This window comes from Palaemon carinicauda, chromosome 4 (assembly GCF_036898095.1).
Source record: "Palaemon carinicauda isolate YSFRI2023 chromosome 4, ASM3689809v2, whole genome shotgun sequence".
NCBI classification, from domain to species: Eukaryota; Metazoa; Arthropoda; class Malacostraca; order Decapoda; family Palaemonidae; genus Palaemon; species Palaemon carinicauda.
The window spans coordinates 84,211,939-84,284,027 of record NC_090728.1 but is presented as its reverse complement, the minus strand read 5'-3'; the positions used below and the strand labels follow the sequence as shown (position 1 = coordinate 84,284,027).

The 72,089-nt window shown below is 43.0% G+C and overlaps 1 protein-coding gene across 1 annotated transcript; it reads left to right on the top strand.

The window, feature by feature from the left end:
- Nucleotides 1-35,543: 35,543 nt before the first annotated feature.
- Nucleotides 35,544-39,924, top strand: LOC137639549 (uncharacterized). The gene is made up of 5 exons (XM_068371816.1): nucleotides 35,544-36,252; nucleotides 36,784-37,018; nucleotides 37,391-37,679; nucleotides 38,719-38,918; nucleotides 39,858-39,924. The coding sequence occupies exons 1-5, from the start codon at nucleotides 35,544-35,546 to the stop codon at nucleotides 39,922-39,924; spliced, it is 1,500 nt and encodes a 499-aa protein (XP_068227917.1).
- The last annotated feature ends 32,165 nt before the right edge of the window (nucleotides 39,925-72,089 follow it).

The window sequence follows — 72,089 nt, the reverse complement described above, 5'->3', positions numbered from 1 at the left end:
ATTATTGTCTATAGACTTTAGCTAAACTTTATTATCTATTATATGCTAGCAGCAAATGGTTCATTAGCTAGCTGTGTATACTGTGAATTTACTAACTGACCCATATATGCTATTAGGTGTCAGTGTAATTTCATATTGAATTTATTTTGACTGCCGATGCAAATGCCATTTTATTTCTCATCATGCTATCTTTCATTGCAGATATTATCATTGTCATGTGATGCCTTCCAAGCGATAATAAACATTTCATGAACAAAAAGTGAATCTTATTTATGATAATATCAGTGATCTTGCTACATTACAATGCCTGCTGTACAATGCCCCATCGACAATTGCAATTATGTGACCCCCGACCTGTCTGACGCCATTGTTGCTGCCCTACTGACCGCCCATTGCATAAACCACACAGCTGCTGCTCGACCAGGTGCTGCAGCGCAACATGCACAAGTGGAAAAGGTTAAGAGGCCTACCATCACTGCCGCAGGAACCACTGAAGAATGGTCATATTTTTTAATAAGGTGGGATGAATATGTAAATGCCACAGCCATTAACGGGCAAGAAGCTGTTGTTCAGCTGCTAGAGTGTTGTGAAGATCAATTACGTAAAGATGTGACTAGAGCTGCTGGAGGCAGCCTCCTCGCAAAACCTATTGCCGAAGTCATTGCTGCCATTCGAGCCCTAGCCGTACGTGAAGAAAATGTAATGGTGGCACGGGTCACACTCCATAATATGAGGCAAGACAGAGACGAACCTATCCGAGCATTTGGAGCCAGATTAAGGGGGCAAGCTGGTATATGTAAATTCCTCCTAGATTGCCCTTCCTGCGATAGTGAAGTGAATTATACCGAGCCAATTATTCAGGATATCCTTATCAGAGGCATTGAAGACCAGGAGATACAACTTGACCTGTTGGGTAACACAAATCAAAACATGACACTAGAAGAAGTTTTTAGATTTGTAGAAAGAAAAGAAGCCGGTAAACGCTCAGCGTCTTTATTCACGGAATCCCCAAGCACCGATGCCTCAAGTTCGTACAAAAAGTTTAACCGAACCAGGATTGTGAAACATGACTTAAATAAACCTGCTTCTGATGTGAGTTGCTCTTATTGTGGTAAAACAGGGCATGGCAGAAAGGCCCCTGCAAGTCTCAGAAAATCAGAATGCCCTGCATTTGATAAAACATGCCTTTCTTGCAATAAATTACACCATTTTGCTTCAGTTTGCAGGAAGAAATCACCTCAGGCAAGTGGAATACAATCACATGCTGCAATCCAACCTGAAGATAATGCTGTGTTTAATGAACTTTGTTCTGTCACCACATATCATAACAACTCATCCATTACACTTGATCACCATCAGTATGACGCTATGTCAAAATCATGGATTAAAAGGCCCTCTGGGCCCCAACCATTCATTAACCTCAAAATATCCACTTCCTCAGAAGACTATTCCCACTTCGGCTTCAAACTTCACGCCCCACCGAAAGCAGCAGTGGCTCGAGTAATGGCAGACACAGGCTGTCAGAGTTGTCTGGCAGGTATCCATGCTCTGAATAAACTTCACATCAAGCATTCTGATCTGATTCCAGTTAATATCTCCATGAAAGCTGCCAACAGTAAAGGCATAAATATTCTAGGAGCCGTTATTCTTCGCTTTACAGGTACCAACAACAGGGGTAAATTGGTTGAAACCAGACAAATCACCTATGTCACCGACAACTCTGACAAGATTTACTTGAGCAAAGAGGGCTGCATCGCCTTAGGTATAATCTCTTCCACCTTCCCCTGCATTGGCGAAGCGACACAGGAAACATCATCGACTAATATTCAGACAGAGGAATGCTCGTGCCCCCAGAGACAACTCCCCCCACCACCACCCCAAAAGTTACCATTCGCTGCAACGGAGGCTAATAGAGAGAAGTTGCAGAAGTTCCTCCTAGAGCACTACGCATCCAGCACTTTTAATACATGTGAACACCAAAAGCTACCCATGATGTCAGGACCCCCGTTAAAATTAATGATTGATCCACATGCTGAACCAGTAGCGGTACATACCCCTATACCCGTTCCCCTTCACTGGCAGGATGAGGTAAAACAAGGACTGGACCAGGATGTGAACCTAGGAGTCCTCGAACAGGTGCCCATAGGCGAGCCTGTCACATGGATGAGCCGTATGGTAGTTTGCGCCAAGAAGAATGGTAAACCACGTCGCACAGTAGATCTGCAAGCCCTCAACCTCCATGCCACTCGCGAAACACACCACACACCATCCCCTTTCCATCAAGCTCGTGCAGTGCCAGCAGGTAAACGTAAAACCGTCTTAGATGCCTGGAATGGATACCACAGCGTACCGCTACGGCCCGAAGACCGTCACCTAACATTATTCATCACACCATGGGGCCGCTACAGGTATTGCACGGCCCCACAAGGATACATAGCTTCTGGTGACGGCTATTCCAGACGATACGACGAACTGGTCGGTCATATCCCGAACAAAACCAAGTGCATCGATGACACGTTGCTCTGGGCAGACAACATAGAGGAGAGTTTCTTCCAGACAGTACAATGGTTAGATATTTGTGGTCATAATGGTATCATTTTAAATCCTGACAAGTTTGTTTTTTCAGCTAACACTGTCCAGTTTGCGGGGTTTGAAATCACACCAGATTGCGTCCGGCCATGTGAGAAATATTTGTCTGCCATACGCGATTTCCCCACACCAAAAAACATAACCGACGTGCGCTCCTGGTTTGGCCTCATCAATCAAGTCTCTTATGCCTTCTCTATGACCAAACGCATGACCCCGTTTCGTAACTTTTTGCGCCCTGGCAACCCTTTCTGTTGGGACAGACACATGGACACCCTTTTTGAGGAATCTAAAGATCACATAATCGACGAAATCAAGAGGGGCGTTCAGATCTACGATAAAGAAAAACCAACATGCCTTGCTACCGACTGGTCCAAATCAGGCATTGGGTTCTGGCTCACCCAAAAACACTGCCTGTGCACACCAACCCGGCCATTTTGCTGCAAATCGGGCTGGAAAACCACCTTAATTGGGAGTAGATTCACACACCCAGCAGAGTCTCGTTATGCACCCATTGAAGGAGAGGCCTTGGCTGTAGTGGAAGCCCTTAACAAAACCAGATTCTTCGTCCTTGGATGCCCTAGCTTGTTCATCGCAGTGGACCACAAGCCCCTACTTAAAATCTTTGGTGATCGATCTTTTGAAGACATCTCCAACGCTCGCCTTCGAAACTTAAAAGAAAAGACACTACGATACCGCTTCGAAATGGTCCATGTTCCTGGCACAAAACACAAAGCAGCCGACACGCTCTCACGACATCCCACAGGCAATGGTCCTCCAATGAAACTACGTTTGCAGGACGACATCGCATCCATGCACTCCTGTAGTGATGAAATAAAGGATGATATCGACTCTGCCCTGCAGTGTGCACACGTTACATCCCTGCAAACCCTCGGCTCAGTGACGTGGGACAAAGTTCAAACTGCAACTAACAGCTGCCCGGACTTTCAACATCTGATCTCACTGATTGAAAATGGCATCCCCGAGGCTAAGAATGATGTACCACCGCATCTCCACGAATACCATAAGTTCCGCCACGAATTGTATACTGTAGACGGTGTAGTCATCTACAAAGACAGAATTGTGATCCCCCCCACCCTTCGTAAACAAGTACTCCAAGCCCTTCATGCGGCTCACCAGGGAATCACCTCGATGACAGCACGAGCAGATTCGTCTGTATTTTGGCCCGGCATCTCTAAAGATCTCCAAGACACACGTATGAACTGTTATCACTGTAACCGCATTGCACCTTCCCAACCCGCCCTTCCCCCACATCCACAAAACCCTCCTGCCTATCCATTTCAGCATATTTGTGCCGATTTTTTCCACTACAAAGGACAACAGTACCTCGTTGTAGTGGACAGGTATTCAAATTGGCCTGTCATCGAACGCGCAGCAGATGGTGCCACTGGGCTTATCAACAGTCTACGGAGGATATTCACAACATATGGAATCGCTGATGAGCTTTCTTCTGATGGTGGCCCAGAGTTCTCTGCAAAAATCACTCAAGATTTCCTTCAGGCTTGGGGGGTCGACCATCGTCTTTCCTCAACCTATTTTCCCCATTCTAATTGTAGGGCAGAGGTTGGCGTTAAAATAGCGAAAAGACTCCTCACCGACAACACTGGGCCCACAGGAGACCTGAACATCGACGCCTTTCAGCGCGCCGTCCTTCAATACCGGAATACCCCTGACAAAGAAACCAAAGTTTCTCCAGCTATGTGTATCTTCGGAAGGCCCATTAAGGATTTTATCCCCATCTTGCCAGGAAAATACAACCCCCATCCCACTTGGAGAAGCACCCTCGCACAACGCGAGGAAGCACTCCGGAATCGCCATATGAGAATGGCCGAGTACTGGACCGAGCACACTAAGCGGCCCCCGCCATTGAGAGTTGGCGACAACGTCCGCATCCAAAACCAGACAGGTCCGAACCCATTAAAATGGGACAAAACAGGCGTTGTGTCCGAAGTGCGTCAATTCGATCAGTACATTGTCAGGGTCGATGGCTCTGGAAGGGCTACTCTTCGCAACAGACAATTTCTGAGGAAATACATCCCTGCTATTCCAAGACGACCACGATTAACCATTGGATACCCAATTCCCCAGCACGAGAAATCACGTCAACGCCCATCATCGCCACCAGAACCTGATACAGAACCGCACTCTACTGATCGACTGGAAGTGCCATACCCTGCGCCTACATCTCCCACAGATGCCACACCACCCCCATCACCACGTCCTCAATCTCCCATAACACCTGTTCACCACCCACAGGCACCTGACGCAGCACTACATGATGCACACCCTGATGCCTCTCCTGATAATTTCTTTCAAGCTCCCCCAAGTGCCCTTCCGGATCGTCCTCAGAGGCTGCGCAAGAAGCCTGCCTACTTGACTGACTATGATTGTAATACGTATTGATTCGTTTTTGCAGACCAATACTTTTCCACCCTTTATTTATCTTAATGATATTATATTTTTCATTCAGCTAGGCTCCATAGCCACATAGCTAATATGCTTTTATAAAGTAGTTTTCATATATTGCTCTAACATGTTCAGTTTTGTTTTTGAGTTTTCTTATTAGTACCCCAAAAAAACTTGGGAGGAGGTAGAGGATTGTCTATTCATATCTGTTGTACATGTTATAATTATTATATGATCCTATTTCATTCATGTGCATTATAGGATTCTATTTCATTTATGTGTATTGTGTCGTCTATACATTATGTGCATTATAGGATCCTATTTCATTTATGTGTATTGCGTCATCTATACATTGGCGCTCATTTGTGAGAATGTAAGCAAACAGTGTTTCAGTTTGGCAGGTCATTTACTCGCTGCGTATATGGTACAGTATTATTGTCTATAGACTTTAGCTAAACTTTATTATCTATTATATGCTAGCAGCAAATGGTTCATTAGCTAGCTGTGTATACTGTGAATTTACTAACTGACCCATATATGCTATTAGGTGTCAGTGTAATTTCATATTGAATTTATTTTGACTGCCGATGCAAATGCCATTTTATTTCTCATCATGCTATCTTTCATTGCAGATATTATCATTGTCATGTGATGCCTTCCAAGCGATAATAAACATTTCATGAACAAAAAGTGAATCTTATTTACTAACATAGCTCACTGTCCATTGCCTACGCTCCGATAATTAACATACCAAGTACTGCCTATTATTGTTTCTACTTTGTTTTATCACAAAATGAGTAGTTTTTAATTAAATGAATACGTATAATCAGTAAGTGTATAGTACATGCGCACACGGGTACACTATATACAGGACACAGCAAGGCTACAGTGCAGTACATAGCACTACAGCAGTCATTACTGTGACAGGAACTATAATTTTACACAGTACGCCTATTCATCATACACTAACAGTATAACAATAAAACACTGCTGTTCCTATCTAGTGATACTATAGTGTATATTACTGTAATATATGTACAGTACTATCACCACAGTAAAGTTTAATTGTACTGTAAGCTTTGCTGTTTTTGTGTGGACGACTTGACTATTTGACAACTCTCCCGCACATTTAGAATAAACAATACTGTACATTACTGTATTGTATATGTATGTATAACAATTCAAGATTTACTAAGTATAAATATTTTATAACTAACCATTTTTGTACGAAGTTCTACACAGTCTTGAAGCATGACACACTCCTGATGCGTCGGTGTCGTCTATTGCTCAGGACTGTAGGAAATCACATGTCTAGGCCTACTCTATATTACCTCATAAATATAAACAATGTCCAGGAGTACAGTATGTACTATTGTATACAAATACATGACTCTTTTACTTGAAAACGTGATTCTGCTTAAAAGGGACCGAAGCAGGAGATGCACACGAGGAGAGACCGAGGTGATGCAAGACTGAGGGAGAGTGACGAGCAGGGTTCACATTTCTGGTGTTGAATATGCACTACACGAACTTCCAAAACGAACCAGAAAAGGACTAATTAATTCTTCAAGATATAGCATTGATAAAGCTGAAATTGTTTTCATAAGTCAAGTTGGGAAGAAAGACTTTGGAACGCAACCAGTTTATCATTCAGCCGGCCCTCATTAATAATGGGTTCTTGCTTCACGGTTTTGGTTTTTCGCAGCCAAGAACAATGCAACACTTATTAAAAGAAAATTCCCATAAAAATCGCGATGAAATCAAGCTAGACAATGATTTCAAATAGCCTGCGCTCCTTCACACTGGGAGTGCTCTGATCCACTAACCTATCTCTACACCCAGCTGGTCCTAGCTCTCTTTGTACAGCGTATATCCATCTACTGTGGTAATAAATTACAGCTATATTTGAAATTAACCGGATTTTGATTAAACTGGTGTTTCACGTAACCGTATCCAATAATGCATGTAATTTTCACATTTTAGGATGGTATTTTTAAGTAAAAACATAGGGAATTATAATCTCATATATTGTTTACATTCAATTCAGCAGATCAACCCTGCTTAGACCGTCATCAAATTATATTTTCGGATCAAATAACGGATTTTGAAGCGAAGAAAAATCTATTTTTAGGTGAAGTAGCCATGTCATCCTGATGGAAGTTCCTTCATTAGTAGCTTCCTAGGTTATATTTGACTACAGTGATATATCCCAGAGAATTTACTAAAGGTATCCAGAATTCTAACTCCTATAGTGAATATCCCTTAAAATTGGATATCGAGTAATCAGAGGACGTATTCTTGACACAACTCATAGCTATCTACACCCCTAATAGCGTTTCCGCTTCTAGGGGGAAAAAGTGGCAAGAATATAGGAGAGTCGTTAAAGAGAAACCGCTCTCGACACTCCTACTGTACTGTAAATAGTGCGCCGAATTGCCACCGCGAGGCGCCACCGAGCCATTCTTTGTAGCTTTGTAGGTGTTCCATATACAGTACCATAGGGAGGGATTCATTATCTTTTAGTCAAAAAGAGGGTGGGTCCATCAGGACGACATGGCTACCTTACCCAAAAATAGATTTTTTGCTTCGCTTCAAAATCCGTTTTTTGGGCTCAGGCCATGTGGTCCTGATGGAAGTTTACCAGAGCATTAATGTATTTGTGGATTTTCAAGAGTGCCGTTATCTCGAGATAAATATTTCCTATTTGGTCTTCTAGACCTAGAGACACTTGATGTTACCGTTATACATCAATTAACTGATCATAAACTATGTCAGCTCTTCCTGCCCCCTACAGGGAAGAGTCTGGGTAGACTCTAGGAAAAAAACCCGAGGATTGTGAGTTCAAGGAACAACCGAGCGAACAGTTTGTATATGTGTCATCATATACATAAAGTATAGTTTGTATTTAGATGGTATATCTCTGTATAGGTTACTGATACCTCCCAAGTCTGGCTGAAAAGAGACAGACAGGTTTATATACGTGTAGGAAACCTTAGTTCAGTAAAATAAACAGATTAGTACAATCAGTTCTTACCTGTTTGCTAGGAACAGTCTTAACCTTAGTTCCCCAATATTTTCTTAAATATTAAAAGAATCAAGGATGCTCTGTCTTAATTCTTAATCTAGAAGGTTTAAGGCAAAAGAGACGCAAAGATTTCTTCTATTGTTTATTACAAAAATAGAAATCATGGATGTATTCAATTATATCTTATGCAGAACAATTCTGCATAAAAGCATAAATAGTAATAATAGAACTAAAATAAGTTTTACCTGAAAAAGAAAACATTAGCCACTCTAAGGGAAATATAAAATTTCACTATGTATTCTGTTGTTACTAGTAACACTGTGCATATAAGTATGCCTGGCACTTGTGTCAGTCTATTAGGCTTAATGTCACCTGTGTAGAGAGAACAGTCTATAGTGTTATCACTAAACACAATACTCAACATATGTCTTACGAGTCTATCATGTACACCCTTCACTAAAAGTCCCAATTAGTGCACTGTTCTTCGCAGTAATCAAGCGGCAGGTTTTATAACACTGCCTGCTGCCACCACATGAGATTTTATTTCCTGTAATTGCTTCGCATAGTGTTTGAAGAAAAACTCTGGATGACTTCCATCCAGTATAAGCACGAAGGCTTTCAAACGACATCGTCTGAAAGAAATTCAGAGACGAGGCAACTTTTCTCGGATCATGACCTACGGGTGTACTGTCTGGATCCGCTCTGCGTATAAAATGGGTGATTTTTGCCCTTAACTGTTTTAAGGATAATGTTGAACCAGACGTCGGCACAGTGTAAAATCCGGACGTCGGATGCCATCCGGGAGAATAGAAAATCGTTTGTATCACCGGGAAAGACGCGAAAATACACCTCTTTTTTGTGACTGGTAATGTTCACTGATACTTTCTGTTATTTTCTGAATAGATGTTCGAAAAATATTGGTTTATTTTCATGTTATTGAGAATATCACTTAGTACATAGTGTAATGTTGACGTCCGATTGAGATTATTCTCAATAAAATGAAAATAAATCAATATATTTTGAACATTTATTCAGAAAATAACAGAAAGTATCAGTGAACATTACCAGTCACAAAAAAGAGGTGTATTTTCGCGTCTTTCCCGGTGATACAAGCGATTACTATTCTCCCGGACGGCATCCGACGTCCGACGTCCGACGTCCGGATTTTACACTGTGCCCCAGACGTCTCTCCCCTGAAAAGCTGACCTCCCTTAAAGTCTGAAGTTCTACGAAGATAGACCTTTAGGCATTCCACTTGGGCAGAGGGATGCTTCTTCCTTCAGAGGGCAGATTCTCTAGGGATCCCATCTCTTAGTGGGCAGATCGTTCTTGGCGAGAAACGTCGGGTCTGGAAAGAGGTTCAGTTGTCCGGAGTCTGTGAACTGAATGGCTTGGTGGCGCCTCGCGGTGGCGATTTGGCGCACTATTTACAGTACAGTAGGATTGTCGAGAGCGTTGTCTCTTTAACGACTCCTATACTCTTGCAACTTTTTCCCCCTCGAAGCGGAAACGCTATTAGGGGTGTAGATAGCTATGAGACGTGTCAAGAATACGTCCTCTGATTACGCGATATCCAATTTTAAGAGAAATTTGCTCGAAGGAGTTTGAATTCTGGATACCTTTGGTAAATTCTCTGGGATATATCACTGTAGTCAAATATAACCTAGGAAGCTACTAATGAAGGAATTTCCATCAGGACGACATAGCCTGAGCCTAAAAACCTCCCTTATTATTAAGGAATGCTACTGAAGGATATTTCATATTTACTAAAAAAAAAACAATTATTAAATGATCCATCATTTTCCAATTAGCATAATAATTTCAATAGTTTAATTTGAAATTATTCTCACATATTTTATTTACTTTTATTGTGAGTTGAATCCCACAAAGTTAACCGTTAACCGGAGTTTCATTCATGTTGCCTATGCACGATATTTTAGTATTTAGCTGTGTGGTCCTTGATTATAAAGCCTTAATAGACTAAAAAAAAAAAACAAAGATTTCATTTATTTCAGAGAGATTTTTGTTTTAATCAATTTATTGTCGTCAGACATTTGAGTAGAGAGAGAGAGAGAGAGAGAGAGAGAGAGAGAGAGAGAGATCACGGCAACCACAATACTTTGTTGAAATTTGAAACAAAAGTACATAAAGCACCATTAACTATTTAAATAATCGTAATTTTCTAGAATGCAATAATGCTTCGAAGTACTTTAATCTTTTAATCTTCTGCGCACAGAACAATATCATCTGCATACAATATGTTCCATTGTACTGCCTCCCTTACTTCTTCTATTAAAACGTCCATCACTATGTTAAAGATAAATGGGCTCAGAGCAGACACTTGGTGTAATCCTACTCTCACCTCAAAACCCTGTGTCTCCCCAGCACTGCTCCTCATTCTAGTAAATACATTACGATACAACTCTTGTATCAGTCGAACCTACTTCTTTGGCACCCTCCTCTCCCTCAGACTCCTCCATACCTCTTGTCTTGGGACTCAGTCATAAGCCTTTTCAAGGTCAATGAATACCACATGCAGGTCTCTTTGCTTTTCCCGGAATTTCTCCATTAGTTGCCTCAGATAAAATACCCCATCTGTTGTTCCCCTCCCCTTCATGAACCCCATCTGCTCTTTACCTATTTCTACTTCTTCTCTAAGTCTGGCATCTATCATCCTTTCCAGTATCTTCAAAGTGTGGGACATCAATATAATACCTCTGTAATTCCCACACTCTTGGACATCACCTTTCCCTTTGAAGATTGGGATCAATATACTCCCACGCCACTCATTTGGTATCTTTTCCTGCTCAAAAATCTTTATCATGAGATCATACAGTATATCTGTTCCGCGCTATGTTGGAATCTGTGCCGATTCCGATCGGGTTGCGCGATGTTAGAATTCTTACTTTATGTGGCAAAGTTGGAATGCAGTGTTGGGTTCCCGCGGGTGTTGACGCCTATATAAAGCATAATTTAGATAGATTGTGCATGATATATAAGTATTTTCTGGTTAGAGGAACTATGCAAGGATTGTTGAACCCAGGCATTGCTTTGATTTGCTATTATGTGATACAAAAGTGCCTTTCATTGTAAGTTTGTTATTATTACTGATTTCAATTATCAATGTTAAAATAAAACGATGGAAATTGAAAGATTCTGGTAACATATTAAAGGCATTTTTAACAATCTCAGAATAGAATGAGAAGGGAGTTATATTGGGTAAGTATTTGTGTGTTAGTTACATAGTAATTTATATCAAAAGATAGTTGAAGTTTGCATGAATGGTGGATATATGAATTGAGCCCGTGTCATACTACGGGCCAACCAAGGGAAAGGCCCGTGCCAACAACAAGTGTTGGCTTTAATACCCCAACAACAACAAACAACCCGTGTCATGCTATAGGCATGGCAATCTACCCATCCATCCATCCATTACAGTGAGGTTGTACAGTGTGTGCATGATCAGAGTGTTCTTGTATGTTTGCTGTAATGTGATGGATGTTTGTTGGTTTGTAACCACCAATTGCATTACATTTAATGTGAGTAACTACCAGCAGATTGTATATCCTTTCTTGACTTCCCAACATCCAGATGTTGTTATTATTGCAACAAAAAATCATTTGTAATTTATGACAATTGATAGTGTGTTAAAGGTGCTTTGAATCATTATAAAATTAACATACACACTGTTTATAAAATATCAAATGCATAAAAAACGGATTTTGAGCGAAGCGAAAAATCTATTTTATGGGTGAGATGGCCATGTCGTCCTGATGGAAGTTCCTATAGGGTAGCTTCCTTGGGTATATTAAAACTACGGCGATATTCCCAGAGAATTTACCTTAAGGTACCCAGAATTCTAACTCCTGGAGCGAATATCCCTAATAAAAGAACCAGGGATATCGCGAAATATCAGAGGACATATTCTTGACACGCCACACTTCGAAGGGGTCAATTGGCAAGAAAACGAAAACGAGAAAGAAAAGGAGAGCCGCTCGCAAGGCTCTCTCCTCTCCCGTTTCGTAAGCGTGCATTGCGCCGCTCACGGCGCCATCTGTATTCCTTGTAGCGATACACGAGGTGCTACAGATACTGTATGTAGGGAGGGGACCTATAGCCCTTTCATAGAAAGGGAAGGGCGGGTCCATCAGGACGACATGGCCATCTCACACAAAAATAGATTTTTCGCTTCGCTCAAAATCCGTTTTTTGGGCTCAAGCCATGTGGTCCTGATGGAAGTAACATATACCAGAGCATTACTGTATCTGTGGATTCTCAAAACGTGCCGTACTCCCCGGAGGTATTTCCCTGGTCGACTAGACCTAGAGACCTAAGATGTTACCGTTATACATCTTTTCAACTAACCATAAACTATGTTAGTGCTTCCTGCCCCCTACAGGGAAGAGTCCTACTAGACTCTGGAAAAGTCTCGAAGAGTACATATACCTATGTATGACTAACAGGCAAGCCAATATAGTGGTCTCACCCTATATCATGTAAAGCATAGTTTGTAAAGAACTACTGTGTCAATATGAAATATCGACCAGTTCTCCGTTCAATACTGTATTGGACAAAGGTTTATATCCGAGTAGGAGGAAACTTGCATATCCGCCACCGTCCCCTTAGGGCATGGAGTCCTCCCGCTAAGGGAAAGCATAAACCAATGCAAAAATAGCTTGCATAAAGGAACAATCTATTAGAAGTATCCCAGATAAATATACATAGTAAGAATGCTCAATTATTATCAATAAATTGACACAGGTGAAGGAGACGCAAGGTTCGCAAGAACTACAGTAGTTTATTGACAGACAATAAATAAAACAGGTTAACAACAATTATATATATATATATATATATATATATATATATATATATATATATATATATATATATATATATATATGTATATATATATATATATAAGAGGAGGATAACCAAAAAATTAAGCATAAGCATGATAGTAAACAGAAACTTGTTTATCTGAAAGAAAATCATTAGCGCCACTTTTAACATACCGAGGTATCAAAGTTGTAAAAGTCTGTACTACTAATCAGTCACATTAGCGTTAGAAACGCTCGGCACACATGTCTGCACTTATGCTAGGTTCACCTTTGAAAGTGGAACAGTCAACGTGGGCAACCCGGTGCCCTCACACTTAGCTTGTAGAATAGTATGAAACTACACACTCACCCTGGAATTAATCGTCCCAATTAAATCCACTGTTCCTCGCAGAGTTAAACAGCAGGGTTAACGACGCAACCCACTGCTACCACAGACCTCTTTAGTTGCTCCACTTGCTTCGCATAGTGACGAAAAAACACTCTGGAAGACTTCCAGCCAGTGTATGAACGAAGATGTTCAAAATCCATACAATTAAAGAAATTTAAGGATGAGGCAACTTTCCTCGGATCGTGACCTGCGGGTGTACTGTCAGGATCCGCTCTGCGAATAAAATATGTGATTTTCGCCCTGAGTTGTTTCAGTGATAATTTTGAGCCTGATGTTTCTCCCCTGAATAGTTGACCACCCTTGAAGTCTGAAGTTCTACGAAGATAGACCTTTAGGCATTCTACTGGACATAGAGATGCATCTTCTTTCAGAGGGCAGATTCTCCAGGGACCCCACCTGTTAGTGGGTAACTCGTTCTTGGCGAGAAACATGGGATCCGGAAACAGGTTCAGCTCTCCCCCATCCAAGAACTGAACACGACCTTCCTCTCTCGAGAGGGCTACAATCTCACTAACCCTGGCCCCGGACGCGAGTGCAAATAGGAAAATAACTTTTTGGGTCAAATCCTTTAACGCACACTCCTCATTGTTCAACAGTGAAGCGAAATGAAGAACTTTATCTAAAGACCATGAAATGGGATTTAGAGGTGCTGAAGGTCTGAGCCTAGCGCAGGCTTTTGGAATTTTATTAAAAATTTCGTTAGCGAGGTCGACCTGGAAGGCTTATAGAATGGGTCTTGTCAAAGCAGATTTACACGTTGAAATCGTGTTAGCTGCCAACCTTTGACCATGGAGGTGGATGAAGAAAGATAAGCAGAAGTCCGTCGAGATCTCCTGCGGATTCTTCGCCTTGACAAAGGCCACCCATTTTCTCCAAGATGACTCATATTGCCTTCTAGTAGATTTGCACTTATATTCCTCTAGGTCCTAGAGGAATATAAGTGCAGGAAGTCTATGCTGTCTTTCGAAATCCCGAAACGCTTTCTCACCGCTAGGGAGAAAAATCATGAGCTGCAGGGTCCGGGTTTTCTGTAATGAAGCGCAGACAGTCGACTTCTGGACTCGCTGGGTCAGAACCAGATCTGGTAGCGGTAGAAACTTCAGCCGTAGTTCCAATGCCAGAGGGAACCACACGCTGTTCGGCCACTTGTGAGCCACTATTGCCGCTACTCCCTTGAAGGATCTCAGTTTGTTGAGAACCCTTAACAGAAGGTTGTGAGGAGGGAACAGATAAATCCTGGACCATCTGTTCCAGGCGAGGGACATCGCGTCCACTGCTTCCGCTAAGGGGTTCTCGTACGGGGACACGTACAGGGGTAACTTCTTGTTGTCTTTCGTCGCAAAGAGGTCTATCTGCAGTTCTGGGACTTGACTCAAGATGAAGGAGAATGATCCTGCGTCTAGGGACCCTTCCGACTCTATCGGTGTGAACCTGGATAGAGCGTCCGCTGTCACATTGCGGACTCCTTGAAGGTGAACTGCCGACAGGTACCACTTCTTCCTTTCCGCCAGTCAAAAGATGGCCAACATCAACTGGTTGAGAGGTGGTGACCTTGATCCTTGTCGATTCAAGCATCTCACAATCACCTCGCTGTCCAGCACCAACCTTATGTGGATCGAGCGACGCAGGGAGATTTTCTTCAAAGTAAGGAGCACTGCCATAGCTTCCATAAAGTTTATGTGAAATGTCTTGAATAGATTGGACCAAGTCCCTTGGGCCTTCTTCCGATGAGAATGACCTCCCCACCCCTCCTTCGAGGCGTCTGTGTGAATAGTCAACGAGGGGGGAGGTGGCTGAAGAAGTACCGACTTCTTTAGTTGTCCGGCTTGGGACCAAGGCCTGAGAAGAGTACGTAGACGAAGCGGAACTGGTCTTCTCAGATCTCTTCGCGCGTTTGATGCATAACTTCTCCAAACTCCGGTTGCATCTTTTAGCTGTGCTCTTAGCACCGGGTCTGTTACCGAAGCAAACTGGAGAGAACCCAGCACTCTCTCCTGTTCGCATCTTGATATCCTTTCGGAATCCAGAAGTCTCTTGATAGAACCAGCTATCTCCTTCCTCTTCTTCGCCGGGATGGAGAATCGGTGTGACACTAGGTCCCAGTGGATTCCCAATCACTGGAACTTTTGAGATGGAGAAAGTCGAGACTTTTTTGTGTTGATCTTGAAGCCTAGATACTCTATGAACTGGATCACCTGTAGGGAAGCTTGCAAGCATTCTGTCTTGGATGCTGCCCACACCAGCCAGTCGTACAGGTAGGCTACCACCTGAATTCCCTTTAGGCGTAATTGTTTGAGAGCTACGCTCGCAAGCTTCGTGAAGATCCTTGGGGCTATATTTAGCCCGAATGGCATGGCTCTGAAGGCGTATAGTCTTCGTTGTAGCTTGAACCCTAGGTAGGGGGAGAGTCGGCGATTGATTGGAACGTGCCAATAGGCGTCTGACAAATCTATGGAGACGGTAAATGCCCTCTTGAGCAGTAAGGTCCTTATGTGTTGCAGTGTTAGCATCTTGAACTCGCAGTTCACTATGAACTTGTTGAGTGGCAACAAGTCCAGAATGACTGAGTTTTTCCGAGTCCTTCTTTGGAACACAAAACAGCCTCCCTTGGAATTTGATGGACTTTACCCTTCGGATCACTTTTTTCTCCAACAGTTCTTGAATGTACTCCTCCAGAACGGGGGTGGAGTGTTGGAAAAATCGAGGGAACGGGGGTGGAGTGCTGTACCAGCTCCAGCCCAGTCCAATCTTGAGTAGGCTGTGGGCCCAGGGATCGAAGGGCCACCTATCCCGAAAATTCTGAAGTCTCCCTCCTACCGGTATCATCTCACTTCGACTGCTGTCCTGAGGTCTTGCCTCCCTGACCGCGACCACCCCTGAATCCCCTTCCCCTTGAGGGGCGCCTAGACGAGCCTCTGGCTGCTCCTCTAGGCTTTGCTCGAAAGGTAGTTGACTGCCCTTCGAACGCTGGGTTAAATGCCGGAGACTGCGTCGACACGGCTTGGGGTACCCACTGGAATGTGGTCGGGGTTTGTGCCACCATCTGGGGCACTGAAGGCATAGGCAATTGCTGTTGCTGTAGCTGTCTAAATGGCTTGGCTGGCCGAGAGGGTAGCCTAGCCCTCTTAGTCTTCCTCTTTGGTTGGGGACCCTCATCCGGGGAAGACTTTCTCTTGATAGACAGGCCCCACTTCTGGAGAAGGTTTCTATTCTCCGTGGCAGCCTTATCCACAACCTCCTTGACCGCCTCGTTAGGGAAAAGGTCTTTGCCCCAAATGTTGGAGGAGATTAGTCTCCTTGGCTCGTGCCTCACCGCAGCCGAGGCGAACACAAACTCCCTACAAGCTCTCCTTGCCCTGACGAAGCTGTAAAGATCCTTCGTCACTGTGGCCAGATGAGTCTTGGCCACTACCATGAACATCTCATGGACCTTGGGGTCACTTGCCATCGTCTCAAGAGTGGTTTGAAGAGACATTGAGGCAGCCAGTCTTTCTTTCGTCTCGAGCTCCCTCCGCAAAAGAAAGTCAGACAGCTTAGGGAGGTTCTCACCGAACTGACGTCTGGCAATATCAGCCTCCAACTTCCCGACTGAGAAGGTAAGATGGACGTCCTTCCAGTCCTTGTGGTCCATAGGTAGGGCCAGAGACAAAGGTTTACACTCCTCCAAGGAGGGGCATGGCTTGCCAGCCTCGACTGCTTTTAGCACAGCCGCAAACCCTTTCTGCAAAAAGGGGAAGACTCTAGCAGGAGAGGACACAAAGGAAGGGTGCTTCTTACTCAAAGCAGCAACCTTTGAGTTCGTGAAGCCCCTCTCTTTCATCGAGGATGAAAGCAAAGCTTGAGCCTTAGCATGGTCCATAACTATGACCTCTTTCGGCTCTGTCTCCTCCTTTGAAGCTGGTTCCTTCCTCAAACGGACATAACAGTCCGGATACGACCCTTTGCTGGGCCAGAATTCCACCTCCTCTAGGGGAACTGAGCCCAACTTTTCCGACATGACGATCTTTCCGACCGTCATCGGCATGTGCTCAGCATATCTCCACGGGTTAGCATCTGAGCACAAGGGAAGGTCTTTCACGTTGAGCCTCTTCTGGGGCCCACGTGATGCTGCAAGTCTCTGCATCTGCAGTTCCATTGCAGCCGCCTTCTCATTATTCTCCCTCTGCATCTGTTGGATCATTCCAACGATGGAGGAGAGGGTCTGTCCCAGCTCTACTGGGAGAGCGGACGATGTTGAGGGAATAGGTTCAGGGACCTGAACCGGAGCAGCTGACACCTCGTTGACCTCTTCCTCATCAATGTCTGGAGCCTGATCTTCATCCTGGCCTTCTGCCAGGAGGTCGTCTTCCAGACGCTCGGACACCTCCGACATCCTGTCGTCGAATTGGATGTCCTGCAGGGCGACCGCGACTTCAGCATCCACCGGGATCTGAACTACGGGGATCTCCACCTGAGGCTGGGGAATCACTGCATCAGCTGACGCTTGACTCCGCCGTCCTAGGGGAATCAAAAGCCTCAGCAACCAGGTTAGTGCACACGGTAAATACCTGCGGGTCCCAATACCGGAGGTCACCCTTGGAGACAGCGCATGCTGCGTGCCTCCTACACAACTCATGTCCGCAGAAGTTCTTGCTGCGGACGTTGCAGAAAACACTTCCGCACTTCGGATGGTCCTCCTGTAAAGAGAAGAAATTTCCATGAGTATCAAGTGAACTACGTATCACTGAATATACATAGTTTAGCATAACAAAACAGAAAGGAAAGACACACACTTGTGTTTCCCGCACAGTCAATTGTTGCCACCTTCCAGATAATAAAATCGTATGGTTAATCTGTCCTAGAGCAACCAATGAAAAATTTCCAGAGGAAACAGGTGTAGCTCACACCTAAGGGATGATTTTAAAATACTGGATAGTAGACAAGAAAGAACTCACTTTCTTTATCTGTAAGGCAACACCAAATGGCTGTGCAAGACAACACAAAAATGTTAGAAAACACAGTGTTGTAACAATACTATACTATAGTTTTCTCCCTACAGTATATACTATACTGAAGAATACTGGTACAGTATAGAAGGTGATGTGCCGGCCGGCAAGTCCATAACTAGATCTAAAGTATACTACTTAAGAGCTATAAGGCGGCAGAACGCTGGTTCAAATGCATGTGCCGGCCGGCAACAGCCAGTGCCGGCCGGCAACAGCCAGTGCCGGCCGGCAACAGCCAGTGCCGGCCGGCAATGACTGCCGGCCGGCAACTACACAAGGTAGCACCCGGCTGCCGGCCACCACTCGTAGCGACCGGCAGACAATGGCGTGAAAATAGCCGGCCGGCAAAGGTATACAACCGATGCCGGCCGGCAGCAAAAGAACCAGAGAACTCCGACTGCCCGGCTGCCGGCCACTTAGGCCGGCAGCCGGCTAGGGTACAACACTAGAAGAAAACAGAATGGATGCCGGGATAAGAGACTGTACTACCTCAAAGCCCGGCAACCCGAAAGAGTGCACAAAAGGAAGGGGAAAATATAATTCAGGCTTCCTGACCAATGCCATCTGGCTTTACAGACAAACATGGATGAGGGACCAAGGGAGGTCCGGGCAGCACTCAAAGCAGAAGACCTTTGCCGGCCGGCAGAGTGGGCCGGCCGGCAAGGGACCGAGTCAACTCCACATCCTAACCTATGCTAGGTACAGATATAGAATGACGGACAGTAATGTAACGGCTAAGCCATTACAGAGGAAAGAGGGGGAAGGGACGAAGAGGGTCCTACCAACCTTGCTTTAGTAATGAATCACCCGCAGCCAAGAAAACTCTTCTTAGCCTAAGGGAGATCCGAGGAGGGAGGCCAGGAATACTTCCCAACCCCCACGGAACCAAAGCAAGGAAGGTGTTGCTATTCCCAGAAAAAGGATCTCATCCTCGCCAACGAGAACAGCAACAATGGACTAGTCTGCTAGATCACAAGCAGAAGGAATCATCTCGTACAGAAACCTTCGAAAGTGACCTAAGGAGGCTAAGCCTCCTATGTCTGTGTCAGTCTAGCGAGGGAGTCTCAACCCCAAGCCAGACATAAACAGACTCAGACTAAGAACTCTGATGTTCTGCCCCCTCTCTGAAGCCAAACTTACTGGAAACAGGAAGGAACAGCAACACCCTAATATAGTTGTATCGAAAGTTAATTCAGATAAACCACTAGGGTTAAGCCCAAGGCTTAAACAGAGGGAAAGGGATTGCACACCTTCTCCGAAGAAAAGAGAGCAACCGGGGAGTATGAGAAAGTATACTAAGGCCCCATAGGCAACTTAGCCTAGGCTCCAAGAGAATCGATTACCTAAATCACCGAAACTCACTCGTATACTATCTTGGAAGAAATCAATATAATCTTAAATGCATAAAACTGCCTAAAGCTTCAATAAAATTTTAAGACACTCGGAAATCTAAATATCATGCAGGAAAGTACTAGGGCCAAACGACTAGGCTACACGGCCTAGCGTAGGCCAGAATCAGCGAATACTTCGCCAAGACAAATAATACTAAAAGCATCATATAAAGAAATCCTATGTAACGCTAAACAGCTAAAATTATTAAAGCAAAACAGCCGGGAACGTCGCTCTGGATAACTAAATAACTCATACCTAGCGAGCGACAGCGTCCAGGACGCCTCCGGTAGGTAACAGCTCTTGTAACAAGGATATTACTATTAATCACTTTAAAAATTACCAAGAGCCTAAATTTATACATAAAAGAAATAATACTCAACTTATCAGAGGCAGACGAAGTTGGAGAAAGCATAATAAATTGATTAAATCCAAGAATTTGCGAGAAACACAGGAAAAAAACACCGAGTTGTTAAGCTACGCAAAAAGGAATACAGATGGCGCCGTGAGCGGCGCAATGCACGCTTAGAAAACGGGCGAGGAGAGAGCCTTGCGAGCGGCTCTCCTTTTCTTTCTCGTTTTCGTTTTCTTGCCAATTGACCCCTTCGAAGTGTTATTTCTGTTCGGGGTGCAGATTGCCATGTGGTGTGACAAGAATACGTCCTCTGATATTTCGCGATATCCCTGGTTCTTTTATTAGGGATATTCGCTCCAGGAGTTAGAATTCTGGGTACCTTAAGGTAAATTCTCTGGGAATATCGCCGTAGTTGTAATATACCCAAGGAAGCTACCCTATAGGAACTTCCATCAGGACGACATGGCTTGAGCCCAAAAAATTATATTAGTTAATTAACTACAACACCCTCCCCATTGTTTGTGAATTAGAGGCTGATATTCAACAATTTTAGGTGGCCTAAGCACAGTGACAGATAGGGGTGGCAATTCCATTCTACAATAACTAACACGCCTTGGAAACAAATTAAACACACATAATGACCTAACTTTACATAATGGCCTGATCACTGCATATACGACGAGGAGATCACCTCATAGAGCCTAATATTGTTAACACACCTATTGCTATATAAGTAAACGAGTCAGTCAGCGTATTTACGTGAATCTGTTTCACTCCAGAGCAACCAAAATAAGATTCCAACTTGGTCACGCGATCTGGGAATCTTCACATTGCACAGCGCCAAGTGAGAATATTCCAACACTGCAGATTCTGAGATGGGTCGCACAGCGCCAAGTGAGAATATTCCAACACTGCAGATTCTGAGATGGGTCGCAACATATCCACTCCTTCATCTCCTAATCCTTTCCATGGTTCCACAGGAATCATGTCTGGTCCAGTTGCCATCCCATTCTTCATCTTCCTCAGTGCATTTATTACCTCTTGCCTAGAGAACCTTATTACCATGCCAAAGTTCAACTGCCCATCCTCTCTTAATAATCTATCATTTTCTTCATTTAATAGCTGTTCAAAATATTCTTTCCATCTTTTTACAATGTCTTTTTCCTTTCTAAGTACTACACCATCTTGATCTTTTATTGGTTTGATGTGTTTAATATCTTTGGTGCTCTTATTTCTAGTCTTTGATAGCTTGATCATCTTGTTTAATCCTTCCTTTGTCCACAGCTCATTATACACATCATCATATGCCATTGCTTTAGCTTGGGCTACTACCTTCTTCACCACCTTGTTTTTCTCTCTGAACCTCTCTCTGTCTTCCCTTGACTGTGACTCTTCCCATCTCTTCTTTGCCTTCTTCTTTGTGACAAAAGAATACCACTGAGATTAAAAGGAAAATTTCATAAGACGGTGGTAAGAACAGCAATGCTATATGAAACGGAAACAGCAAGCATGAGGAAGACAGATGAGAAGATGGATGTGGCAGAAATGAGAATGCTTAGGTGGATGTCTGGGATGACAAGAGAGGATCGGATAAAAGATGACTACATAAGGGGGTCGACAAAGGTGGTGGAAATATCAAAGAAAGTGCAGGAAGGGAGGCTGCGATGGTATGGACACCTGATGAGGAGAGATGAGGAAGACGTTGGGAGACATACTATGGAGATGTAGGTTCAAGGAAGAAGAAGAAGAGGGAGTTCAAGAAAGGGATGGAGGGACTGTGTGAGAGGAGACTTAAAGGAAAAGGGAATTGATGAGGCGGAAGGCAGAATAGAAAAAGATGGAAACGGCTAGTCCGCAATGGCAACCCCATTTAAAAATGGGAACCAGCTGGGAAGAAGATGAGAGAGAGAGAGAGAGAGAGAGAGAGAGAGAGAGAGAGAGAGAGATGCACAGCTAGGCAATGTTTTATCGTGATAGATAGTCTTTTTATATGTACAGTTAAGTATATCATTCCATATTCTAAATAAAATTTATTTTCTGTGCTATACAGTACTGTATACTTTACCCTTGCTGCAAGATGTGGCGATGGAGATGGGCATGGTGATTAGATATCTAGCTATGACTTCTTTACTATGGATTAGGGCGGGGTCAAGCAGTGCCAAGGCTGGTTCTTCCTGGAGACATCTGGCAGTTTCCTGGTCCTTTTGGGGAGATGATAAGGTCTCCTTCCTTGGTTGGTCTGGTTTCGAGTTGTATACCAGTCTTTGCAGCCTTGGCAGCAACGGTAGCGTATGAGATGGAGCTGTCAGTTTGGTGTAATTTGAAATTTGGCAGTGGGTTCTTGGTTTCTTTTGGAGCTTGAATGCTGGCAGCAATGGCAGAGGCTTCGTTCAGGAGTTGAGTAAGGAAGACAGTGTAGTTATAGTCCAGGGAATGGTTTCCCTAAGGGACTGACTGGGTCTCAGCAGAATCTGATTCCATGGCTGTGGAAGTCTCAGGCGCCGAGGTTGGAGGGGTAGCTGTAGCTGCAACTGTCTGCAGTGGAGTTGAAGGTGCAGACAAGGATTGAAGTGTATTTTCAGGCCTTGGAGTTGTGGCAGGTGATGACTGGGGTGTGGGAGGCACTGGAGAAGGGCATTAAGGGCTCTTCCTTCGCTTGAAGGGATGTGTGTCCTATTCCCTGGTGGCTTTAATGGTTCTGTAGTGCTTCAGGATCTTGTCAGAGGCAATTTTGCACTGCTGGCAGCTACATCTCATGTTATGAGTTGGCAGTGATTTGTCAGAAAAATCGGTAGTTCTGAGGCCTACTTAGCTGAAAAGTTGCGCTCTTCTTTGTGAATAGGCAATACAGCTATCACAGTCGCAGGAGGGATCAATGTAGCGGTCCCTGCAGTAGTGTTGTTCGTCAGGAGACAGGTGCCCTGTCCAGTCTCCAAGGTGGAAGACGGGCATGGTGACGAAACTCTAAGGTCAGCGGACTGAAATTTTTCAGTGGCGCGTCTTAGCAAGAAAGAGAGAGAGAGAGATGTTGTCGGCACGAGAGCTCGGGTGATTCCTCGTTCGTTCATACGTTCGTTCTAGATTGCCCGGGCATTGTGCCCGGACTGGGGCTCTTAAGACTCGAAGTCATATCCCCAAAACAGGTGCAGCGCCGACCTTATGATCGGTTCCGCAATTACAAGTTCTCGGCTCTCAAGAGACTTATTCTTTCAAATCAGTAGCTCTTTGCAGAGCTGTTCCACTCAATAATTGGTAATCAGTTCGCTCACACAGCAAGCTTCAACACAACAACCTCACCTGCCCGGAATTACAGTCGCTCAGCTCCTTGAGCATAACTATAAGTAGGGAGGTGCGGCTGCTCATCACCGAGAGCATAACTGCCAAGGGGACCAGGAAACCAGGTCCATACTGGAACCGAAGGGAAAATTTTTAGTAATAGGTACAAGTAGCGACAGTAGCAAGTCCTAGTGAGTAGAAGAGACTGGGATAGGAGAGAAGAAACTTTAGTAGCAGAGAAAAGTTGCTTATCCCTGTTCAATGGGGGGAGTTGCTAGGGCAGAGAGGAGGGATTGAACTGTATTAGAGTGAGTCTTGGCAAGGGTACAGACTTTCAGTACTAACTGCAGTATTAAGGGGATCAGCATTTCAACTGGCAAGGACTCTGCTTGGGAAATGATGGAGGAGATTGAAGGGGAAAGGGAAGGAATCTGACCAGGGGTGGGAGCAGGGTCGGTGACTGGGATAGGAGCAGTGGTAGGAGTTTGGGCAGTGGTTGTGGTAGGAGCCACTGGATCAATGACCACCAGAGGACGAGGAGGAGGTCTGGAACGTGGAGCCCGTTGAGGCTTTGGTAGTTGCAGCAGTACTGTTGTTGGAGAGGTAGGTGGATCGATCTGTTGAGCTGGTAGTCTTTTCAGGAGGTCTGGACACCTGTTCTAGGCATGATGAGGTCCAGCACAGTTGGGGCAGTTGGCATGGGTCTCCAACCCTCCTTGGTGCGCATCTATGCAGGTTTGAGTTGGGTGACGGCGGCTGCAGACATCACAGACCGTAGGAGCCCTGCAGTCCTGCTTATGATGTCCAAAACATTGACAGTTCAAGTAACGCAATGTGTCGCTTTTGAAGCCCTTTACGGGGAATTCTCCCCACTGTCAAAGGTCCAATGATTTGGAAATTGGGCCAAACAAGGTGACAGTCACTTCCTTGGTGGGTTGTTTGTGGTGGTCCAGTCTCCTTTTAGCTTTGGAGACATTGCTGCAGTCAGTAATGAAAGACAGTGGCATGTTTGTTGGGTAGTGGTAGACAACTGCCTTTCTTAATTTCTTCTCTGGGTCCAGAAAGACCAGGGAGGATTCCCGCTGAAGAAGCCTGCCACTGTTCTGGTCCTTTGGGGAGATTATTAAGTCCCCCTTGAGGTTGGTTCTGGCTGTCAGCTTGATGCCAGGGCTAGCAGTTGCTATGGCAGCTACTGCTGCATATGAAGGTGCACCTTCCACAGCTGCCAATTTAAACTTTGGTAGCTGCTTTGGGTCAGTGACAGCTGGCAGAGGATCTGCAGCCCGCTCACTGGCGGCTGTTCTATTTGGGACTGGAGCAGGGTTGATGGTAACAGTCATTAGGGTGGATGAGGCTTCCTTTAGGAGTTAAGACAAGCATGGGGGTGCAGTTGCAATCATCCAGGTGCAGAGCTGTTGAAGTGCCTTTTGAAGAATCAAGGTTCATGGCTGATATGCTGGCCATAGGTTCTGAAGTTGAGGTCAGTGGAGTGGCAGCTGGTGCAGAGATGTGGGTTGTCTTGATTGTAAGTGTTGTCACTGGAGGTTTGTTGGCAAGCCAAAAAGCATTAATACATGGTGGACAATCATAATCATGTCAATGATGTTGATCTGGCCTGGGTAGTTGATTGCAGTATTTGACAAGACCAGGTTTAAACTGGTGTCAATTGAGAACTTTCCTGTAAGGTCCTTCAGTGTCTTGAGGTGGAATGTCTTGGTTCCTTGGCCGGTCTTTCCTTTCCATGAAAAAGGGAATGCATGCCCTAGTAAGTGATTTGCAGTCCCGGCAATGACAGTCGTTGGGTGGTGGGACATTAATGGGTATTCTGTAGGCACAAAACCCACATGGTTCATAAGTTCTTCTCTGAAGCCGACATAGTACCTGCATTTTATGCATCTGCAGTTACTAGTGGAGGAGCTAAATAGGTTCTTGCAGTGCTTAATCCCATCTAGGTACAATGACTTTGCAAAGTTTGTAAGCTGTTGAATACTTGTAGTCATTGTATTTCCGAAAGCCTGGTCAAAGACCAGCGGATTCTGGTTTACAGCCGAAAGTTTCAGCCAGTTCCAATCAGAATTACAGCCAAAATTTACAGCAGAAAACTGGGAGGGGATCTGGGAGTCCCCAGTGCCGGGTAAGCTGGTTCTTAATCCGAGAGAGTGATCCTCTCAGTCTGGGAACTGAGCTGAGACTGATGCTTCCTGTTACTGTTTGTCTATATTGCCCAGGCCTTGTGCCCGGACGGGGGCTCTATGACCACTGGTTTTAGCCCCCAAATCCTTGTTATGTGTGTTTGTGTAGATTTCCTTACCTTGTGTAAGACACGGGCTCTTGCCGTTGGGCAGCCCGTAAGTCCTCGTTATGTGTGTGTGTGTAGATTGCCTTACCTTGTGTAAGACACGGGCTCTTGCCGTTGGGCACCCCATAAAATCCTTGTTGCTTGCTTGTTAGATTGCCCAGCCTTTATTGCTGGACACGGGCTCTTGCGTTGGCAGCTCGTCAGTGGGGTTTAGATAAGGTAAGGGATATTTATTTAAGGATCAGTACACAGGTTTTGGAGGGTAGTTTAAATTACATAGGTGCTAGTCTGTGGACAGCAACCCCGAACAGTCTGTTAGTTCCCAGACAACAGCCTAGAGTTTGATCTCTAGGTGGGTCCCTTTGGCAATATGCCACACTCCCAAGAGTTTTCAGGCTGCTCTGCCCCTAGAGCTTGTCCTGAGAGGGAGGTCCTGCAAGGCAGAGACCTAGTCAATCTTTCTCATATAGTTCAACCCGTATGTGCTGTCGGGAGGCAGTCTGTCTGGATGCTACCATTTATAGCATCTTGTTTTGGCAAAAACTAAGGGGCATGCTGTTAAGGGCACATCTCTCTCACCAACTAAGGTTCAGGCCCCCTTGGAACCACGAGCGGAAATAGTTGACAAAGGTTCTGTTCCTGACATCATTTTCACCCTTGAGGATCCTGTCTTTTTGCATGTCCTTGTGTTTCATATTAGTGTTGGAAAGATCAAGCACGTCGGCCCACACATAGGGGGTGTGGTAATTCTTTCCACACTTTATTTTAGTCACCCCCGTTATTCCATTTTTAATTTTTTGTTTGTTATTTTCTGGAGTTTACGCATCTCGTTTTTCTTTTGTTTCCTTTGTAACCTTCATTATTATACCCTTAAATATTCATTGCTGCTAACATGTCGATCATTTCCCTGTAATGCTTTACCTTTCATCACCTCTTTCCTCTGTAGATGATTTTATCTCATTTCCTGAGCTCACAGTACATTACTTGACGATGCGACCGACGTCGACAATTTTAAAAAACAGCACTTGGTTGCGTTCTGTTCCAAATGCTCTTGAAGCTTTGTATGGTCAACCACAATTGGTTTCTATTTTAGTAACTCTTTAATTTACGTAACTCATTGATCTTAGCTTATTGCTATTTACATCTCAGTACCTATTTATAAGTCTGTTTAGCTAGGATTGTTTTCTGTGTTATTGAACATCACTAAACGCCACTTAATTTTTTTGTATGTTTATTAATTTTTATAAGCCAGACAGTAGGATTTCTTTATAATTACTTTCCCCTGGATTTTCAAGGATGATCCTTGTATTTATAAAAAGCACCCTTCAGCAAACCACGTACTCATGGAAATTTGAAGAAGAAGTACCCTTCAGCAAACCACGTACTCATGGAAATTTTAAGAAGTACCCTTCAGCAAACCACATACTCATGGAAATTTGAAGAAGACTCGACCGGCTCGAACCAGCTCAGCGGCGGGAGGTAGAAGCGTGCGAGCGGCCCACTTAAAAACCAGGAAGCGTGGAAGGCGGACGTAGGCATAGCCTCTTCATCTGAGACGCCGTTTTAACATAGGCATCGGTTCAACTACCTGTTGGTCAACCATTTACTAACCAACAGTATGCCTTACTTTGTGCCATTATTTAGAAGATAAACTTACGAAGACAAAACATGTCAGTGCAGAACTGAAGATGCACCATGTTCTTAACAGTTTACAAGATGCCTCCACTACGTCTACAATCAACCCTCAAGAGCGTGAGTACTAATTAACGGTGCTCAACCTTGGCCAAGGAACTGTACCCCCTTTTTTTTCTAGCTTTTATTTAACGATGTGCACATTTAGCTAGGAAGTCATGTTCAAACTGTCTGGTTTAATCATTCGTGGCGTGTCCATTATCATAAGTTGTGTTTCCGTTCCCTTCTATCAAGTTTGAAATTTTATTGCCCGAGAGGAATGTGTTCAAAGTAGTGAGTAGAACTTTTGGTATTATTTCAGTCATCATTTTTACTTTCATTGGTTGATTAGTCATTTGGTTATTGATTTACGATTTAAACGATTCGACCATTTTCTTGGCATTTTTCATTTTTCATATGCCATGCGGTCTTTATTCAAATTTCAGTTTGGTAGTTTTGCTGTGTTTTTCCTGTGTCAGTTAGGTGAAAATTCCTGTTGTACTTTAAGGAAATAAACGCCATTTTTAGGTTAAAATTATAAACTGTTTTTAACTTGATCTTTACATTTTGAAATGACTAAATGAGTTATCACATGAGGTGAGATATGACTTAAAGGTATGTTTATATTTACGTCAATCTAAAGCTATCGGTGTCAATCCTTTATTGTAATGTTTTACGGTATTACCGGTGGTCCTTAGGACGTTTTGACTTTTACAGTACTGCTTCCCCTAACTCTTTGTGAAACTGTCGTTAACGTAACTGATTCAGTCCAACCACACTTGATTAGGAATTACTATTCTGCGCCCTGGAGTAGCTTCTGAATATCAAGGTGATATCGGTTCCGACAGTCCCGGTATAGAATAATCTTTGGACTTGAACGTGTGTAGGGAAAGCAAACCGTCTTCATTGCGGTTCTCTAGTTTGTCAAGTGTGAGAGTGTTGGCGCTCCATCCTTCAGGCTCGGGTCCGGAAATCAGAAACGGGGAGGCCTTTCCCGGAATTATTTCCCACAGGGGTGGGGGGTGGGGGGGCAATGCCCTGGGGTGGCAAAAATAGCACGGACTTGCCGCCCCACAAGATTGAAATGATAACAATTAGCGGGTTAAAGGATAAAAGCTATGAAGTTTTTTTTTTTATCGTAAATTATGATTTTTGAAATGAATCCATTAAAGCCAACAAAAAATAAAATATTTCCCTGATTCTTTTTTTTCATTTTGCTATCATCCTGACAAGGAAAATCATGCACTTGAAAATGTTTGCCTCAAAATACAATCGTTTTCTTCTACATTTTCTGTTTATCCAAGCTCAGCTGACAGCTTGTGACGAGACAGCCTGTTTACTGCTACTTATGGTACTGTATATCTATTGCTATCAGATATTTTGTGACGAATCACTGATAATGTTGATAAAGTCACATAGGTAATGGGTAAAGAGCTTCAGAAGTGTGACAAACAAATATAGAGCATTTATGATGGATGATGTTATGGAAGCTTCAATAGGCGGCTAAGCCTGCCGCCTTTGGTACAATGGGGAATTTATATTTAGTTTAAAATGATGTAGTATACGTAGTTTGATTTTAGGGTATCTAGTACTTTAGGCTGTTGTGTGAACCGGGAATTTGTGTGGTAGAGAGGGCGTGTGTCCTTCGCGTTTTTTACACAGTTTGAGCGGTTCAACAATTGAGTGTTTCTGAATATACATGTTGAGTTTTTGTCTCTAATTTGCTCTCGACTTTACAGAAGTCGGGTTGAAAAAGTAGTAATATTTATTCACAGCAATCCACTATTGCTATGAATAAATATTACTTAGTACAAACTAAGTATGGTTATTCATTTTTTTCAGTTTATCAGGCTTTAGTACCAGCTATCATAGCTATCCTAAGCTATGCCACCAAAACGTGTTCGGTTAAGCAGGAGCGAGTACAAAAAGAGAAGATTTAAGAGAAAGATAGACTTTATTGTGAAGACTAAGAGGAGTGAGGACCAGTTGAGCGAATGTGAGGATAATGAGGAAGAGTTCGAAGAGGAGTCTAAGGATAAGGACTTATTGGACGATTCTAAGACTGGGTCTAATAGGGAAGAGAAAGAAACTAGTGATCATGAGACTGAGGAGGATGTAGAAGAAACCAAATGTGAAGGAAGTGCAAAGGGTGCTACTATAGCGTGAGGTCTACCACACTATAGCCTGAGGTCTACCTCCCGTTAGCACATAGCGTGAGGTCTACCTTTGAATTATTCGTCCCTCATAGATAAAACACATTTCATACATTTGTTTAAGCAATAAACACTCAATTTAAACATATTTTAGAAATGTCTTAAAATGATAATTGGAATTTTAATTACATTGAAAAAAAAATTAATAAAGGTAAAAATAAACATGTTATCATATATTTCCATATTTATTCTAGCGATACAAAACAATAAACACTTAATTGAAACATATCTTAGAAATGACTTAAATAGATAATTGGATTTCTAATTACATTAAAAAAAAGGAATAAAGGTTAAAATAAACATGTTACCGGTCTACTGCTAAATTATTCGTCCCTCATAGATGAAACACATTTCATACATTTGTTTAAGCAATAACCACTTAATTTAAACATATCTTAGAAATGACTTAAATAGATAAATGGATTTCTAATTACATTAAAAAAAAGGAATAAAGGTAAAAATAAACATGTTATCATATATTTCCATACATTTATCCTAGCGGTACACATTTCGTACATCTTCTAAGAAAGACACAAATAGATCATTGAAATTTTTTCTCATCATCTTCCAGCAAAAATAATCAAGATGAGACTGGAACAGCTGACGACCAACACCTCGCATTGATCTCTTCAGAATCATCGTTTTAGCGTCCAACCACGATCGCTCAATTGCCTGTGTGTGTGCTCCTGTCGCTGGATCCACATAATATTTCTGGTGGTTCACTGTAGAATGCTGGTACCCAATGGCATTTAGGTTGCGGAAGGTCCAAGCTTGTCACGTGGTAGACCTCACCCTCCGCCTGGGTAGGCGACATATGGCGGTAGACCTCACGCTATAGTAGCACCGTGCAAAGAATGAAGTTGAGTATATTCAGAGAAGCGACTTTAGTTTGGTTCCGTTTGACCATTTGACGTTGGACATTTGTGACACTCTTATAGCAATTGGAGCTGAAAAATTCAAAAGGGCCTTTTGTTTCTGGGAGGAAGGGTAAAAAAATGACCGAAGCATGGTTCTATAAAAAAAAACTTAAAGATGGCAAAGGTGAGGCCATTAAAAGAACCTGGCTGCTCTACTCGCCATACAAAAAGGCAGCATATTGATTTTGCTGCATTCTATTTTCACACAGTCCACAGAATTCAAAGTCCAAATTTGAATTACCAGGAGGATATAATGGTGGCGGGAAGTGGAAGGATTGTTTGCAAATAGCTATACATGAGGGTATAACCTGGCACAGAAAAGCCTTCCTTGCATGGAAAGAAACCGAGGAACGCCTTAGGAAGGAGAAAGATATTGATGAGGAATTGGCCTGGCAATTGAGTACTGTTATGGTTGAATGTTTCTGTACTGCTGATGGAATTTTGTTTTGAAATCAATTTGTTTTCTTTTACCTCAAAGTCCACATTGCTGTTAATGTGTATTTATGAAGCAAAAATTAAAAGTTGTTTACTTTATAATTTTTAAGTCACTCAATATAAAATACTTTATCCCCAGTATAATTAATCTGTTATTATATATTTCAATATCCTATAACTAGGCCTTACAGCATAGTTAAGTTTCTATGTACATGGCCATGAGCAGCAAAGTGATTTCAAAGGGGGTTGGGGCTGATTTTAGGGTTGGGATTCAAGGGGGGGGGTGGCGTCACTAGGAACTTTGCCCTGGGGCAGCAGTTCGGTATGTGAGGGCCCTGAGCACGTCCTTAAGAATTCTCAGGTATGAGGAACGGTACACTATTGTTAGATAGTACCGACTAAGTGCATGTGGTTTAAGACTGATAAAAATTGCATGTAGCAATGTTGTGAAGTAAAATTTAACTGCATGAGCGTAGAAATGTGCACTAGTCGAGTGAAGGAACATAACTGCATGATCTAAATATTGAATAAGACTTCCAGTGTAAACACATCACCATTGATATGCCCAGCCTACAAAACATTGATGCCACATCGTAACTCTTACACATCAACTGGGTGAGATTATGCAAATGTATAGACAGGTGGCCATTGTTACAAAAATGGCTGTCATCTCTAAATGCTCAAGTTATGAAATTTATTTACAAATTTACTCGATGAACATAACATGGTATGCACAACTGGGAATGTTATGAACGAACATCTATGCGTATAAACTACTACAATGACAAATATTTCTGGCAGCCGCTGCCATACTGCAAAATGGCTGACATATATTGCTCCTACTATCATGAAAATATTTGTATTGTTATTTCCACTCGAAAAAATGTATAGACACAGTCTTCCAAGATTGATATGTTAAAAGATGGACATACTGCATGCCATATGTAAAGTCGGGCAGACATTTTGAAAAGAGGGAGGAAAAAAAAAAAAGATTTCCACAATATCTAATTATACAGCCAGTATTACCATCAAACCTTATTTCTTCATGTTGACCTAAGAAACTTTCCCAATTGGTTTCAGACTGGCCCCAACTACCACCCTACTAAGTTCATATAAGTGGCACAGTGAACACCATATTTAACGCACATACCCACATTATATCTTACATTAAATATTAATGTCGCACTCTATAGATATAATTACATCAGAGGTAAATAAGGTTAGACAATATTGTCCAGCCGCCGTTCTACCATAGAAAACTTTGTTGTGTTATGAGTGCTAACAACTGATTGTTGGGGTATTAAAGCCAACTGATCGTTCGTTCGTTCGTTCAAGGTTGCCATGCCTCATAGCATGACACGGGCTCTTGTCCTAGACAGCCCGTAAGAGAATAGCTATCTAGAATGAGAACTCCTAAAGGAGCAATATGGTTTATTAAAAGAAGAGGTAGAATTGGAAAGAGTCTGGAACAGGAAAAGGATGCAGGATAAGGAATAAAAGGATGTAGTATGAGGGATGAGGGAGAGGTATGACAAGACTTGGCAAGGGGTAGAAAGCAACCCGAAAAAGGGGACTCCTTTTTAGGTCCACGAAAGAAAGTTTTAGTCAGAGAAAATAGTATTGATAGTAGCAAGTCCCAGTAAGTAAAAGAAACTGGGAGAGGAGAGAAGGAGTTTTAGTAGGAGAGAAAAGGAGTAGGTTTAAGCAAAGAAGCTTATTCCTGCTCTTGGGATGGAAAAGGGGGAGGGGGCCAAAACTGTGCTGCGCTCGGTTAGCTGGCACGAGAAAGGCCCCCTAAGGATAGGGTAAGAAGAGGGTTAACAGGGAAAGAGGGTGGGAGACAGGAAAAACAAGAGCTGTTTCCTTATGAGGAAACAGCCTTGTAATAACTATTCTCCATTTAGGAATAGGGAATTGGGAAGGGGAGGATTGCAAGAGGGGAAGGATTATCTCTGCTCAGTGGCTGAGAACTGGAACTGTTGCAGGAGTTGCTGGAAAGTGGAGGTTGATGAGAGGGAGAGGACTTTGGTAAGGATCTGGAAGGCGATAGGTATGAGGTCTTGCAAGGTGAGAGACTCAATTGCTTGAGTCAAGGTTTGGGAAGGGGATGAGGATGAAGGTTGTTGCTGGTCCCTTTGGGGAGCAGTTGCAGGTCGGTGCTGATCCTTCTCAGGAACAGTTGCAGGTCGTTGCTGGTCCTTTTTAGGAGCAGTTGCAGGTGTAGATGCAGGAGCAATTGTAGATGTAAAAGCAGGAGCAGGAGTTGGCTGAGTTGGTCTTCTCTGGCGAGGAGTTCTCTGTTCTTTAGGTGGCTGGGATGGAGCTGGTTTGTTTTGGTTTGAAGAGGATGCATTCTTCATAGCTGCTATCCTCTTGAGTCGCTCTGGGCAGCGCTTATTCCAAGCATGGTGTGGCTTGGAACAATTGGGGCACTTGGATGTGGTTTGTCGCCCTTCTTTATGGGCCTTTATGCACACTTCTGTGCTATGTCGCTGGCTGCAGATACCACAAATAATGGGGCCTCTGCATTCTTCTTTATGATGTCCAAAGCGTTGGCATCTGTAACATCGAAGGGGCTCAGGTGTGTATTCCTCGATGGGGAAAGTACCCCAGACTCCTAAGTCCAGTTTGGAAGGAACTGGACCTATAAAGGTGGCAATTAGGCGTCTAACAGGAACGTCATCCTTGCTTGTGCAGCGAACAGCACAGTCAATATTGCTGCACGAGGTCACAATGGAGATAGGCATCGTCACAGGATACCTAGTAATGACTGCCTTCTTCCTGATAAAAGCAGGATCCAGCAGTGTTAAGGTGGAGTCTTCCTGAAGGAATCTGGCTGTCTCAATGTCCTTGGGATAGATGATAAGATCACCTTTCCTGTTAGGTCTAGCAGTGAGTTTCATGCCAGGTTTGGCAGCCATGGCAGCAACAGAGGCATAAGAGAGCTCGTGGTTTGCCTGTGCAAGTCGAAACTTAGGCAGAGGTTTCTTTGGCTGCGTAGCTGGAATGTTTTCTTGAATGGCAGTGGCTTCTTGCAGGAGTGTTTGGAGGCAATCTGTGCAGTTGCAGTCTATGGAGTGGGCCCCTTGTTCAGTCTCCATGGCGTTGGAGGACTCAGGCTCGTTGGTAGAAGGGATGACTGCAGTTGCACCTGATTGCTGAGGAGTTGTAGGGACAGACAAGGACGAGTCTGTGCTCTCAGTCCTTGGAGTCACTGATGGCGATGGTGGGGCTGAATTTGGAGCTGTTGAAGATGTAGAAGTCTTCTTTCTTTTCCTGCTTTCATTCTTGGCAGCAGCGAATTTATCATACTGGACAAGTTTGTCAGAGGCATCTTTGCAACCCTCACAGTTGCAGGAGACGTGGTGATTATAAATTTCTGAGTCTACAGCATAGTTATGTTCTGCCATGGTGTTAAAGATGTAAGCTCGGCGCTGCTGGTAAGCCACACAGCTATCACAGTCACAAGCTTGGCCATTAAAGTAGTCTTCACAGTGTCTGTATTTTGAAGAATAGTAATTCCATGCCCTTTTTCCTAATTGAAATACGGACATTGTGGTGAACTCTACGGGAATCACAGTGAATATTTCGGGAGGTTACGATGCACATAATCCACGAGATGTTGTCGACACCGAGACTAAGCGAACACCGCCAACTGAAGGTTTTCAAACTGTCCATTCCTTTGACTTGTGATAATTATAAAGAACAAGAATTATTATGTAAATAATTCTAAAAATTATGAACATTTCAGCAATATCGTGGTTACAGTTTCTTTATTATTTTATTAATCATGAGATAATTAAAGAGATTAGCTCAATAAAGCCTTTGTATCATTTACAACACATAAATAATTTCTAAATAAAAAAAAGGATAAACGTTTCAATGCTTACGGATGCAATTCTTCATAAATACCGAATAATACTTTCCTGGTTTCAATACCTAATTATGTGAAAGTAACTTTAAAATAGATTTTATGAAAACTGAATATCCAATATATATTTCTTCTAAGTAACATTTCATATCTAGAGATTTTTTTGTAAAGAAGATATGGAAATACAGGCCTAGAAACTATAACATTCTAATGATTCATATTTCTTAGAGGTGGACAATAGATTTTTTAGCGGAATGTAGGCTATGTATGATGACGACCTTGTTAGAATATTAAACTTTTATTTATGATGCATTAGTGTTGTTGATTATGCGCTTGGGTACAATCATTTGTTTTTACCCATAATTCTTGTCATGATGTGCGTGGCGTGACGCCGCTTTCTTTTGTCCATATAGTGTAACCGGCAAGTTCATGGCCGAAGGAACTGTGTACTGCTGCCTCCCACATTCTCCATTAAAGTGACTCTTTTAGTGATAATCTTTTATTATAACCCACCATCATGTCCTTCGAGCTCACAGGTTATGGGCCCAGCTCAAGCAAGAGGAAGTTGTATTTTGATGGTGATGAGGAGAAATATGAAATGTGGGAGATAAAATTTCTAGCCCATCTGAGACTTCGAAAACTTACCCTAGACGAAAGTGAAGATCAAACTTCAGCGGAATTCAGTGCTAAAAATGCTGACATTTTTGCCGAGATCGTTCAAGTTCTAGATGATAAGAGCCTCCAATTAATAATGAGAGATGCAGTCAACGATGGAAGAAAGGCATTGGAGATTCTACGGGACCATTACCGAGGTACTAGGAAACCAAGAATCATCTCCCTCTACACGGAGCTGACATCACTGAAAATGAGAGGGAAAGAATGTGTAACTGATTATTTTCTTCGAGCAGAGGCAGCCTCCACTTCGTTAAAGTCAGCTGGTGAGACGATCAGCGACAGCCTTCTTATTGCTATGGTGTTGAAGGGTCTTCCAGAGGAATTTACTCCATTTAATACTGTTGTTATGCAGAAGGATACCGAGTCTACGTTTCCAGAATTCAAGTCTCTGCTACGGAGTTATGAAGAAAGCCTGAGGAGTCGAGAGGCACACAGGCCTGATGTGAAGAGTGAGAACGTCCTTAAGGTGAATTATAAGAAGAATCCTGATTATCAGTGTGGTGGATCTGCCAGTGGCTCATCAGTAAGATGTTATTCATGTGGTAAGACTGGACATAAGTCTTTCGAGTGTAGGTTGAAGAAAGACAGAGGTAAGTGGTGCAAAGAATGCAAAACCATTACACATAATTTTGATGAATGTAGAAAGGCTAATAGGGCTACTAGATTTTCTAGTGCAACTGTGAATGTTTGTAAGCCTAGATCCACTAATGATTATAGTGATGAAGAATGTTGTTTCAAAATAAGTTGCTCTGTTGATAACATATCTACAGATGTATGTAATGTTCTTGTTGATTGTGGTGCTACTACCCACATCATTACTGACAAATCCAAGTTTAAGTGTTTTGATGAAGACTTTGATGAATCAAAGCATATGGTTGAACTTGCAGATGGTGCAAGATGCAAGAATATTGTTAAAGGTAAAGGTAAGGCTAAAATTGTACTTTTTGATACAAATGGTATAAAACAAAATGTTGTTCTTGATAATGCCTTGTATATTCCTACTTTTAAGCAGAATATATTTTCTGTACAATCAGCTGTTAGTAAAGGAGCTACAGTAAGCTTTAATCCTAATCATTCTGAGTTGATAAGTCCAAATGGTGTGTCTTTTGAAATAAATAAGAAAGGTAAGCTATATTATCTAAATAATGTAAACTCATGTAAATCTCGTTCACTAGAGGAGTGGCATAAGGTTTTGGGACACTGCAATGTTAAAGACATTTTGAAGTTAGAAGATAAAGCTGAAGGTATGAAAATTAGTGTCAAAAGTAAGTTTGATTGCATAACTTGTCATGAAGGTAAAATGCATTTATCTAGGAACAGATTACCAGATGAGAGAGCAAATAGTAAAATGGAATTTGTACATTGTGATCTTGCTGGACCAATGAGTATTGAATCAAGGGAAAAATCTAAATATTGTATTGTTTTTGTAGATGATTATTCAGGATCTGTTTTTGTTTATTTCTTGAAGCAGAAAAGTGATGCACTTGATGCTACTAAGAAATTCCTTGCTGACACTAGTTCTTATGGTGTTGTTAAAAGATTAAGGTGTGATAATGGAGGAGAATTTACTTCTTCAGAATTTAAAAAATTTCTGGTAAGTAATAAGGTTAAGCAAGAATTTTCTTCACCAAATTCACCACACCAAAATGGTACTGCTGAGAGAATGTAGCGTACATTGTTTGAAATGGCTAGATGTCTCTTAATTGAAGCAAAGCTACCAAAATTCATGTGGAATTATGCTGTTAGGGCAGCTGCTTATATAAGGAATAGATGCTACAATTCTAGACTAGATAAAACCCCATATGAAGTGTTAACGTCTAAGAAGCCTAAACTTGAAAATATGCATATTTTTGGTTCCCTGTGTTATGCTTATGTAGAAAAGAAAGCTAAGCTAGATCCAAGATGTGAAAAGGGAATATTTGTTGGTTATGATTCATACAGTCCTGCTTATCTTGTATATTATCCAGGAACTGACAGTTTGAGAAAGGTTAGGTTAGTACATTTTACTGATAAATTCAATTTTGATAAATCCCAAAGTCTAAAGGAAGATGGTGAATCAGAAGATAGTGAATTTGATTTTGATAATGAGAATGTCATTTGCAATGAAAAGAAAGCAACTGTTAATGATAATCAAAGTGATCCTGTTTCTAAACATATCCTTGTTGAAGATGAGCATAGTGAAATTAACACAGATTTGACTGAAACTGAAAGGGAAGGAGAGTCCCGTTACCCAAGTAGGGAGCGAACTGCTCCCAAATATCTTGAAGAATATGTTGATCCTGATAATGTTGATTTACTGGGCTATTCTGTTCATTATTGTTGTAAAGTAACTGAAATTCCTGAAAGCTATAGAGAGGCATTAAATTCACATGTGGCTCACAAATGGATAGCTGCAATGGATGATGAAATTCAATCTTTGAGAGATAACAATACTTATGAATTGTGTAGTTTACCAAACAACCGTTGTATTGTAGGTGGACGATGGGTATATGCCATTAAAGAAGGGTTAAATGGTGAAGAGCAATATAAAGCTCGCTATGTTGCAAAAGGGTATTCCCAAATTGAAGGTGTTGATTATACTGATACTTTTTCTCCTACAGTGCGTATGACCTCAATTAGAATGCTTATGCAATTGGCAGTACAATATGATTTAATTGTGCATTGTATGGATTTTAAAACTGCCTATCTTAATTCTGATATTGATTGTGAAATATTTGTTCAACAGCCTGAAGGTTACATTGAGACAGGAAGTAATAATGAACAATTGGTTTGGAAACTGAATAAATCTCTGTATGGTTTAAAGCAATCAGGCAGAAATTGGAATAATATGCTCCATGATTTCTTAATTCAAAATGATTTTGAGCAGTCATTAAGTGATCATTGTGTGTATGTCAATAAAAGACATAACTTTCATGTAATTATTTTGGTTTGGGTTGATGATATGATCATTGCCAGTAGTAATGAGAAAGCTCTGTTTGACACTAAACGTGTATTATGTCATAGATTTGAGATGAAAGATTTAGGGAAACTTTCATGGTTTTTGGGTATTGAGTTTGTTTTTGATGGAGATTGTATAAAAATGAACCAGAGTAAGTTCCTTGAGAAAGTTTTGAGAAAGTTCAAAATGGATGAATGCAACCCAAAGTCAATTCCTTGTGATCTAAGTGTTAATAAGTGTACTTTTGAGGAAAGTCCTGAACTAGTTGATAGTACTCTTTACAGAAACATTGTTGGAAGCTTGATATATATCATGACTTGTACTAGGCCTGATTTAAGTTTTGTTGTGTCTAAACTTTCACAGTATATGGTTAGGCCAACTCAAAGTCATTTGGCTATGTGTAAATATGTTCTAAAATTTCTTAAAGGTACTAAACAACATTGCCTTATTTTTTAAGAGGTCTTACGATACTATTGAGATTTCTGGTTACTGCGACTCAGACTGGGGTAGTTCTGAAGATCGTAAAAGTATTTCAGGTTATTGTTACCAAATGAACGCCGATAGTGCTCTTATTTCTTGGAAGAGTAAGAAACAAAGCAATGTAGCTTTAAGTTCTTGTGAAGCTGAGTATGTTTCATTGACTTTTGCTATCCAAGAAGCAAAATTTTTGCAGCAGTTGTTAACTGATATGATTAATGTTGAAGTCAAACCCATCATATTATTTGTTGATAACCAAGGGGCAATTAAACTTGCTAAGAACCCTGTTTACCATCAAAGGTCTAAACATATAGACATACGCTATCATTTTATCTGTAATGAAGTTATGAGTAAAAATGTTGATTTAGTGTATGTCCCCTCAAGTGAAAATAAAGCCGATATGTTTACAAAACCAGTAACTAAAGCAAAGTTGATTTATTTTAATTTGTGTCAATAATGGTTTTGTAATATTGACCTTTGATAGCTTTGTATTTTGTTTGTTTTTGATTACCATGATGCATATATTTGTTTGATGTGTAGTAATTTGCAGATTGATGAGAATAAAAGTTTATGAGGGGGTGTTAGAATATTAAACTTTTATTTATGATGCATTAGTGTTGTTGATTATGCGCTTGGGTACAATCATTTGTTTTTACCCATAATTCTTGTCATGATGTGCGTGGCGTGACGCCGCTTTCTTTTGTCCATATAGTGTAACCGGCAAGTTCATGGCCGAAGGAACTGTGTACTGCTGCCTCCCACATTCTCCATTAAAGTGACTCTTTTAGTGATAATCTTTTATTATAACCCACCATCATGTCCTTCGAGCTCACAGACCTAGCCCCATAACTCCTTATTTGCAAACCTATCACAAACCTCTATAGAATAAAATGTTAAGAAAAAATGTGTTAAAAGGGTCAATGCAACTAGTTTTTCTGTTAAGAGAGACCATACGGCAGTTTTAAGAAAACTTTGGAGGAGCTTACAGGAACAGAATTGTGTATAAAAAAGAAAACGTTTAAAGAAAATTCCCAACTTTACGTACTTTGAATTTACTTGTCAATTAACCTATAACCTAAATTACACCAGATTGAAATACAAGATGATGGCTTTCAAAAGTGAAATAGTGAACGTTCATATGACAAAGCACATTTAAGTATGAAATGATTATAAATATAGGTTTACACATTAAGTTTATTAATTTGAACACTCAGTTTGACAGAGATCAATTCCTAATTCACTGATATAGTGAATAAGTACATTCACTTCAGCTAAATGAATACTGTATTCTTCATCACACAAAATTCACTATTATGATAATTTAGTATAATGATTAATGAAATAGACTTCTATGGTGCACTTGGCTAATATTACTTGGCATTTCTTGATGTATGGGCAGTTTCGTTTTAGACTCGGTGCCGACAACAACTCCTCGCCTGGACTATAGACACATCGCCTACATTCAACACTTGGATAACCTCTCAGGGGTGACATTTTCACTGCAATCTCCGTAGAGTTTCGCCACAATGTCCGTTTTTCATCTGGGAAAACGGGGATGGAGCATTTATCGTGAAGACTCCAGACACTGTGAGGACTACTTTAATAGTCTGGACTGTGAAGCATACCAACGGCGACGTGCCTACACATTTGACACCATTGCCAAAGAAACTACCCTGACATTCGACCCAGCTGTATACAATCATCATGTCAGATGTAAATGTGAGGGGTGTAAGGATGCATCTACCAATATTATTACGTACACAAAACTTACTCAAAAGGCAGAAGCTCCCAGGGAAGGGACTACACCCTCTCCCAAGAGAAGAAAGACTCCTGAAAAACTTTCACCAGCTCCAGAATCAGCCCCACCATCGCCATCAGTGACTCCAAGGATTGAGAGCACAGACTTATCCTTGCCTGTCCCTTCAACTTCACAGGAGTCAATTGCAGCAGCAGTCATCCCTTCATCCCACGTGCCTGAGTCCTCCAACGCCATGGAGACCGAACAAGGGGCCCACTCCACGGACTGCAACTGCACAGATTGCCTCCAGACACTCCTGCAAGAAGCCACTGCCATAATAGAGAACATCCCAGCTACACAGCAAAAGAAGCCTCTGCCAAAATTTTGACTTTCACAGGCAAACCACGAGCTCTCCTATGCCTCTGTTGCTGCCATGGCTGCCAAGCCAGGCATGCAACTCACTGCAAGACCCAACAGGAAAGGTGACCTTATCATCTACCCCAAGGACGTGGAGACAGCCAGATTCCTTCAGGAAGACCCCACCTTAACGCTGCTGGATCCTGCTTTCATCAGGAAGAAAGCAGTCATTACCAGGCATCCTGTGTTGATGCCTATCTCCATTGACTGTGCTGTTCGCTGCACAAGCAAAGATGACGTTCCTGTTCGACGTCTCATCGCCACCTTTATAGGTCCAGTTCCTTCCAAACTGGACTTAGGAGTCTGGGGTACCTTCCCCATCAAGGATTATACACCTGAGCCCCTTCGATGTTACATATGCCAACGCTTTGGACATCATAAAGAAGATTGCAGAGGCCCCATTATCTGTGGTGTCTGCAGCCAGCGACATAGCACAGAAGTGTGCATTAAGGCCCACAAAGAAGGTCGACAAACCACATCCAAGTGCCCCAATTGTTCTAAGCCACACCATGCTTGGAATAAGCGCTGCCCAGAGCGTCTCAAGAGGATAGGAGCTATGAAGAATACATCCTCTTCAAACCAAAACAAACCAGCTCCAACCCAACTACCTAAAGAACAGAGAACTCCTCGCCAGAGAAGACAACGTCAGCCAGCTACTGCTCCTGTGTCTACACCTGCAACTGGTTCTAAAAAGGACCAGCAACGGCCTGCAACTGTTCCCCAAAAGGACCAGCACCTACCTGCAACTGCTCCTCAAAAGGATCAGCAACAACCCTCATCCTCATTCCCAACCCAAACCTTGTCCCTCACCTTGCAAGACCTCATACCCATTGCCTTCCAGATCCTTGCCAGAGTCCTCTCCTTAACCTCAACCTCCACGTTACAGCAATTCCTGCAACATTTCCAGTTGCAGGGATAAACTGATCCTTGAGGGGCCTCTCTCGTACTAACTTACCGAGCGTGGTACAGAACTGGGCCCCTCCCCCCTCTCACATAACCTACCCAATCCTTCTAACCTCCTCGATTACCTTTTCCAAATTAACATAGAGCAGGAATGAGCCTCTTTGCTTAAGCCTACTCTTATTTTCTCCTACTGAAAATTCTTCTCTCCTCTCCCAGTCTCTCCTACTTACTGGGACTTGCTACTATCAATAATTTTTCTCTAACTAAAAACTTTCTTTCGTGGACCTAAAAAGGAGTCCCCTTTTTCGGGTTACTTTCTGCCCATTTTACGTCTTGTCATTCCCATCCTTCATTCATCATCCTTACCCCTCATCCTTCATCCTTTTTCCTGTTCCTAACCCTTTTAATCTAACTAACTTCTCCCTTTCAAAAACTAACATTCCCTTTTGATAATACAATTTTTTACTCCTCTGGAGTTCTCCGGCTGTCTTACGACAAAAGCCCGTGTCATGCTATAGGCATGGCAATCTACGTGAATGAATGAATGATGTATGGGCTGATGGTGATAACTGTCATTGCTTGTGTTCATCATGACTCAAAACTGGGAAGAAGAATTTTCACCGCTTTCAATTTCAATAATAAAAAATACATGTAATTTTCAGAAACATTGGGAGTATATGCAAGTTCAGCTTGCTCAATAATTTGCATTTACATGGCAGAAGGAAGAGAAGTTCGAATGAAGAAAGATGCACAATGGCACAAATCAAAAGTTACATTCTTCACTTTCACTTCCACCTTCTTCATTTTCAATATCAGTGTTTACTTGATCACATCCATCAGTTGATCGTACATAGAACGTTTGCTTTCACACAGGAGCATCTAGTGGTCTGACACTTGGAAGTTTTGCAACTGCAAAAGCCCAAGATATCCAAACCCTCTGGTACTTGTGGCAAGAGTGCTGGAATAGGTACAAGATGGTTCTCCAGTATATTTCTGCAAAAATCAGTGCTGTGGGGAGAGTGGTATTGCTTTAATGTGCACACTTTCACCATCTCATTTGAAAAAGGGCTCTCAGTGCATATTAGTTCCCCTGTATTATAACTCTTAACATAGCTCACTGCCCATTGCCTACGCTCCGATAATTAACATACCAAATACTGCCTATTATTGTTTCTACTTGGTTTTATCACAAAATGATTTGTTTGTAATTAAATGAATACATATAATCAGTAAGTGTATAGTACATGCGCACACGGGTACACTATATACAGGACACAGCAAGGCTACAGTGCAATACATAGCACTAGAGCCAATAGGAAAAGAGCACTGAGTGACGCAGATTCGGATATATTTGAGCCTGCTAATCCTGCAAAAAGACAACCACAGCCCTCTACCTCAACTTCTGAACCTCTGGACACTGAATTGCTAGGAGCTATTGCTCTCCCTCCCCTTCCTCCAATGAATCTAGCACCTCCTAAGGTTGGTATAAAATTGTATACTTCCATCAATTTATCAAACCCCCCTAAATCCGCATCTCATGACCAAATTAAGAAATTGATTTTTGAGACCAAAACTATGAAATACTTATACACTGAAAAGTTAGCTAACTCCACAGTGGTTCAATCCATTAACAGTGGCTCTATTGAACTGGACAAATACATCTCCAAGATTGTCCGGATCACTCCAGATAAGTTCAGTAGAATAAAATCAGGCTTCTTAGATCTGACCAAAGGACGATTACCATAATGGATTCCCTCACAGTGATTCAACATAATGTATTAAAGTGGACGTTCCTCAGGTGTAAGGAACTTGCTAATATCTACTCCTCCCTCTCTCCTCACCTCATACTTCTTAACTCAACAGGAATTCCTGACTCTACCCATATCAAGATCTGGAACTATAATGTGTTCCAGTGCAACACCTCTGGTGAACAGGGGGCTGGTACAGCAATAGCAGTTCGACGGGATGTTGCTGTCAAGTTAATTGATGGTTTCAATCACGATCTTATCGCTGTCGAAATACAGACAGTACAGGGACCAATTTTAGTCGCCACGACCTATCTGCCCCCAAGAAACCCAATATTTCCACAGCAAGATATATTATCATTAATGAAACGTAACATCCCTGTCTATCTGCTGGCTGATCTTAATGCAGCTCATCCAGCCCTTGGTTATAACAGAATCAACCCTATCGACACATTAATCAATGGCCTGTTGAATAGAAACCTTATAAGGTTCTTAGGACCAGATTTTGATAAGTATTTTACCAGAAAAACCTATAATAAGCCAGATATTCTGCTTTCAAATAGATTTCATATGTTTAATTACTCCCTCACTCAAGGTCCTTTAACCACTTCGGATCATCTTCCCATTATTTTTAAGCTTACTGTGAGACCCATTATGGTGGTTGCTAATCCAACTATAGATTTGAACAACGCGAACTGGGAACGTTTTAAGGACACTCTTGATGACTCTCTCTCTACTTTTGACGAACCCAATAACATCTTAAAAGATAAATCGTACATAGACGATAAGATAGCTTTTTGGTATAGGATGATCAAGGGAGCCTCAGAGCTCCATATCCCATTTAAAACTTTCAGGATATTACCTTATACTAAAGAAACAGATTTCCTAAAGTTACTTCAGATCCGTTTTAAGCATGCCCTAGAATTAATTAACAACCGAGGCCCCACACATCAACTTTTAGAGTATATTCATAATATACAAGAACGGATTAAAATAGAATCAACTGACCTCATTAATTCTACTTGGGAGACTCTGTTAGACAAATGTGAAGGCTTTTATAAAGATCCTGCAAAATTTTGGAACATGATCAGGAAATTATTGGGCTCAACTTATCAACCAATAGCATACATCACCCATAATAACGAGATCTATTCATCTCAAGATCAGGAGGTGATCTTCAGAGGCTTCTGGTCCAATATCTTTAGAATAGACCCAATAGAAAATCTAAGGTTTCACCAACGACATGAACAGCATGTCACTGAGTCAATCCGTTAACATGCTGATCATATAATACCTTATGATTCAGTAGATCTTGAGAGACTTGACGAAGATGGCCCTTTCCTCAAACCTATTCAACTTCAAGATATTATTAAAATAATCAAAAGTTTTAAAAACAAAGCTCCAGGCCAGTCTGAAGTAAATAAGCTTATCCTTAGTAATTTGCCAAATTCGATGCTCTCTTTTCTTTGCAATATCTTTAATGAAACTTTTAGTATGGGTTATTGGCCAGATTATTTAAAAAAAGCAATACTTCCCTTTGTGGGGAAAAAGGGCAGAGACCTCACCTCAGTCTCTAACTATAGACCTATATCCTTATTAGAGACACCGGGTAAGATACTTGAGAAAATTATTAAAGAAAGATTGGAGGATTTCCTTGAGGAGAATTTACTTATCAATAACAATCAATACGGATTTACAAGGGGTAAAGGGACCTAACTTGCATTAGCTCGCCTTTACGAATACATTGCGGTCAAGTCAAATCTTGGGGGTCGTTGTAACCTAATATCTAGGGATGTCAGCCGAGCTTTTGATAAGGTATGGCACGAGGGCCTTGAAAGCAAATTCATAGAAGCACAACTCCCAAATCTAGCTACTAGGCTATTGTGTAACTTTCTTGATAATCGAGTGGCCATGATCAAGATTAAAGAATATATTGGACCAGAGTTTGGGACAGTGTAAAACCCGGACGTCGGACGTCGGACGTCGGATGCCGTCCAGGAGAATAGAAAATCGCTTGTATCACCGGGAAAGACGCAAAAATACACCTCTTTTTTTGTGACTGGTAATGTTCACTGATACTTTCTGTTATTTTCTGAATAAATGTTCGAAAAATATTGGTTTATTTTCATGTTATTGAGAATAATCTCAATCGGACGTCAACATTACACTATCTAACTGCCCGCTATTTTACCCAGTTAGTGTAATGTTGACGTCCGATTGAGATTATTCTCAATAACATAAAAATAAACCAATATTTTTCGAACATTTATTCAGAAAATAACAGAAAGTATCAGTGAACATTACCAGTCACAAAAAAAGAGGTGTATTTTCGAGTCTTTCCCGGTGATACAAGCGATTTTCTATTCTCCCGGACGGCATCCGACGTCCGGATTTTACACTGTGCCCCAGAGTTTCCACTTCTATCTGGTGTTCCTCAGGGCAGTGTTCTCTCTCCTTCACTTTACAATTTTTATATCAGAGACACCCCTCCTCCTGCTCCAGGTTGTCTGCAAATCATGTTTGCAGATGACCACACCCAGGTAATATCTATTCCTAATAAGAACAAGCGTATGCTGCAAATTAAAACAGTCAGGGAAATACAAAAAGTAAATAATTACGAAAAGAAATGGAAAATAACAACAAACTTGAACAAATTCCAGCTCCTCCCCATTTCAGCTCGCAGTCCTGCAGAAATCATTGTTGACAATGTTAGAATTCCATTTAAACAAAAGGCCACAATACTTGGGTGTAACTTTAAGAAATCTGGTATACTTTCACACGTCAAAGAGAGAATAGCTGTTTCTAGAAAAACTTTTGATAAATTGCTACGATTTAAATACTTATCAACTAAAACTCAACTCCGTTTATATAAATCTTTAGTAAGGCCACAGTTAGAGTACCCCACCACAATATTTGGAGCAATCAGCAAAACTTCCCTTAATAAAATGCAGGCAATTCATATTAGGGCTTTGAGGAGAGCCTACAAAGAAAGCCCTCCCTATTACAATACAATTAGGGATTTACATGCTTATTCCAAATTGGAGCCTCTTAATGTCCGGTTTCACAGGCTTGGCCAGAAAACCTGGGACAAACTTGCTTTAGACGATGACGACCTTTGCACCCGAACTAGAAATCTCACTATTGAACATGCTCGTGATCATTATTGGTGGAAGAGACTGGAGCCTAGGATCAATTGCGATCCTCCTAGGCCCAGATTCATTTCATCTGATTGAATTCATTATATATTCTTTTTGCAATTAAATTGTAATTTCATTTAAACATTATATCATCAAACAAAAAAAAAGCAATAACCTTCATTAACCATCATACCTTACTCAATCAACAAATTGGTGACAGTTGATTGGTGTCCTTTTGCTTGGCGTGAACCAAAAAACCTTCCCTATTCCTTCCTGTCTCTAAATAACTCTACTACTATCTAATGTCGCATGAGGGTCTGCCCCTCTCTTTTATTCTTTCCCTGTACTTCCTTTTCTCCCCCTTTTTTCCCTTCTCCTTTCCCATCCCAGGTACCTGCCCTCGGGCTATAAACTGGATTGTATCCAGGGGTACTTATCCTTTCCCCATATTCCCCACTTCCCTGTCCTCATCATACTGGTACTAGAGCAGTCATTACTCTAACAGGAACTATAATTTTACACAGTACGCCTATTCATCATACACTAACAGTATAACAATAAGCTGTTCCTATCTAGTGATACTGTAGTGTATATTACTGTAATATATGTACAGTACTATCACCACAGTAAAGTTTAATTGTACTGTAAGCTTTGCTGTTTTCGTGTGGACTACTTGACTATTTGACAACTTTCCCGCACATTTAGAATAAACAATACTGTACAATACTGTATTGTATATGTATGTATAACAATTCAAGATTTACTAAGTGTATATATTTTATAACTAACCATTTTTGTACGAAGTTCTACACAGTCTTGAAGCATGACACACACTCCTGATGCGTCGGTTTCATCTATTGCTCAGGACTGTAGGAAATCACATGTCTACTCTATATTACCTCATAAATATAAACAATGTCCAGGAGTACAGTATGTACTATTGTATACAAATACATGACTCTTTTACTTGAAAACGTGATTCTGCTTAAAAGGGACCGAAGCAGGAGATGCACACGAGGAGAGACCGAGGTGATGCAAGACTGAGGGAGAGTGACGAGCAGGGTTCACATTTCTGGTGTTGAATATGCACTACATGAACTTCCAAAACGAACCAGAAAAAGACTAAATTCTTCAAGATATAGCATTGATAAAGCTGAAATTGTTTTAATAAGTTAAGTTGGGAAGAAAGACTTTGGAACGCAACCAGTTTATCTTTAAGTCAGCCCTCATTAATAATGGGTTCTTGCTTCACGGTTTTGGTTTTTCGCATCCAAGAACAATGCAACGCTTATTAAAAGAAAATTCCCATAAAAATCGCGATAAAATCAAGCTAGACAATAATTTCAAATAGCCTGCGCTCCTTCACACTGGGAGTGCTCTGATCCACTAACCTATCTCTAGACCCAGCTGGTCCTAGCTCTCTTTGTACAGCGTATATCCATCTACTGTGGTAATAAATTACAGCTATATTTGAAATTAACCGGATTTTGATTAAACTGGTGTTTCACGTAACCGTATCCAATAATAATGCATGTAATTTTCACATTTTAGGATGGTATTTTTAAGTAAAAACATAGGGAATTATAATCTCATATATTGTTTACATTCAATTCAACAGATCAAGCCTGCTTAGACCGTCATCAACCTATATTTTCGGATCAAATAACGGATTTTGAAGCGAAGAAAAATCTATTTTCAGGTGAGGTAGCCATGTCATCCTGATGGAAGTTCCTTCATTAGTAGCTTCCTAGGTTATATTTGACTACAGTGATATATCCCAGAGAATTTACCAAAGGTATCCAGACTTCTAACTCCTATAGCGAATATCCCTTAAAATTGGATATCGCGTAATCAAAGGACGTATTCTTGACACGTCTCCTAGCTATCTACACCCCTAATAGCGTTTCCGCTTCTAGGGGGAAAAAGTGGCAAGAATATAGGAGAGTTGTTAAAGAGACAACGCTCTCGACACTCCTACTGTACTGTAAATAGTGCGCCGAATCACCACCGCGAGGCACCACCAAGCCATTCTTTGTAGCTTTGTAGGTGTTCCAGATACAGTACCATAGGGAGGGATTCATTATCTTTTAGTCAAAAAGAGGGTGGGTCCATCAGGACAACATGGCTACCTCACCCAAAAATATATTTTTTGCTTCGCTTCAAAATCCGTTTTTTGGGCTCAGGCCATGTCGTCCTGATGGAAGTTTACCAGAGCATTGATGTATCTGTGGATTTTTAATAGTGCCGTTATCTCGAGATAAATATTTCCTATTTGTTCTTCTAGACCTAGAGACACTTGATGTTACCGTTATACATCAATTAACTGATCATAAACTATGTCAGCTCTTCCTGCTCCCTACAGGGAAGTCTGGGTAGACTCTAGAAAAAAAACCCGAGGATTGTGAGTTCAAGGAACAACCTAGCAAACAGTTTGTATATGTGTCATCATATACATGAAGTATAGTTTGTACTTAGATGGTATATCTCTGTATAGGTTACTGATACCTCCCAAGTCTGGCTAAAAAAAGACAGACAGGTTTATATACGTGTAGGAATCATTAGTTCAGTAAAATAAACAGTTTAGTACAATCAGTTCTTACCTGTTTGCTAGGAACAGTCTTAACCTTAGTTCCCCAATATTTTCTTAAATATTAAAAGAATCAAGGATGCTCTGACTTTATTCTTAATCTAGAATGTTTGCGGCGAAAGAGACGCAAAGATTCCTTCTATTGTTTATTACAAAAATAGAAATCATGGTTGTATTCAATTACATCTTATGCAGAACAATTCTCATTAAAAGCATAAATAGTAATAACAAAATTAAAATAAGTTTTACCTGAAAAGGAAAACATTAGCCACTCTAAGGGAAATATAAAATTTCACTATGTATTCTGTTATTACTAGGAACACTGTGCATATAAGTATGCCTGGCACTTGTGTCAGTCTATTAGGCTTAATGTCACCTGTGTAGAGAGAACAGTCTATAGTGTTATCATTAAACACAATACTCAACATGATATGTCTTACAAGTCTATCATGTACACCCTTCACTAAAAGTCCCAATTTAGTGCACTGTTCTTCGCAGTAATCAAGCAGCAGGTTTTATAACACTGCCTGCCACCACCACATGAGATTTTATTTCCTGTAATTGCTTCGCATAGTGTTTGAAGAAAAACTCTGGATGACTTCCATCCAGTATAAGCACAAAGGCTTTCAAACGACATCGTCTGAAAGAAATTCAGAGACGAGGCAACTTTTCTCGGATCATGACCTGCGAGTGTACTGTCTGGATCCGCTCTGCGTATAGAATAGGTGATTTTTGCCCTTAACTGTTTTAAGGATAATGTTGAACCAGACGTCTCTCCCCTGAAAAGCTGACCTCCCTTAAAATCTGAAGTTCTACGAAGATAGACATTTAGGCATTCCACTTGGGCAGAGAGATGCTTCTTCCTTCAGAGGGCAGATTCTCCAGGGATCCCATCTCTTAGTGGGCAGCTCGTTCTTGGCGAGAAACGTCGGGTCCGGAAAGAGGTTCAGTTGTCCGGAGTCTGTGAACTAAATGGCTTGGTGGCGCCTCGCGGTGTCGATTTGGTGCACTATTTACAGTACAGTAGGATTGTCGAGAGTGTTGTCTCTTTAACGATTCTCCTATATTCTTGCCACTTTTTCCCCCTCGAAGGGTTAACGCTATTAGGGGTGTAGATAGCTATAAGACGTGTCAAGAATACGTCCTCTGTTTACGCGATATCCAATTTTAAGGGATATTCGCTATAGGAGTCAGAATTCTGGATCCATCCCTATACCAAAGGCACTTCCCCCAATTTTGGGGGGTAGCCGACAACAATGAAACAAAACAAAAAAGGGGACCTCTACTCTCTACGTTCCTCCAGCCTAACCAGGGACTCAGCCGAGTTCAGCTGGTACTGTTAGGGTGCCACAGCCCAACCTCCCACATTATCCACCACAGATGAAGCTTCATAATGCTGAATCCCCTACTGCTACTACCTCCGCGGTCATCTAAGGCACCGGAGGAAGCAGCAGGGCCTACCGGTGTAGCAGGAAATTTTTCCCCCCTGGCTGAAATTCCCCTGGGAAAATTAGCCTAGGATCGATTTCCCCCCCCTCCCTCCCCGGGAAAATTAGCCTAGGATCGATTCCCCCCCCCCCCCCCCCCGGGAAAAGCAGCCCGGGCTGTTATTCCCCCGGGGGGAATTTCAGCCCTAGGATATTTTTCCCCCTGTAGGCCATTTCTCCCCCACCCTCCCATACAGAGAAACTATTTTGATGAATTAAATAATCAACGGTGAGTTTGACAAAATATATATATATATATATATATATATATATATATATATATATATATATATATATATATATATATATATATATATATATATAATGAAAACCTTACTCTTCTTTCGTACTGTCCAGCACGAAATAAAAAGTACACTTGATGCTAAGAAGCACTATGGAAGAGAAGGGAGATGATACCAATTCAGTTGTGTTACCAGAGATTATGGGGGAACCGAGTGGGAAACCTGGTGTTTTAGGGTGGGGAAATGTCATAAACGATTGATTTACAGCAATAATAATGGTCAGAAATGCTAAATAAGAACAAGGTAACCAGTTGGTAAAACATATGGATCATGTAAATGGCTGAACATAGGCCAAACATGATAATTTAACACATTTGAGATTTGTAAAATGGTACAGAACCTAACAAACCCACCTAACCTGACCTAGTAGTTCCCAGGTCACAACCCCTAGCCGGGGCTTCCCAGGTCACAGCTCCTATCCGGGGGCAAGCCCCCGGACCCCCTTCCCAGGTCACAACCCCTTGGACTATCCCAATATCAGCAGCCTTCATCATAAATTCTATAAACAAACCGGCATTTTTTTTTTTTTTTTTGAGGTTTATAGTTACGTCTACACAAATTTCTTGAATTGAGGATATATATACTAAAGAATTTGATTGTTCCCTCACATCCTTCGAAATCAGCAAGTTTGTTTTCTAAGCAATATTGCATGGGGTTTGATACGGATTCACTTAAGAAACTGAGCAGCACGCTTAAAATTCATTGTTCTTTTTATCCACGCAATATGTTGTGACCTCAATTTATTGCCTAAATGTAACCCTTCATTGTCTTGCAATTTGTGCAGTTTTTCTATGAAATCCCATTGAAATTGATTTCCATGGCAAAAAAAAAAAAAAAAAAATAATGGTTACCTCCCACCAAGCAAAGGGGGAATCTTGGCCCAGAGGGGGGATATTATCCTGGGACAAAGTTCCCCCGGGGGATATATATCCTGGGCCATATTTCCCCCGGGGTTTTCCTACGGGCCAACCAAGGGAAAGGCCCGTGCCAACAACAAGTGTTGGCTTTAATACCCCAAGAAGAAGAATTCCCCCGGGGGGAATTTCGGACGGGGGGGGGGGGGGAAACCAGTCCGTTACACCTGGTAAGCAGGTACTTGCATTGGCAGAGAGTCTGGGAACTGAGCTGAGATTGCCTTGCCTTATGCAAGGCACGGGCTCTTGCTTGTAAGACTCTTCTATGCTTTCTTGTTAGATTGTTCAGCCTTGTGCTACTATGGGTGGAGAGGGGCTTATGCATATATGGTTAATCTCAAGGGCGTTGTCCTTCAGCTAAGGTATCATACGGTCTCTTCCCTCTGTCATTCATGAGTAACCTTCGAACCTTACGGACAGTGATAAAGTTGCATGGGCTCATGCTCTTGATTGACCTCCAGGCTTCAGACTTATGTGAGAGAGAGAGAGAGAGAGAGAGAGAGAGAGAGAGAGAGAGAGAGAGAGAGAGAGAGATGCTTTTAATTCTGGGTTCTTTAGCATCCACATTTTTTTTTGGTGCGAATATTTTCCCTGAATGCACATCAACCTTTTAAGTAAAAAAAGCCGATTATATATGTATATTTAAATAGGAAAAAATATATATATATAAAAAATACTAGCTACTATATGCATTTAAAATCAAATTTAATAAAAAATACAAAATATATTGCATTCCTGTTTCTTTCTCATGTAATTCAATATATAAAATTAGTCGGATTTTCTCAAGATTTCCGGTTAACAATTTAATCTGAAGTTTTAATTCTTTCTTTCTATCTTGTTTTGAGTATTGTTCTCCTGTCTGGTCTTCAGCTGCCGATTCTCATCTTAATTTGTTGGACAGAAACTTACAATCTATTAAATTTCTTATTCCTGATCTAGATATTACTCTCTGGCACCGTCGTTCAATTAGTTCGTTATGCATGTTGCATAAGATTTTTCACAACTCGGACCATCCTTTACATTCAGATCTCCCTGGACAATTCTATCCTGTTCGTAATACTAGGCAAGCAGTTAATTCTAATAGCCAGGCCTTCTCCATCACGAGGCTCAATACTACGCAGTACTCTAGAAGTTTTATTCCAGCTGTGACCAAGTTGTGGAATGATCTTCCTAATCGGGTGGTTGAATCAGTAGAACTTCAAAAGTTCAAAGTTGGAGCAAATGCTTTTTTGTTGACCAGGCGGACATAGTCTTTTTATAGTTTATTTATGACATATTTGTTTTTGATGTTGTTCATAGTTTATTATATGACATGTCTGTTTTGACGTTGTTTCTTATTTTAGAATGATTTATTGTTGATTTGTTCTCTTCATTTATTTATTTCCTTTCCTCACTGGGCTATTTTTCCCTGTTGGAGCCCCTGGGCTTATAGCATCTTGCTTTTCCAACTAGGGTTGTAGCTTGGATAGTAATAATAATAATCCGTTGTCTCAATAACGACAGAACATCTTCCTATGTTTATCTATATTTTTGTGGAGTACAGGTTAATTCCTGCTCCTAATTATATATATTATAATAATTTATCGTAATAATATTCCCTGTAAATTGCTGCAATGATTCATGGTAGTAGTCACCTCTACTACAAAGTTTTTATAATTTGCGTCGAATTAAATTGTACTATTCATACTGCAAAGACAATATATTTGCATTGTTTATACCACAAAGAAGTTTAATTAGTATTGTTTATACCACAAAGACATTACTTTAACCAAACCTTATTTACGAACCTAAATTTCTCCCTCAGATGTTTTGTCAATAATTAATGTTCATGAAAAGATATTGTAAAGTATTTATTAACACCGGCCGAAGTCAACGACAGGAGATTGTTTTCGGATGAACGTACCATAATCTTGCAACATAAGAAAAGCAGATGAATGTACTAAATTTCATCTAACACATGACATGATCAAATCCACGAACAAATACCTTCCAGTCTAGCTTCCAATAGTCTACTGTACTTGCCAGAATAGTTTAGGATTTTTAGAAAGCCTATAAAGTTAGGCCTACCTTAGTTTTATTTTTTGCCTAGAATTCTCTGCAGGCCTAGACGACTTTTTGATCGCCAGCGGTGTGCTATTATTAACTTCAATAGCATTTTGCATGGAATTGTTTTGTCATAACTGAAGGCTATTTGTGTAAATGCTTTTATTAGTACCCTGATTAGACAATATCTTCGGCTAGTCGTTCCAGGGGTTAGAACCCCGTGATACCTGACGGTAATTCTCTTATAATATCAATCGCAGAAATATTATAGAGTAGGAAGCTGCCGGAGGGAACTTCCATCAGGACCACATGGCCGCCATCTCACCCTAAGATAGATTTTTCTTAAGTCAAAATCCCTTATTTGGGCTCAAGCCATGGCGTCCTGATGGAAGGTTCCTTTTTGGTAGCTTCCTTGGGTATATAACTACTAAATATTCCCAGAGAATTTAACCACAGGTTATCACAGAATTCTAACTTCTGGAGCGAGTATCCTAAAGGTTTCCCTTTAAGACATCGTATATCAACAGGGGACGCACGTATTAACGCGCCACATAGCTATCTACACCCCACATAGAGTTAACACTTCGATGTGTAGGGGCGGAGAATAGCTGAGGAGCCGTTCCACAGCTAATCTCGTTCGTGGCTACTTTTGGTACTCGAGACGTAAACAAACGGGCGCCATTGCTAAATGACGTCACGTCCGTCCTCATCCTTCGCTTAGTAGCTTGCCTTACTAGTCGGATTTTTCCCTGTGCATATCTTATCGACTTGGATCTTATCCATGTCTCTACCCTCGGCCTCGCCTTCTTCTGGAAAGTTGAGTACAAGGTTCCAGTATTGTTTAAATAAGCTCTGACCGTAAAGTAACTTTTACTTTTCGAGATATTTTATGTTTTGTGGCAGAGCTGTGCCTCGACCGGACCCGCCATTTTATGGCGTCGCTGTTGTTTTGCATGCCTTATTTAGATAGCCTCAACAACTTTTTCCGGCCTCATTAACTAATTGATACTATTAGTTATTTAGTCTTCATAGCTAGGAACTTTATATATCGTGTTTTGACGCCTTGTTATCGGTCATCATCTGACCCCATACCAGTTCGCTAGTCTAGCCCCTAGGCCAGAGCGCCTAACATCAGTGTTCATACATGATATATTTCAGTGATCCTAGATTTAGTTATGAAGATAGTGGCATTATTTTACGATACTGTTGACTGTGATTGTGGCGAAATTTCACCGGTTTATACAAAATAGCCCGATGTACTGGGCTGAATCACAAGGTCTGAGGGACAAACTTCACAAAACCATCGGGGGAGTAAATAGAATATGGCTATTATTAAACAAGTTTTATTATAAAAATAATAATCTAATACGAAAGAAACATGAAAAATTAACCTTTACTTGACATACAAGAACATGTGACCGAAAAAAAACTATGTCCACTTCGGAGTCAAGATATCAACAAAATTAATTGAACATTTATAAAGTTATCTCAATAAAACCCTTATCGAGACCCTTAGACGTGCTTTACACAATATCACTGATCCCCTGGCACAAGGATCGACAAAATATTAACAGATAAAAACTTTACAACAACTCTATCAAGACCTACACGGAAACCGACCTGGGTACAATAGGCGTGGGGAGAGAGAACAATTAGATAGGACTTACTATGATTGGGGACGTCGGATCAAAGAGGGCGAGCAAGCCTTGCAACTTCCGACGTCACTTTTTTGGCGCGATTTGTCCTGAACCTAAATTTCTAGATTGGATTTTTTTTATCATGTTACAATAGAATGACGTTATTTTTCCTAATCTTTAATTACTAGTAATTGATTTCATTAGTCTCAGCGCCTTCCTACCAGGCGGTTTCTCTTTTTGGTTCTAAACATTCCCGTCTTGAACTACATTCATTCGCCCGCGAGTTTTCTCCTCTCCCTCCAATTTGACGTAGTCGTAGGCGGAGTCAAATGGCGGGAATTTTGATTGATCAGGTCGAAATTCCCGACATACTCCACGCCCCAAAATAAGGAGCGATGAAACGTCGGTCAATTGGATGGAGCTAGACTCGGGGTGAGGGGAGTGACTTACTCCGAGACTCTGTTAGGCTCGCTGCGTAGCGCTCCGCAACGACTCGAACAGAGTACGCACAATATACAACAGTAATGTTACCCCGGGGTAATAAACACAATCAATAATATACAGTCATACAACAGTTCAAATTAGGCAATGGGTCTAGCAATTCTAATGCACTCGTGTATAATACACATAAGGAACAGCAGAAATCAGTGATAATTTACACACATTTTACAGAATTCAAATGGCAAGCAATTAGGCAATGGGCCTAAAACAAACAGAAAATGGCAATGGAAATGCATACATTACAGTTCAAATGCAAAGGCAATTGGGCCTAAATCAAACAGAAAATGGCAATGGAAATGCACACAATTCAAATGCAAAGGCAATTAGGCAATGGGCCTAAATCAAACAGAAAATGGCAATGGAAATGCACACAATTCAAATGCAAAGGCAATTAGGCAATGGGCCTAAAATAATCAGAAATGGCAGAAATGTATACATAACAATTCAAGTGCAAAGGCAATGGGCCTAAGACAATTCAGAAAATGGCAGAAATGCATACATAACAATTCAAGTTCAAAGGCAATTAGGCAATGGTCCTAAGACAATCAGAAAATGGCAGAAATGCATGCATAACAATTCAAGTTCAAAGGCAATTAGGCAATGGGCCTAAGATAATCAGAAAATGGCAGAAATGCATACAGAACAATTCAAATTCAGTCTGTCTCAACTCACAATAATCGAGACTTCTATAGCGCTGCTACATGCAGGCTGTTACTTAATGGAGTACAAGAGGGAGGGGGTTGGTTCTGTGCAACGCTCGGTCTGTACGCACGAGAGACCATCCCGTCCCCGTTCTCCACCCCTACGCACTTCCTACCTCCGCAGATTCATGCACACCTCACAAACTCCACCCTCCCTACCTTCCAGATAGGACACGCCCCTTTTTCACTCATTGTTTACCGCTACGTTTTATATATCTTCACTTTTCAGCAGACAGTCCATTAGTTCTCGCTGTTTCGCGGCAGCCCTTCTCAATGGGCGTGCAGAACGTCTTTGTGCGTTCGTCTGCTCTGATTCAGTTTCATTTTCATTTTCACTTCTTTCACTAACTGCATAGTTCTCACCTTTCTCGTCGTTGTCGTCCGCTCCTGTGGCTGGTTGTTGAGTTGTCGTAGCTGTTGCCATACCCTGTTCGTCCCCAGACGTCTCCGCTATCCCTGGCATTCCGGCTGTCGAACTGTACACGCCCTCTTCTCCGTCACCGCCGTCTTCTCCTCCATCGTCATCCTCAGAGGGGGCTATTTCTAGGGGAACCAGGTGGCTGACAGCTCATAGCGATTAGACACCCTCAAACAACACTTTCGCTGAACGCACGACTCCGTCGTCATCAGAATACGTCTCCATGACACGTCCCAGAGGCCATGTCGCTCTTTTCTTATTCTCCTGCTTAACTAGCACAATGTCTCCGGGGTGCAGCTTGGAGGGTTCCTCGGGCCGACAGTCGTGCCGGGCTCTCAAGGCACTCAAGTATTCCCTTCTCCAGCGTTCCCTAAATGTTCTTAGTGAATCTGTCAATCTTATGTAACGATCACGTAGCTTCCGAGAGGTGAAGGTTGCGTTGAGATGGTCGTTCGGTAAGATTGGTGCCATGAGGTGGACTTGGTGTCCTCTTATCAAATGGGAGGGGGTGAGGACTTCATCCTCGCCCTCGTCACCGCTGTACATAAGCGGTCGATTATTCACCACTGCTTCTGCTTCTTTCACGAGGTTTAGCACGTGGGCGTCCGGCAGGTACTTCTTTCCGAGGGCTATCTGGAGGGTCCGTTTCGTTACTCCTATCAAACGCTCGAAGAACCCACCTTTCCAAGGTGCACGGGGCGTCTGAAACCGCCACAATATGCCAGTTTTCCTCAGGAACTGCTGGACTTCATCTTCTTCATAGAGTCCCTGCAGGAGGTGGCTGGCAGCCTTGAAGGTTTGATGGTTATCGGACATGATGAGCTGTGGGGCACCATGGGTGGCACTAAACCGTCTAAGTGCCAACACGAATTCTTCTGCTTCCAAAGAGGGACAGAAGTCAAGGTACACGGCTCTGCTAGCCATGCAGGTTATGATAAGTATATATCCTGGCCGGGTCTCTGTTTGGATCGCTGCTGTGTGGTCCACTCCGACCGCCGTGAAAGGTTTTGTGAGGGTGATCCTTTCCTTTGGCAGGGGGGATGGTGGTGGCTGTCTCGTTAGAGGCTGGAAGGCTAGCTTGCATTCAGGGCATTGCCGCACGGTTCGCTTCGCAATGGAACGTAGACCCGCCACCCAACATTTCTGTCGAAAGATACCTATTAGAGTATTCACCCCACAATGAAAATGTAACTGATGTAAATAATTTAAATACCATCCATCCATCCATATACCAAGGCACTTCCCCCAATTTTGGGGGGTAGCCGACACCAACAATGAAACAAAACAAAAAGGGGACCTCTACTCTCTATGTTCCTTCAGCCTAATCAGGGACTCAACCGAGTTCAGCTGGTACTGCTAGGGTGCCACAGCCCAACCTCCCACATTTCCACCACAGATGAAGCTTCATAATGCTGACTCCCCTACTGCTGCTACCTCCGCGGTCATCTAAGGCACCGGAGGAAGCAGCAAGGCCTACTGGAACTGCGTCACAATCGCTCGCCATTCATTCCTATTTCTAGCACGCTCTCTTGCCTCTCTCACATCTATCCTCCTATCACCCAGAGCTTTCTTCACACCATCCATCCACCCAAACCTTGGCCTTCCTCTTGTACTTCTCTCATCAACTCTTGCATTCATCACCTTCTTTAGCAGACAACCATTTTCCATTCTCTCAACATGGCCAAACCCCCTCAACACATTCATATCCACTCTAGCCGCTAACTCATTTCTTACACCCGTTCTCTCCCTCACCACTTCGTTCCTAACCCTATCTACTCGAGATACACCAGCCATACTCCTTAGACACTTCATCTCAAACACATTCAATTTCTGTCTCTCCATCACTTTCATTCCCCACGACTCCGATCCATACATCACAGTTGGTACAATCACTTTCTCATACAGAACTCTCTTTACATTCATGCCCAACCCTCTATTTTTTACTACTCCCTTAACTGCCCCCAACACTTTGCAACCTTCATTCACTCTCTGACGTACATCTGCTTCCACTCCACCATTTGCTGCAACAATAGACCCCAAGTACTTAAACTGATCCACCTCCTCAAGTAACTCTCCATTCAACATGACATTCAACCTTGCACTACCTTCCCTTCTCGTACATCTCATAACCTTACTCTTACCCACATTGACTCTCAACTTCCTTCTCTCACACACCCTTCCAAATTCTGTCACTAGTCGGTCAAGCTTCTCTTCTGTGTCTGCTACCAGTACAGTATCATCCGCAAACAACAACTGATTTACCTCCCATTCATGGTCATTCTCGCCTACCAGTTTTAATCCTCGTCCAAGCACTCGAGCATTCACCTCTCTCACCACTCCATCAACATACAAGTTAAACAACCACGGCGACATCACACATCCCTGTCTCAGCCCCACTCTCACCGGAAACCAATCACTCACTTCATTTCCTATTCTAACACATGCTTTACTACCTTTGTATAAACTTTTCACTGCTTGCAACAACCTTCCACCAACTCCATATAACCTCATCACATTCCACATTGCTTCCCTATCAACTCTATCATATGCTTTCTCCAGATCCATAAACGCAACATACACCTCCTTACCTTTTGCTAAATATTTCTCGCATATCTGCCTAACTGTAAAAATCTGATTCATACAACCCCTACCTCTTCTAAAACCACCCTGTACTTCCAAGATTGCATTCTCTGTTTTAACCTTAATCCTATTAATCAATACTCTACCATACACTTTTCCAACTACACTCAACAAACTAATACCTCTTGAATTACAACACTCATGCACATCTCCCTTACCCTTACATAGTGGTACAATACATGCACAAACCCAATCTACTGGTACCATTGAGAACACAAAACACATATTAAACAATCTCACCAACCCTTCAAGTACAGTCACACCCCCTTCCTTCAACATCTCAGCTTTCACACCGTCCATACCAGATGCTTTTCCTACTCTCGTTTCATCTAGTGCTCTCCTCACTTCATCTATTGTTATCTCTCTCTCATTCTCATCTCCCATCACTGGCACCTCAACACCTGGAACAGCAATTATATCTGCCTCCCTATTATTCTCAACATTCAGCAAACTTTCAAAATATTCCGCCCACCTTTTCCTTGCCTCCTCTCCTTTTAACAACCTTCCATTTCCATCTTTCACTGTCTCTTCAATTCTTGCGCCAGCCTTCCTTACTCTCTTCACTTCTTTCCAAAACTTCTTCTTATTCTCTTCATATGACTGACCCAATCCCTGACCCCACCTCAGGTCAGCTGCCCTCTTTGCCTCACGTACCTTGCGCTTTACTTCCACCTTTTTCTCTCTATATTTTTCATACTTTTCTATACTATTACTCTGCAGCCATTCTTCAAAAGCCCTCTTTTTCTCTTCCACTTTCACCTTCACTCCTTCATTCCACCATTCACTGCCCTTCCTCATGCTGCCTCCAACAACCTTCTTGCCACATACATCACTTGCAATCCCAACAAAATTTTCTTTTGCTAACTTCCACTCCTCCTCTAAATTACCAGTTTCTCTTACTCTCACCTCATCATATGCCATTTTCAACCTTTCCTGATATTTACTTTTTACCCCCGGTTTTATTAGCTCTTCAATCCTCACTACCTCCCTTTTACATCCACCTACTCTATTCCCCCACTCTTTTGCTACAACTAATTTTCCTTCCACCAAAAAATGATCAGACATACCGTTAGCCATACCCCTAAACACGTGCACGTCTTTCAATCTTCCAAACATTCTTTTAGTTACCAACACATAATCCATTAATGCCCTTTCTACTACTCTTCCATTTGCCACTCTTACCCATGTATACTTATTTTTATCTTTCTTTTTAAAGAAGCTAGCACTTATTACCATCTCTTGTTCAACACACATGTCTACCAGTCTCTCACCACTCTCATTTTCACCTGGTACGCCATACTTACCAATGACACCTTCTACCTCTCCAGCGCCCACTCTAGCATTTAAGTCACCCATAACAACTACATAATTCCTTCTACCCAGTCCTTCTACACACCTAGTTAAATCATTCCAGAACTCATTCCGCTCTTCTTCACTTTTCTCACTACCTGGCCCATACGCACTGACAAACGCCCAACATTCCCTACCCAACCTAACCCTTACCCACATTAACCTAGATGATATCTCCTTCCATTCCACTACTTTACCTGTCATCCATTCACTCAGCAATAACGCCACACCCTCTCTCGCTCTTCCCCTTTCAATCCCAGACACTCTACCAGACATTTCACCAAACATCACTTCACCCTTTCCTTTCATCTTTGTCTCACACAAGGCCAATACATCCATCCTTCTACTTCTAAACATACTTCCAATCTCACATCTTTTACTCTCTATCGTACTACATCCACGCACATTTAAACACCCCAAAACTAGAGTGCGGGGAGCAGTCACTCCTAACTAAATGCCCTTTGGCTGGCAAGAGAATTAAATGATCAGTTTTTCCTACATGGGACACTCGTCCCCTGGTGCAGATGAGATTATCTACTAAAACTAAATTCAATTGTCTGACAAAATTAGCAACTTCACGAGGGGGTCTGACTCCGCCCTCTAAGTAGGCATAAACAGTAGGCAAATAATGTTTTTGCTCTAATTGTACAACAATACTGAACGGATGCCGTTCTATCTTAGCAAACTTTAAAACTAGTCTGGCTACTCCTAACAAGAATTGGAACCCTACTTCCCTTTTCAGGATGTCCCAAATCTCGCCTGGGGGGTAGGACACATCTCCTCCCTCAACTCCTGCACCGCCACTACTACGTGAGTTTGATGTAGTGGATCTTCCTCCTTGTAAGGAACAGGCTTTCCCGTGGTCCTGAGGAATTTTGGACCGTTCCTCCACAGGGAGTTAGCTTGCAATTGTTGAGCCGTTGCACCTCGGGATAGGATATCGGCAGGGTTCTGATGACTAGGGACATGGTTCAGACTGAAACTACAAACCTGCTGAATGAAAATAATTTCCGCCACTCTGTTAGAAACAAACACATTTTTATTAGACCTGGCATCGGGAGATGCTACCCATGCCAACGTTACCTTACTGTCGGTCCACATTACTATTTCCCGTGGCTCGATCAGTTCCTTGAGCGTTCTTGCTAGTCTGCTGCCTAACAACAAGGCCAGTAGCTCTAGCTTAGGGATCGTCAGCTTGCTCATCCCTTTCGGAGTGATCCTGGTCTTACTAGTTACCAGACTTACCCGATTGCATTCGTCCCTAGTATATGCCACTGCTCCATATGCCTTACTGCTGGCATCGGTGAACACGTGAAGTTGTAAGCCCCTTCTTCCTATCGATCTTTGAAAGGTGATGTCGCTCACCGCTTTCAAATCATTCAACAATTCACTTGCCTCTTTAGCCCTTTCTTCTCCTAACACATCATCCCAACCTACATTATCCTCCCATAGTTGTTGAAGGAAAAGCTTTCCCCTTACAAATAATGGGCTTATCAAACCTATCGGATCATAAATGGAGACTAATAGGGAAAGTACCCTACGCTTCGTAGGCACCCATCCCTTCCCCAACTCACAGATCCTTTTACTTTCTTTCACACACAATCTGTCCACGTCCCGGGCCCATCGCAGCCCGAGCACGTTCACACTCACAGGCTCACTCCACTGTTTCTCGCTATCGAAGGCCAAGTGATTGCTGGCCCACCCTTCTAAGGGCATACCCGCCCCTTTTAAGATGTTATGAACAGACTCATGCTCTCGCCTCATATGTTCTAAATCTTCAAACGTGGCTAGATAGTTGTCGACATAAAAAGATTTTACTAAATCTGGGCGCCCTTCCTCTTTAAAGTGACAATTTAATATTTGTTGTAGCAAAAATGGACTAGCTGTGATGCCGAACACCACGACTCTAAAGGCGAAGGTAAGCGCTCGACCAGCTGCCTTGTGCCACAGAAATCGTGTGTATTTGGCATCACGAGGATCTAACAAAACACGATGGAATGCTTTACTTATGTCGGCTAACATGGCATATCGGTTCAGCCTAAACCTTATAATTAAACTATATGCTACCTCTACTAAATTGGGCCCAGGTAAGAGACATTCATTCAATGACTTGCAACCCTTTGACTTTGCCGAGGCATTGAACACGATTCTAAGGGGGGTGGTACGGCTGTCTTTCTTAACACCAAAGTGTGGCATGTAATAACCTTCCACTACAGGATTTTTCACCTCTGATATAAAACCTGCTTCGATATATTTATCTATCACTCCCTGATATTGTTCAAAATATTTCCTATCCTTTCTGAATTTGGTCTGCAACGACTCTAACTGTGCCACAGCGTTACGATAATTTGTTTCTGGCCTAGCATCCGACCCGAATGGTAGACTAACCTGATATCCCTCAGGTTTTCTTACAACGCTTTGCGATACCTTTCGCACGGCCTCGGCCTCGCGAACAGTGTATTGCTCAGATGGGGCGATGCCAACACGGTCTAATCGCCACCACTCATCTACATCATACAGATATGGCTCGTCCGTGATTCTGCACACTCTCAACGTTCTTACTTGTTCGACCTTTTCCCCTTGGAACAGCCACTGTGGCACCTTCCCGTACGGGGACATACCATTATGTGTCAAGAAAAGATTTATCCCATCTACTTTTTCAACACCTATGATAAAATAGCTAAAATAATCAGCCCCAACTAAAATGTGAACGTTCTTCATGGTATCTGATTGGTTTGCTGGATCGGCTAACGTGACTCCCTTGGTCAACAGGTGCTGTCTGACCTTTACATAACCCACGTTATGTATCGGGACGTCCACGTGTTCGTGTGCCACCAACTTCATACGCAGGACTCTTTTCCCCATTTCAACCCTGCAACTTACTACATCGTATTGTCCGCTTATTTCCTCGGAACCAAACGGAGCTATATTCAAAGATACTCTTCCTACCACCGGTAGGCCTAATTGACGGGCAATTTTTGCTGAGATGAAGCTCCTCTGGCTTCCTGAGTCAAGAAATAGGCGGACTCGCTTACTACCTTGCCTTTGTTGAATACCTGCCATGGCTGTTGGCAAGATAGTGCATGGGAGGTCCACATCAGACCTCTGCGCGATCTTTGCGCTTGTGCATGGTTTAGATTCTACTTTAACTTTGGATGGACGGGGGGCAGTTTGGTTCTGCGCAGGCGTTGCATTTACTACGGAGCTGGACGTTGTTGATTGACTATTACTACTATGGCTAGGGATTGATTGCGGTCTACCCGCATCGCAAATTGCAGTGTGGTGCTTAGCATTACAGTTTCTACAGGAATTTGAAACGGGACATTTATCGCTACGATGGCCTGATTTCGTGCAATTAAAACAAAGACCCCTTTTTAGCAAAATGCGACGTCTAGCAGCTACGTCAGTCACTTGGCGACATCCGTGAGGCGGATGCCGTTCGCTACAAAATGGGCAGGAATTATGGTGGATGGGATGGGTTTTCGGTCTTACACTACTGTCTGGTCTTTTGTCACTCTCAAGACTGTCGCCTCTCTGCAACGCATCGTCTTCTAACATTCTCACAATAAAATCTATTGCCTCAAAAAACTCGTCCAACGTATAGTCGCATTTCCTCAAATGCTCTACCACTTTGCGGTATAGTTTTCCCTCTGAAAGTTTTTGATTAATGAGGCTCATGACCATGCCCTGGCCTAAGTCATTGGTACTAAGTCTTTTGATTTGTTCAATAATGATGGTCAACTCAAAACGGAACCTTTTGAGTTCTACTGGGTTTAGAGACGGCACAAAGATGTTGGCTAATTTACGGTGCAGAATCACGAGTGTCTGGTGCACGTTGCCATATTGCTTATCTAATAGGTCTAATGCTACACTATAGTTCGCGGCGGTTACACTTAGAGATTTGATGATCCTAAGCGGCTCTTTGCCCAACGTCCCCAATAAATACGTGAATTTAGACACTTCGTCTAAATCAGCTCTTCGATCCACATGGATCTTGAATAGTTCACGGTACGATGCGTACTCTTGCACTTCCCCTTCAAACGTGGGGAGAGGCAGCGGCTTCAACCTGGGGAGGGCAACATTCCCCGTTGAAGGGCCTTTCACTTTATCTATTCTATTATACAATAGAGTGGAAGCACGTGTCGCTTCACCTAACATATGCCTAATTCGGGCTTCGAAACTAGATTCTAGCTTAACGCGCTGGCTCTTGTATAGCTCTTTAAGCTGTCGGACCTCTGCCTGCAACTCCGTTACCAAATTCTGGTAAACGGACTCGGAGTAGGTCTCTATCAGCGCCCTTTGCGTTTTGCATAGTAACTCTTCCAGTAGGCCCATCGACACCTCGATATGAACGATCGTGGACACAGCCATCTTAATGAACTTTACTTTACGTTTGGGTGGGTTTGGCTAGGCAAGGAAAGAAAGGTAATTTTACGTTAAGAAGGGACTCAAACTGACCCACGTGGGCGATCGCACATCGGGACGTAGACGAACCTATAATTGTTACTTCTCTCCCACCCTTAAAAGCTCATATTCTAATTAGTCCCGTCCGGCTCTGGGAAGCATTTGTGATCCGGTTCGAAGGACCAAATGTGGCGAAATTTCACCGGTTTATACAAAATAGTTCGATGTACTAGGCTGAATCACAAGGTCTGAGGGACAAACTTCACAAAACCATCGGGGGAGTAAATAGAATATGGCTATAATTAAACAAGTTTTATTATAAAAATAATAATCTAATACGAAAGAAACATGAAAAATTAACCTTTACTTGACATACAAGAACATGTGACCGAAAAAAAACTATGTCCACTTCGGACTCAAGATATCAACAAAATTAATTGAACATTTATAAAGTTATCTCGATAAAACCCTTATCGAGACCCTTAGACGTGCTTTACACAATATCACTGATCCCCTGGCACAAGGATCGACAAAATATTAACAGATAAAAACTTTACAACAACTCTATCAAGACCTACACGGAAACCGACCTGGGTACAATAGGCGTGGGGAGAGAGAACAATTAGATAGGACTTACTATGATTGGGGACGTCGGATCAAAGAGGGCGAGCAAGCCTTGCAACTTCCGACGTCACTTTTTTGGCGCGATTTGTCCTGAACCTAAATTTCTAGATTAGATTTTTTTATCATGTTACAATAGAATGACATTATTTTTCCTAATCTTTAATTACTAGTAATTGATTTCATTAGTCTCAGCGCCTTCCTACCAGGCGGTTTCTCTTTTTGGTTCTAAACATTCCCGTCTTGAACTACATTCATTCGCCCGCGAGTTTTCTCCTCTCCCTCCAATTTGACGTAGTCGTAGGCGGAGTCAAATGGCGGGAATTTTGATTGATCAGGTCGAAATTCCCGACAGTGATGCAAGTGTTTTCGCCTTCAGGGACCATATAGGGGATAGGTTAGATAGTGTGCCTATCTAACCTAACCTACATGTAGGACCCCTATGTGCTTCCTTCACCCCCTGCCTTAGGGCATCCCCTCTGTGTAGTCTTGCTCCCCCTACCACGTAAGGGGATCAAGCTCATATCAGAGTATCTATCGCTTCTCTGTCCTCCCTAAGGGAATGATCCCCCCCTTAGGGTTGCGTCCGAGAATGAGGAACGGCATGTCCTTCCTCTATTGCTGGGGCTAGGTTTCCGACCTTTCCTGCAATAGCGATACGTCTTCCATCCTTCCTAGTTCAGGGTGTAACATCCCTGCTCTAGGTTAGGCTTGGGGGGAGTTAGTTCTGTGCCTTGCTGAAACGATACCCATGCACCGTTCTCAGACAGGCTGCCTTACCTTAGGCTAGGGAGCGTCCTCCCTTCCTTGGTGGCTGCTTTGGTACAGAGCCTCCTCCATAGAAGACCCTTCTTCTTCTCCCCTCCCCACCTATATCTTGTATGGCCTAGCCTATACTTAGGTTAGTCTATACCCATCTGTCCCCTGTCCTACAACTCCTCCTTAGGGTGGAGTGATAGGACTACCTTGAGCTCCTGTGTGCAGTCCGCTCTGGTACATATACCCTTCTTTGTGTCCTATGGGGTTAGCCACTAGATGCATTTTGTCCGCAGGGGTTCTCCCCCCTCTTGGGTGTTCCCTAGCCCTCCCTTGGGCTACCCTGGCTCCCGGCCGTCTGCGGCCCCTGCTTCTGGGTGATAGGGCTAGCCTCTATCATGGGTACACCCACTCAGGTGGGATGTCTTGGGGTCCGTGGCCGTACCCCTACATCCCTCCTTCTGTCTCTTTCACTATCCTGGTGCCGGTCCCTTGCCGCCTCCCCTGTCGGTGATACCCAACTCCCACCCTTGGTGACACATTCCTTGCCCCCTGGGCCGTCAGTCCTCCGTGTGCCGGGGGACTGCCGCCTCCCGTCGGCGTCCAGCCGATGGCCTTCCCTCATACCTCATAGCTTCGGTCGTCCGTCCACCGGTCTGGCCCCCGGAGTGCCGGCATCCACTGCCGGCAGTCCGCTTCTGCTATAGCCCTTTCCTTGTCCCTGTCACCAAGCCGGCAACCTTCGACTGCCGGAGCCGCCGATCCCCGCCGGCGTGCCGCCGTTGTGCCGGCGGCCGCCATCCTGGTATTACCCCTGACTTATATATTTGTCTTCCCTAATGCCAGAAACTCTGCTGGAGCGGCCTCCGGCGTGCCGTCGGTCTGCCGGAGCCTTCCGGAGGCGTCAAAGCGACTTGCACCCCTTCTACTAGCTATCATCTCATGCTGATAGCCCTACATTGCAACCAGATGGTTTGACTACATAAATAGATAGGTATTATCTTACCGTTCTATTAATAACCATGCTGTCTTCTTGCATATCACAAATTTCCAGCATGCTGTGTGTATCTTAGCACGGCTGGTTGCCGGAAACTGTTACCCTATGGGATCTTCTACGTTCCCAATTCTATGGTCTAAGTGGCCTTAGTCCCAGTTTTATATCCTTGGCAATTCCCACTAGAATTCCCACTGCCTTCCTGGCATTCTATGTAGAATTCTGTCCTGTGCCCTCGGTCACAACTAATTGTCTATGGATAAGGTTACGGTAACCAGCCGGGCGGGTTACACGGAGTATGTGTCTATCTCCTTCTTTTGCGGCCATTCTCTAAACATCACATTGTTTATACCACTTAATATTAAGTCAAAGATTAATCCTTTAATATTTAACTTTAGAATAGAAGTCATTCTTATGACTCCCCCATACTCATGTTCTCTTTCTCTTACAGGAGGAGCACGTGAAGTGCGACCACGGCTTCTGTGGAGTGAAGCGCCCGCACTTTTATGGGCACACGGCGTGTAGGACTCACGCCCCTTGTGCCAACAAGAGAGGTGATCTGAAGTTTTGGGACCCGCAGAACTGTACGGTCTGCCAGGACCGCCTGGTCGAAGTGTTCAATAACCCTCCCTCAGCGGAGGTTAGGGACGCTTCTCGAGAGAAGCTACGCAAATGGGTGCGTGGCTTCCAGAAGAACGCCACTGGACCATAACTTGCCACTGAAGACTTGAGGGCCTTACTGTTCCCGAAGGTATCCCCAGACTCTGAGGTCCCCAAGGATCAGATCCCCACCGTCCAGATCCCGGTGGAACTCGATGTAGTCATGGCCCAGTCCATGCACGAGTGTCGCCTGGATACTGACAACGCGGAGCGTATGTCGGAGGTGTCGGAGACAACGGAGAGGAACCTCATGGCCGAAGAATTGGACTATGAGGAAGACCGAGTGGAATACGCTGAGTCGGAGCAAGAGGTCGCTCCGCCTTCCACCACCACCCCAACTCCTACACCGACGGAAGTATCACTCCCGTCTACCTCCGCCACCCCGGACCCCATCCCAACTAGCGCCCAGGAGATGTTCCGTATGCTTGAAGACCTTATGGACAAGAAACTCCATGAAACACACGAATACATCAGGACCATGGGAAGTTCAAAGGAGCCGAAAAGGATTTCGGTTAATGACCTCCCGGCATGCTCGCACGCCAACCCCTGGAGGTATGCTGAGCATATGCCTATCGCAACGGGCAGGATCTTCGTCAGTGAGAAGGTCGGCTCGGTTGCCCTGGAAGAAGTGGAGTTCTTCCCGAGTTTTGAGGCTTATCCGGACTGTTACGTCCGGCTTCGATCCGAACCTGCCTCTAAGGAAGAGACCGAACCTAAGGAGGTGATAGTGTTCGATCTCCCGAAGGCCCAAGCTATGCTGGCCAACGCTTTTAAAAGTAGGGGTTTTACCTGCTCAAAGCTTCCGGCGCTGAGCAAGAAGCACCCTACCTACGTCGCACCAGATGATGCGATCCTCCCCTTCATGGAAAAGGCCTTCGCTGCGGTACACAAGGCAGTGGAAGAAGGGAAACCTTGCCCTGCACTGGAGGAGTGCAGACCCTTCTCCCTGGTTACTCCCCCCAATGTTCGACACTGGAAAGATGTCCAGCATACTTTCATGGTGGGGAAACTAGATCCTGACGTTGCCGGACGTCAGTTTAATGAAGACCTCCCGAAACTTAATGACCATCTCCTTCGTCGGGAACAAGACACGAAGGAAAGGCTCGCCGCATCCATGTCCCTCCAGGTACAGCTTGACGTCATGGCCGGTGACACTAGAGTCCCCGACCACTACATGGTGCTCGCCAAAACGCATTTGGCGACTGTAGTTAAGGACTTGTACAGCTTCATGAAGGCTCGGAGAGCCTGTCGTGAATTCATGTTCTCAAGTGCCACAGTGAGACATGAACCCCGGAGGCTGATTTCCTCCAACATCTGGGGTAAGCACCTCTTTCCCTCTGACCTTGTGAAAGAGATCACCGACAAGGCCGCCACAGAGAACAGGAACCTTCTCCACAAGTGGGGCATGTCGAATAAGAGGAAATCGTCTCAGGACGACGGCCCTCAACCTAAGAGGAAATCCTCCAAGCAAAAACCCCAGCAACGTCAACAGAGACGGCAGTTTCCGGGACCCGCTACTCCCCAAGTGGCTGCTCAGCCACAGCAAACCTTTCAGCTGGTCACCCAACCGGTCTTGTCCCAGTCGCCGGTTTTCACCCCTGCTTTCGAGCAACAGACGACTACCTTTCATCCCAAAGGTAGAGGCTCAAGCAGAGGTGCAGGCAGAGACGCATCTCGCCGTCCCTCCAGAGGCAGAGGAGGAAGGGGAGCTAGCGGCCGAGGCAGTAAACCCTCGGGATACCAGAAGCAATGAAGTGCTTCCGGTGGGAGGAAGACTCCGCCAATTCCAGGATCGTTGGACCTTCGATCCCTGGGCACACAGCATCGTCAAGAAGGGTCTAGGCTGGAGTTGGACTCAACCACCCCCAACCTTCCAGCAATTCTTCCAACAATCAACCCCCTTCTGGAAGAATATGTCCTAGATCTCTTGAACAAGAAGGTGATAAGGAGGGTAAAGTCAACCAGGTTCCAAGGGAGACTGTTTTGCGTCCCCAAGAAGGACTCCGACAAGCTCAGAGTCATTCTAGACTTATCCCCCCTCAACAAGTTCATAGCGAAAAACAAGTTCAAGATGCTGACTATTCAACAGATAAGGACCCTTCTGCCTCAAGGTTCCTACACGGTCTCCATAGACCTGGCGGATGCCTATTGGCACGTTCCAATGAACCACCACGCTTCCTCCTACCTAGGATTTCGACTCCAAAGGAAAAGCTACGCCTTCAGGGCCATGCCCTTCGGCCTCAACGTGGCCCCTCGGATCTTCACAAAGCTGGCGGATGCCATCGTTCAACAGCTGCGCCTCCGAGACGTCCAGGTGATGGCCTACCTCGACGACTGGCTAGTCTGGGCTCCATCGCCCGAGGATTGTTTAAAATCCTGCAAAAAGTCATCCAGTTCCTAGAACACCTGGAATTCAAGATAAACACGAAGAAATCTCGCCTCTCTCCAGCTCAGAAGTTCCAATGGTTAGGAATCCAGTGGAACCTTCAGTCACACCGCCTTTCCATCCCCCAGAAGAAAAGGAAGGAAATAGCAGGGTCTGTCAAGCAACTGCTGAAATCCAAACGGATCTCAAGACGTCAGCAGGAACGAGTTCTAGGCTCTCTACAGTTCGCCTCAGTGACAAACCCAGTGCTACGTGCACAGCTAAAGGATGCCGCGGGAGTCTGGAGACATTCCGCATCCATCGCTCGAAGAGACCTCAAGAGACGGCTCCCAAACAGACTTCGGCTGCTCCTCAAGCCGTGGTCGGAAGCAAAGGCCCTGAAAAGGTCCATCCCTCTTCAACACCCACCTCCATCACTCAACATCCACACGGACGCCTCGCTGGAGGGTTGGGGAGGTCACTCCCACCAAAAACAGGCTCAAGGCACATGGTCTCCCCTATTCAAGACGTTTAACATCAACATCTTGGAGGCCATGGCGGTCCTTCTAACTCTGAAGAAACTCTCCCCGCCTCCCTCGATCCATATTCGTCTAACCCTAGACAACTCGGTGGTAGTTCGATGTCTCAATCGCCAAGGCTCAAGATCGCCCCAGATAAATCAGGTGCTTCTGACAATCTTCCGTCTGGCAGAGAAGAAGAAATGGCACCTGTCTGCAGTTCACCTACAAGGATTCCGCAACGTGACGGCGGACGCTCTATCCCGGACAAACCCGATAGAGTCGGAATGGTCTCTAGACGCAAGATCATTCTCCTTCATCTCTCACCAAGTCCCAGAACTTCAGATCGATCTCTTCGCAACGAGCGACAACAATCAACTTCCTCGATATGTGGCCCCGTACGAGGACCCCAAGGCAGAAGCAGTGGACGCCATGTCACTGGACTGGAACAGATGGTCCAAGATCTACCTGTTCCCTCCCACC

What these genes read in the sequence shown, in the direction of transcription:
- LOC137639549 (XM_068371816.1), top strand. Translation starts at nt 35,544, where the DNA reads ATGAGAGGGAAAGAATGTGTAACTGATTATTTTCTTCGAGCAGAGGCA. An exon ending in ACTTGCAGATGGTGCAAGAT is followed by an intron (nt 36,253 to 36,783) that starts GCAAGAATATTG and finishes TTGTTTTTGTAG; the next exon opens with ATGATTATTCAGGATCTGTT. An exon ending in AATGGTACTGCTGAGAGAAT is followed by an intron (nt 37,019 to 37,390) that starts GTAGCGTACATT and finishes TAAATCCCAAAG; the next exon opens with TCTAAAGGAAGATGGTGAAT.